The following is a 72,089-nucleotide window of genomic DNA, read 5'->3' on the forward strand; positions in this document are numbered from 1 at the left end:
CAAAGCTACTTGATCATCTCACATAAGACAAGTCTTCGGTAAAAGTCATGTAGGGGGTTAGCCCATCGAAAAAAAAGGAAAAAAAAATCTCTCAACTTGTTAGTATTAGAGAACTACGAGCAGCTTCAATCCCCATTATCACGTACACATGCACTATGAGATCACTCCACCTATGTAGCACTTGGAGAACGTAGATAACTCAATATGAGTGCAGCTGCTTTATTAGATTAAAAATTTAGTTCTTTCTAAAATAACGAACTACGTTGAGTTTGATTACCCATAAAATGCACCTGGAGCAAAGGGGATATGTAGGCAGCCTTCGAGTTCGACTCAAATTTATTAACCATTGTAGTTTGGGCAATGTAATCAGCTCAAGATATCAGTCATCATAGGAGCAATTTAAGAATGCTCAATTGACTGATCAATGGGGATACATGCCCTAATCTCTATATTTTATGTCTTTGTTCAAATATTAAGCAGGGAATGGACGAATGAAAACAATCTAATTTCAACTCCAATGACAGTAAAATCATTCAAGAGGGTCAAATAAATAAATAAATAAAACAAAAATTATAATGGTGGACTATTCTAGTCAAAATATTGCAATATTGTTTTAAAAAATGTCCTTTATTCCGCAATGCATTCTATAATATGTAGCTTTCTTCTCCTTTATTTTAATTTTTTTTCTCTACCTTTAGGTCCAAAAAGAAGAAATTTATCCCTTCTCTAATGATGACCAATTACCATACTATGAGTTCATTCTTTAGGGAGATACTGAGCCATACTATGAGTTTCCATAGCCTTGTTTTAGTAGGAAGGAACAGAAGATCTTACCAGGATTGTGGATATTCTACAATGAGGTTAGAAATATGGATTTAATGAAAAGTTGGTTTGTTCGAGAACAAAAAATTAAAAAAGAATATGATTAGGTACATAATCTGGAACATGGAGTCCGTAAGAGACTTTTTACTTTTGAGTCCCCTAAGGTAGGAGACTTGAATCCGGTGTCTTTGATGATACCTTCTGACGAAAACATTGCTCATAAGTGGAGTATTGAGTATCAGGCAAAAGACGGGTCTATGGGATTTAAAATGTTTTTAGGAAACAATCTTCCACATCCATCTCATGAAGCTATCTTGTCACCCCTTTTAGATGGCTATCATACGGATAGCTCATCTTCCAGCCAATCTACGTTGCATGCTCAGTTAGAAGATTCTAATTGTGAGGAAATTGAATGTGAACGTTTATCTAAGTATATTTGCATGCAAGGTGTTATTTCTGGCACTGAATTTAATAATGATGAATGACTTGACAGGCTATAATCAAATACTCATGGCTCAAGAAGATATGACAAAGACGTGTTTCATCACACCATGGGGCACTTTCTGCTATCGAGTTATGCTTTTGATCTCAAGAATATCGGAGCCACATATCAAAGGGCTGCAACCACTATCCTTCATTACCTCATCCACGACATTGTGGAGATTTATGAAAATGACATGATTGTGAAAAGTGAAGATCGTGAGGGGCATAATCCCGCACCAAGGTCCTTCTTTGAAAGAATCAGAAAATACAATCTAAGACTAACCTTCAAAAGAGTGTGTTTGGCGACACATCGGGGAAGTTGTTGGGATTCATTGTCAGTCAAGACGGCATCAAAGTGGACTTTGAAAAGGTGAAAGCTATTCAAGAGCTACCTCCTCCAAAAACATAAACAGAAGTAAGAGAATTTCTCGGTAGAATACAACATATTACCAGGTTCATCTCGCAGCTCACTATGAAATGTGAACCTATATTTAAGTTGCTCAGAAGATGGGCATCCCATGATTGGAATGTAGAATTTCAAATCCACCTATTCTAATGCCACCTAGGGCAAGATAACCCCTAATTTTGTACCTCACTATTGCTGAAACGACTATGGGAGTTCTCTTAGCCCAATATCAAGAGCGAATAAAGAAGGAAGTTGCCATATACTATCTTAACAAGAAATTCCTGAAGTATGAGACAATATATACCCCACTGGAAAAACCATGTATCTCTTTGGCCTATGCCACAAAGAAGTTGAGGCATCACCTTCAAGCTCATACCACTTACCTAATCTCGAGAATTAATCCCATTAAGTATTGGTTTGGAAAATCCATTCTTAGTGCAAGATTGGCAAGATGGCATGCTATGCTTTCTGAGTTTGATATTCAATGTGTCAGCCATAAATCTGTTAAAGGAAGAGCAATATATGAGGCCCTAGTAGAAGGACCAGTGTTAGGAGATGAATATGATGATGCATTCCTTGACGAGTAATGGAGCTTCTAATAGGAGAGGTAATGGAGCAGGGGTTTTGTTAGTAGATCCTAAAGGAGTCCATATTCCATTTGCTTTCAAGCTATATCTCTCAACAACAAATAATACAACCGAGTATGAAGTCTGCATATATAGAGTAAAGGCCGCCATGGTAGCAGGGGCAAGACATCTCACTACGTATGTAGATTCTAATCTCATTATATCTCAAACAATAGGAATCTGGAGGGTTAGAGATGAGACTTCAGCTCTACACAAAGTACCTTCAAGAATTGATCCCTTATTTTGATGATATCACTTTCAAACATCTTCCTCGGGAACAAATAGTCTCATTCATGCTTTAGCCAATCAAGCTGTTAAATGTAACATGGGAAAATGGTACGAATATCCAGTTAGTCTTAATAGAAGAAAGGAAGAAACCTACAGTGATGGTAGCACAAGTTGTCTCCACGCTTGTTCAACAAGATGATGATGATGTAGTCTGGTATAAGGATATCAAGACTTTCCTAGAAACTATGCAATATTCAGAGGGAAGTGGCAAAAAGGACCCCATAGCTATTAGAAGGTTATTTGCTTATTTTCTCATTCTAAAAGGCATACTATATCACAAAGGGTTTGATGTTACTTTGCAACTCTGCGTGAATGACAGCGAAAAGCAAGCCATCATGAAAGAAGTTCATGCAGGAGAATGTGGACCCCATATGAATGGAAGAATGCGCCCTCATAAAATTTTTCGAGCACGTTTCTATTAAAGCACTTTAGAAGTTGATTGCATCAGCTTTGTCCGCGCGTGAAAGCAATGCCAAATATTTGCTAACCTCAATCATATGTCGCCTGTGTCACGACATGATATGACCTCTCCTTGGCCGTTTTCAAGTTGGGGCATATACATAATCGGACAAATTCATCCGAAGGCATCAAATGGGCTTCAATATATTCTTGTAGCAATTGCTTACTTTTCGAAGTGGGCTGAAGTTGCGTCATTTTCAAAGGGCAAAGCAAAGTCTCGAAGTATGTGAGTAATAATATTATTTATCGTTAGACATACCTTTTGAAATCATCTACGATAATTGATCATAATTTGTGCATCATATGAAGACAACTCTCTCAAAATATGCAATCAAGCATCATCAGTCCTCACCTTATCGACCCAAAACCAATGGATCATGGAAGCACCCAATAACACAATTAAGACTATTGCTGCCAAGATGACTGAAAAGACTAGGAAATGGCATGACAAACTCTCGTATGCCCTTTGGAGATATAGGATATCAATTAGGACTCCAACAGGCTCAACCCCGTATTCTCTAGTGTATGGTATGGAGCTAGTCCTACTGATTGAGGTAGAGATAACATCTCGAAGGGTCATAGTAGAAAGTGAAGTTTCAGAAGATCAATGGTACAAAACTCGTTATGATGAGGTTCATTTGTAGATGAGCGCCGACTGCAAGCTTTGCACAACATTCAACTTTATCAACTGAAAATTGCTCGTGCATTTAACAAAAAGGTTCGAGATAGAGACATGCAAGAAGGTGATATAGTTTTAAAGGAAAATAGATCCATTGCATGAACCTCGGGGAAAATTCCAGCCTAACTGGTTTGGACCATTCCTAGTCAAGCATGTCACCACTGTTGGAGCAATATAGCTAATGGATTTTGATGGGAATGAATTCGCCCGTTTCACTTATCTCGATCAATTGAAGAAATATTATGCTTAGGCATCAAAGTAATTGTAATTGTCGTGGTCAAGTAACCAAGTAGTTTGTGGATTTTCTATCCTATCTGGTTATTTTTAATAAACGTGCCATGTGTTTCTAGATATACATGCATGTATGCAAAAAAATGAAACAAAAAAAAGGAAAAAAAATGGAAAAAGAAATAAGAAAAAAAAGAAAGAAAAAGGAAAAAATGATGAAACATGTTTTTGATTGTTAATGTTTTATAGGTTGTGCTTTTATGTGTCATATGATTGATTAATTATAATTTGTATGTCATTTTTAATGTTAAAGTGTGCGCGTGTTTAGAATTGTGTTCACATTCAATTTCTCATAAGCAGATAATTCTCACAAATAAATCTTTTATTCATACCAACTGGGGTACCTCATTTCATACATAAAAAGACATAAAGCTTCCATTTCCTTCAAACTTTTAAAAAAAAGCAAAAAAAAAAAAAACGTAAAAAAAGCAACAACATGAAAATTAAACATGATATTCATTTCAAACTCTTTTCCTCTTCATGGTAGGCCCGTTTGAACCATTGCCTTGACCAATATCCTACAGGAGCCACTGAAGGTAATCATCATCAATTGTCGAAAAGGGAGGTTCCGATAGAGTTGATATAGTTTTAGCCCCTGCTATATAGTAGGCATTCTCTGAATACCACTCATATCAGTCTCATAAGCGGTACATGTTGGAAGAGTTTGGAGAGTAGGAATGTGTTGTTTCCTCCAACCAATTTACCTTATACACCTCCATGGAAGGTAAAAAATGACTTGGCAAAGCCCGGGTAATTGTCACCTGTACGACCAGAACTGCAATATACAATTGCAATAATGGCAAGGTGGCTTGTAACCCACTTTATGTCTTGATGTAGAAAAAAATCCTCCCACCCATCATTTTTGCTATGTTGATAGAAGAAATGAAGAAGACTTCTCTCCACAACAGATTAGTTTTGTAAGTAAGACTCTAGTGGGGTTTCATAAGAGAAAACTTTTCCAGCAACCATAAGTGAAGGGCTAATGGACATATCTTCACAAAAGTTTCAGGGTTTCTTTTGAGTTCATCTAAGCCAAGGAACATTTCCCCTATAATAAGTGCTCCAAGACAAACCCCCACTGATAATTTGAGGAATAAATGAAAGGCAGCAAACATGGCAAGCATTTAAAGACCCTTTAGTTAGGGTACTTCCCAAAATCATAAGAATGCAAGCATTTATAGTTGGCATTATTAGAGAATTTCCAAGTGCCAAATCGGAAACTCAACAATAAGTTAATAAGAAGTTCCTCACCATATTGTAGGTAGTTTCCGTGACGGTTTTCAAGAACATATAAAATTGTTGATAAATCTCCTGAAATTCTTGTAGAAGATCTAGGTGTAATAACTGGACCGTTAGATTATAAGCCTAACAAATCCTCAACCTCTTCAACAAGAGGCACAATCTCCCGGTCTTCAAAGCGAAATACTTGACGAGTTTCATCCCAAAATTGGGAAGCAACATGAATCATGTCGTAACAAATAGAAAGTGAAAGCAGAGGCATAAAAGCCTTAGTGAAGCAGGAAGAATAAGAACATTTCCTTGGACCCCCGAGAGTTGTTTTTCTCAGGAATCCCCATTTCATTAGCTTCTTCACCGTCAAGAGCCATTTTATGAAAAAAAAAATTAGAGAAAAGATTGGAGTAGTGAAGATGGTGCATTTGGAAATTAAGAACCATGCCCCTTTCATAGATAAAAAAGAGGATCATCCATGATTCATTCCATGGATAATACATTTGAGTATTGTCCATGGGGTAACAAGGAGCATCCTTCACCATGGCTAATGATCAATTATTTGTGGTATGATAATTTTTGCTGATGCCAAACATATATATATATATATATATATTAAAAAAAAACTATGTCAATGATGAATCAAGAAGATTGATACGATCCCTTTTCCTAATGATCATCCAAGATACTTTGTTCAATCTATTTCATATAGCGATCATCATTCTCCGACAGAGCAAATAAGCATTATGCATGAAAAATCATCTGAAAGATTCTCGAAAAAAATAATTTTTTTTCATATGATGGTTGGTCTATCATAGTACATATATATGGTAATAATCTTCAGTCAACCTTTTTAGGTGACATGATTTGACAATGTATCACTTTAAGGTAACATGACCTCACAATGTCCTAATTTAAGGTGACATGATAACTCATGGAGTCATAAAAAGTGAGTTATCATGTCACCTTAAATTAGGACATTGTCAGGACAAAAGTTTGTGTCTTTTCAAACATTAGCCATCATTTCCTACAAAGTTCGACCAATGTGTGGCATTTTGTAGACACCAAATTTTGGACCCTTTTTTGGATAAATAAACATTTTGAAAAGAAATAAAATTAACAAAAACCGTTATGCATCGTGGAGCGTGCGCCCCGTCAAATGCACGTTACGTCTCGGAACACGGGTTTCTTTCCGTCGTCAGGTTTTCCTTTTTTTACGTGTTTGTCACACGATCCCGGTTTAGAAATATAATTTTTTGAAAATCATAGACAACGACTACCACCACCAATTTTAGTAAAAATGATTTGTCGACGAATCATGTACGTCTTTCATAATCTGACGAATGTTTGTTAATTATTTCAAGTTAGTTTTTCGAAAATCTGAAAAATAAGTCGCGATTAGGCGCTAAAGTTTTAATCGTCTTTCCAAACTAACAAGAATCGGTTTTATTGATGGTTAAGTCATTGTTCATTGAATAAAGAATCAGAATATATTCTTCATCCACTAAGCACATCCTTTATCCATTAGTTAGAGAATAAGAATTATGAAAAGAAGTGTGAATAAGAATCAAGTCCCTTGTGTAAGAGGGGAGAATCCGCGTTTTTTCTGGAAAATTCGAGTGTGCGTCAGGCACACGATATGCGCTAGACACATGACCGTGCGCCCAGTGCACAGCAACGCCCTACGCTAGACGCAGAGCCTTGTGTCTAGCGCACGTCAATGTGCTTAGTGTAGGCTCCTGTATTTGGAGCAGCGTTATGATCAGTTTTGTTTTGCATGTTCTTCGATGCATTTTTTTACGTATTAGGGTGAGGTCATTAGAGTGCTGTCATTAGGGTGACTAAGGATGAGGAAAATCATATTTTTCGGGATAAAATTCTGATTTTCTACTTCTTTAAAACCCCAGTTCATCTCTCTCATTTCTCTATAAATACCCTCCTTATTTTTACTTCAAAACCAAGTTAAGTATAAATAAACTTAATTTCATAACTTCTCTCAATACTAATCGCATCTTCTCTACTCCCTTCCTCTTAAAGTCACATTCAATAAAAAAAAAGTAGAAGTTAGAAAAGCAATTAGTAAGTACAAAAGTTCATCAAAAGAAAAATAAAACGCAAAAGGAGTTTTAAGTTAGTAATTAAGTAAACTTAGAAACTCAGTTAGAAATTAAGAAAATCACAAAAAAAGGTAGAAATACTTGCAAAGAGAAAGTGCATCACGGAGCTAGCAAGGTAACTTTGAAGTGATTTAGGTATGAGGAACTGATTTGTTATTTCCTTTTATTATCTCCTTAATAATCTACTAAATGTCTCTTTGTTTCTTCTTACCATTTTTTATTTTCGAGTGATTTGGGTATGAGGAAGTCCTAATAGGTTCACAACCTTAAATCACTTCACCTAGAATAGTCGACTTTAATGGGGAGACTCTTAGGAAACAATGTTATTATATTATTTTCCTTAATTAAGTTATTATTCATCAAAAAAAAATGTGTTTTCATAAAAATACAAGTAAAGATGTGCATAAACATCTCCACAAAAAAAAAATGATGATGTAATTATAATCAATTTAAATTTTGTATTTTATTTCATTTTTTATCTATATCATATAAATAGTTTTTAGGATGTAACATTTTTCCTATTAAGTGCAAGATGTTTCCAGCAACTAGGATTTGGAATTTCTAAAAAAAGAATTTTGTACAAATAAAAATCATACAACTTTGTTGTGCTAAATTGATTTTGTCTAGTACCATGTAAGCTTGTTCTGACAATAAAGTTCAAACTAAAATAATTTAGATAAAAATAAAAACATTAATTTTAAATATAACACCATTGGATTTCCAAAAATATAAAAATAATGTTCCTATGAATTTCATAAAATTTTATAACGTTTTTGCACAAATGTTCATGTAAATCACTAAATTCTAGAATACTGAGTTTCTATTCAGTTAAGAAAATAAACAAAGTGTGGTCTCAAAAGTTTCCAATTCGGGAATTTCTTTGGCCTCGTAGGCGAACACATCCTGAAATTCGGTGAGCACTTGGACGATTTCTGCTTTTGTCTGAGGCTCCATAGCTTTTCCCACCCTCACTATCCGACCAGGTTCACTGCCGATTGCCATTTATTCATCTTCCTCGGCTGGCTGAGGCCGTTCGTATTGCTTGAGATTCTCTGCAATGTAGACCCTGAGGCCCCTTGAGGGTCGACCCTCTCTATGACCACTCGATGGCCCATCTTCTCTTTTCCTCTTTTTCGAGTCCTCTTGGAAGTCGGTTTTATTCTTCAAGCTGTATACATCGCACTCTCTCGCTACCTATTGATCCTCCTGGATCTTTCCTACCTTACCCACTTTTGTTTCGAACTGCATAAGGTGCTGGTAAGTGAACATAGCAGCCTTTGCCTTGTTCAGAGTGCGTCGCCCCATTATTATGTTGTAGGGTAAGGGGATGTCCACCACCAGGAAGTCAATCGATAGGCTTCTCCCGTTACCTTTTTCACCCATCCAAGTGGGTAGCTTTATAGATCCGACCGGATGTACAAAGTTTCCCCAAAAGTATATGAGTGGCTGATTGAGTGGGGTGACATCCTTCTCGCTATACTTCAACGTCCGTAGGCACTCCAATGTGATGATTTCAGCCGACGACCCACTGTCGACCAACAGTCGCTTAATTCTAGTGTTGGTCACTTTGAGTTCGATGACCAAGGGGTCATCATGAGGTGTGCTCAACGACAGACTGGACTACCTGAAGGTCATGATGGGGTAATCGGGTCGGGGTTGTTGGAAGTTAAGCACTTGATTCTTGAGACTCCGGAGATGAGCTTTCCGGGCTCGGCCGATCAGGCCTCCAGAGGCAAAGTCGCCTGCAATGACGCGAATGAAGTCTTCGGTGTCCCCGCTGTTCGACTGACCGACCTTCTGCTTTCCCTTCTCCTCGCCGGTTTGTTTAATGTAGCGGTTCATCTTACCCTGGTCAGCCAGATTGTCTAACCCCTTTTTTAGCTCTCGGTAGTCTTTAGTTGTCTGACCACACTCCTGGTGGTACTCACACCATTGACATTTATCCCGCCGAGAGGATGATGTCCTGATGGGAGATGGACGGGGAAGCATGGACTTCGCTTTGATGTCAAGATAGATCTCCCCTCGGTTTTTGCTGAATCTAGGGTCGTGGCCATGGTCGCTGAAACGGTCCGACCGACCCCCTGTCTTCTGTTGTTTCGGTTGTTCCTTGTGATTACTTTCTTCTTTCCTCTTCTTACTCCCGTCATTTGAGTGGCAGCATATGTCAGTCGCCTGGATGAACCTTTAGGCCTTCGTCATGGCTTTTGAGAAGGTTTTAACTTCACTTTCTGCCAAGGACCATCTGAACCGACCGAGTTGAAGCATGGACATTAGAGTGGCGAAGGCTACCGCATCTTGAAGATCGGACACCTTTAGTGATTCTTCATTAAATCTCTTGATGTAGTCGGCCAGGCTATCGTTCTTTTCTTGTCTGACCCCCATGAGTTGGAGGCTTGTCTTCTTCTGCCTTTTCCCTACCACGAACTGGTGGATGAACATGTCTTCTAATATAGAGAAATTTGTAATGATCCTGGCAGGAAGTTCTTGAAACAAGTTCAAAGCGAGGCCCTTCACTGTGGTAGGGAAAAATCGGAACCATGTGGCCTCGCAGCTGGTCTGCACACTCATTTGAGCCTTGTATGTGGCCATATGGTCATTCGGGTCGGTTAGGCCCGCGAACTGTTTGATGAGGGGAGTCTTGATCTTTCTGGGGGTAGGGGTTTCTAGGATTTCTTGGGTGAACAGGCCCATGAATTTGAGGCCCCCGTTACTCAACCGAGGGGGTCTAGAATGTGCGGAGTCGCCCTGCCCCTCCCGCTGAGCTGCCTTCTTGTTCTTTTATTTTTAGAGCTTTGAAGAAAAACAAGCCCTTGTCAGCCGACCGCGATAAGAAGCTTTCGAGTGCAGCTAGACAACCAGTTCGGCGCTGCACTTCCCGAACGATGCGGGGGGTTTCACTTCAAGCACTACCTTGATCTTGTCTAGGTTGGCCTTGATGCCTCTCTCATTCACCGGAAAACCGAGGCACTTTCCACCCTTTACTCCAAACACACATTTCTTCGGGTTCAGCATCATGCGGTATTTCCTTAACGTGTTCAGAGTTTCCCTAAGATCCAATGGGTGGTCAGAGTGGGCCTTACTCTTGACTATCATATCGTCAACGTATACCTTGATGTTTCGACCTCGGTGATCACTGAAGACTTTGTTAACGGTTTGCTGATATGTAGCTCCCGCGTTTTTCAGGCCAAGCGACATCATTTTGTAACAATAAACTCCCTGAGGTTTAACAAAGGCGGTGTGGACTCTGTCGTGCTCGACCATCAGTATTTGGTGATAGCTGACAATTGCGTCCATGAAGCTCAAGAGGGCATGGCCGGCTGTGGAATCGACCAGCCTATCTATCTTGGGTAACGGATGATTGTCTTTCGGGCCGGCCATGTTCAGGTCTGTAAAATCCACGCACATGCACCACGCCTCGCTCGATTTCTTGACCAATACAATGTTGGCCAGCCATTCTAGTACTGGCATTCTTCTATGAAGTCCGCCTTGAGAAATTTCTTGACTTCGACTGCTGCCGCACTTCTTTCAGGACCTTGGTGTCTCAGCTTTTGCTTGACCGGCTTGGACCCCTCTTTGATGTTCAGTTCGTGACACATGACTTTGGGGTCAAGTACGGGAATTTATGTGGCCTCGTAGGCGAACATATCCTAAAATTCGATAAGCACTTGGACGATTTTTGCTTTTGTTTTAGGGTCCATAGCTTTGCCCACCCTCACTGTCCGACCAGGTTAACTGCCGATTGCCATTTATTCACCTTCCTCGGCTGGGTGAGGTCGTTCGTATTGCTTGGGATTTTGTGCAATGTAGACCCTGAGGCCCCTTGAGGGTCGACCCTCTCTATGACCACTTGATGGCCCATCTTCTCTTTTCCTCTTTTTCGAGTCCTCTTAGACGTCTGTTCTATTCTTCAAGCTTTTTACATAGCACTCTCTCGCTACCTGTTGATCCTCCTGGATCTTTCCTACCTTACCCTCTTTTGTTTCGAACTGTATGAGGTGTTGGTAAGTGAAGATAGCAGCCTTTGCGTTGTTTAGAGTGGGTCGCCCCATTATTATGTTGTAGGGTAAGGGGATGTCCACCACCAGGAAGTCAATTGGTAGGTTTCTCCTGTTACCTTTTTCACCCATCCGAGTGGGTAGCTTTATAGATCCAACCGGATGTACAGAGTTTCTCCAAAAGCCTACGAGTGGCTGATTGAGTGGGGTGACATCCTTCTCACTATACTTCAACTTCCGTAGGCACTCCAATGTGATGATTTCAGCCGACGACCCACTGTCGACCAACACTCGCTTAACCCTAGTGTTGGCCACTTTGAGTTCGATGACCAAGGGGTCATCATGAGGTGTGCTCAACGACCGACTGGACTACCTGAAGGTCATGATGGGGTAGTCGGGTCGGGGTTGTTGGACGTTAAGCACTTGATGCGTGAGACTCTGGAGATGAGCTTTGCGGGCTCGGCCGGTTAGGCCTCCCGAGGCAAAGTCGCCTGCAATGACGCAAATGAACCCTTCGGTGTCCCCACTGTTCGACTGACCGTCCTTCTGCTTGCCCTTCTCCTCGCCGGTGTGTTTAAGGTAGCAGTTCCGCTTACCCTGGTCAGCCATATTGTCTAACCCCTTTTTTAGCTCTCGACAATCTTTAGTTGTGTGACCACACTCCCGATGGTACTCACACCACTGACATTTATCCTGCCGAGAGGATGATGTCCTGATGGGAGATGGACGGGGAAGCATGGACTTTTCTTTCATGTCCAGATAGATCTCCCTCGGTTTTTGCTGATTCGGGGGTCGTGGCCATGGTCGCTGAACTGGTCCGATCGACCCCCTATCTTCTGTTGTTTCTGCTGGTCCTTGTGATTACTTTCTTCTTTCCTCTTCTTACTCCCGTCATCCGAGTGGCAGCATATGTCAGTCGTCTGGATGAACCTTTAGGCCTTCGTCATGGCTTTTGAGAAGGTTTTGACTTCACTTTCTGCCAAGGACCATCTGAGCCAACCGGGTTGAAGCCTGGACATTAGAGTGGCGAAGGCTACCGCATCCTGAAGGTTGAGGCTTTAGTGATTCTCCATTAAATCTCTTCATGTAGTCAGTCAGGCTCTCGTTCTTTTCTTGTCTGACCCCCATAAGGTGGAGGCTTGTCTTCTTTTGCCTTTTCCCTACCACGAACTGGTGGATGAACATGTCTTCTAATATTAAGAAATTCGTAATGATGCCGGTAGGAAGTTCTTGAAGCGAGTTCAAAGCGAGGCCCTTTAGTGTGGTAGAGAAGAAACGGCACCATGTAGCCTCGCAGCTGGTCTGCACACTCATTTGAGCCTTGTATGTGGCCATATGGTCATTCAGGTCGGTTAGGCCCGCGAACTGTTCGATGAGGGGAGTCTTGATCTTTCAGGGGTAGGGGTTTCTAGGATTTTTTGGCTGAACGGGCCCATGAATTCGAGGCCCCCGCTGCTCAACCGAGGGGGTCTCGAATGTGCGGAGTTGCCCTGCCCCTCCCACTAAGTTGCCTTATGGTTCAGGATCTATCGGGCATCGTACCCCTGGCTGAGACGTTTTTGGTTGAGGAAGTGTCTGATATCTTCTAGTTTGCGCCTGGGGTCCCCTCTTGGCGACTTGGAGACGTGTGTCTCCTCTCCTCGACGAGCTGAGCTATGTCGAACCGATCCCTCCTTGGGTGGGGGGCGCTTATCTTGCCTTGACCGCTCCTTACCGTGCCGACTGGGCTCCCTTTCCTCGGACCTTTGAGGGCTAGGCTAGCCGCGAGGGGAGCGAGGGTTGTGTTCTTCTCTATGCGAGTGGATGAGCGCATTATCTCTTGGTTCGGGGGAATTGTGGAGGTTAATCTGGGTTTACCCCTGCTGGAAGGCGGTCAGCATGTCCATGATGCTGCGTTGCAGAGTTTGTTGGAGTTGAGCTACTATAAGAGCAATGTCTGTTGCGAACAGTGGTTGCGGTTCAGCCCGTTGTATCTGCTGAGAGGGTGATTGATGATCTTGAGAGAATTCCTAATTAGGGTCCATGGTTTGGACCGTAGGAGAATGACGAGCGGGGGAGGGTGCCCGACCGGACCTCTTGTGATGTGAAGGCGAAGGTCCCCTTTCTGACCTTTTGGGCTTGTGTGAAAGGTTACCGACTTCGGGTGTTCTTGGTCGGAGCCATTGCTGAGTAGTGATGAACTGAGTTTTTGCTGTAGCAACAAGGTGGATCTTGTTGAGTGGTGGCGAAGTAACTTCTTGTACTGTCCCCACAGATGGCGCCAAACTGTTTCTGTTTAGAAATTAAGGTTAGTGATCAATGCCGAGCAGGTCTACTGTCCAAAGATACTGTTTCTGAGCTGGGTATCTGTTCACCGGAATCTTGCAAAATACGTTAGACTATCCCGGGGTTGTTCCGGGATCACCCCTCCGATGCTCAAGTCAGTTGATGATTGAGGTAGAGTGAGAAGTTCTAGTTAGTTAGGTGAGAATTCAATGCATTTCCATTGATGGGACTAGGAGTATTTATAGCAAAGAAAATCCTTAGATGGAGACCTTTTTGATGGGATGCACCTCCTTGGAATTAGTTATATTGTCTTCTCAGCTTTTGACTCTTGTTGGCCCAGTGAGGGATCCAAGAAGCTTCTGGCCACATCACATAGAGTGGGACCCACCATGGCCACATATCATGCCAGCTAGCGCTGGGTCTTTGATGAGAGCAAATGGGCCCAAACATTTCACATGCCACTCCCAAGTCTCAATATTACATGTATTATGTATTGTGTTATCTTCTGTCAACAGACAAGGATCACTATTAACGTGATGTTTGAACATCTTCAAGTTCTTTTTATTGACACTCTAGAATGTCAAGAGTAATATCCAAAGCTATTCATCGCCGCAGGTTTAGGGAGGCAAAATGGTAGCTATATTGAGGGGAGGGATTGAGGATATGCTTTTTAGTTCTACAGACTTAGCGATGATTATGCTCAATTATTCCGCCCCTAAAGAGACGGGCAAGAGACCACGTGATATGAATTCAAGATTCTAATCTTCCAATTTACTTTTTTTACAAAATAATTAAACTATCAGCGATTTTCTTGTTATACCATCAAACTTCATTTACAAATCCCCCCTCATTTTCCTCATAGTTGTATGATAGCTGTCTTTTGTGCTCCTTTCTCTCTCTAGGCATACTCACAAACTCATTGTGGGCAAATTCTTGATTTAGAGAGAAAGGAGAAAAACAATAAGATATTTTTCCAAAAAGTTATTAGAAAAAAAAGTATTCTAAATTAATTAGTTTCCTCTTGAGGATTAGTAATGTTAGTATAGATATTGTTTGTTGGAGGGTGTTTGTGATCATTCTTTGTTGTTGTTTCCATTGGTGCAACTTTGTTGTATTTTAACGTTGGTAGAATAAGACTGTGTATTCGAGATTAAGGATACAAGAAATGGCACAATTACCTCAAACAGATGGTCAAATTGAGGTGACAAATCGCACATTGGGAGCTTTGCTAAGAGGCTTGGTGAGTAAGACACAAAAGGATTGGGATATCAAGCTTGCTCATGCAGAATTTGCTTATAATAGAGCACATTCATCTACTACATCTCGTTCACCATTCGAGGTAGTATATGGTGTTAACCCTTTACTTCCTATTGATTTTGTTGCAATGCCTAAACATGATATACATACGGATGCAAAGAAGAGGTTAGAAGCATTCAACAAAACTTGTGAACAAGTGAAGGCAAGGATTGAGAAGATGAACATCCAATACAAGACAAGAGCTAACAAGGGGCGCAAACAACATAAGCTCAAGGTTGGTGATCTTGTATGAATACATTTGAGGAAGGAAAGGTTTCCTAGCAAAAGGAAGAACAAACTCATGCCTCGAGCTGATGGTCCATTTGAGGTAATTGGAGTCATTGGAGATAGTGCTTACAAGATAGACCTGCCAGATGAATTTGGGAATGTGAGTGCTACTTTCAATGTGGGTGATCTACCTCCTTACTATGATGATGAGAATTTGAGGGAAAATTATTTTGTGGAGGGGAAGAATGATATGGATGCAAAGGCACTTGTTAGCCATGAGCCTATTGATTTGATCATGGACACCTTGGGGTTCGAAATGATGCATAAGAATCAAGTGTTCGCTTGTGTGGTAACTTGGGACTTGGAAAGTGGCGTGGCATGGAGTGAAGAAGAATCCTAGTTCTGTTAGGATTGCTTCTTGGACACAACATAGAATCCTAGTTCTGTTAGGATTGCTATGTTATAGATAGATTTTATGTTTTACAAGATAAACATGTGGCTTGTACATGTTATCTTTAGGCGTGTGATTAATAATACTTAGAGTAGGATAAGTTTATGTTTTCCTAGTTAGATTAACATAGCTAGTTCTAGTTGGATTAGTATAGCTTATACCCTATATATAAGGGACGAAATTATTCAATAAATACTTAGATTAGATTTTGTTTAAACACCTTCTTGATTGTTTTCTTGCTAGCTTAACAATTGAAACCGTTAATTATTCTTCAGGAATGTTGAATACTTAGTGTTAAACATCTTAATTCAAAAGCGTTTTAAGAGTGTTTAGAGTCTTTATTCATGTTTCAGGAGTGATCTTGAGTAAATTCATATCCTTGTTCCACTTTTATGCTTGATTATTCGAAGTTCTTGAAGATCTTGATTCAAGATTCATATTCATACTTGATTATTAGACTTCTTGATTTAGTAATCATATCACATTTCACATGCCACTCCCCAAAGCATGGATGGTGGACTAGAGACCACCTTCCTCTACGTGGTCCTACTGTAAAACGCATGATCTTAAATATGAAACGCAATTTGAAGGAAGAGAAATAAATTATAAAAATAAAAAAAAAAACAGAAAAGGAAATAAATTTTTTTTAAAAAAACAAAATGATAAAAATTCCCCAAGAATTGCGCTAGATGGCGTGAAATTTATAAGAAAAGGAGAAAGAAAAATAAATAAAAAAAAGAAAATGGTTAATTTGCACTGATAACTACCCATGCAAGATTTGTGGAATGATCCTGTAAACTTTATTTTTTTTTTAAAACAAAAAAATAAACTGCCATTATTTATTAGCTTTCATTTTTGCAAACATTGATATATTCTATTTTAGTTTAACTTATTATTCACACTAAATTTACGAAGTACTGGATTAACTCATTCTGGAAAAGAAAATTACATATAATTTAAAGAACATACTTTTTAGGTAAAAAGAACATATAATTTAAATTGAAAGAACATACTTTTTACGTAAAAAGAACATGTAATTTTGAAGAAAAGGAAAATAAAAACAAAACAAAATGGTATATAATGGTTGATAACTCCCCAAGAATTGCGGATAACTCCCACAGATGATATCACAGTAAACTTTTTTTTTTAAAAAAAATAACTATTATTTATTAGTTTTTGTTTTGGGAAACATTGATATCTTTTATGTAAGTTTGAGATAGTATTGACACTAAAATTACGAAGTACTGGATTAAAAGAACGTATTACTAATGGAATTATAACATTATAGTAACTTATAAAGATCATCCGATAATAATATAAAGAACATATTGCAAGTTCAATTAAAATATGTCATTGACTTGTTAAAAAGTAGTTGTTTGATAAAAGGTACATATGAAACATTGAAACCATTATAAAAAAAAAAAAAAGAACGTATGACTCATGGAATTATAACATTGTAGTAACTTATAAAGAACATATAATAAGAATATAAAGAACATATTGTCAGTTCTATTAGAATATGGTATTGACTTGGAAAAAAGCATTATATAGTTGTTTGATAAAAGGTACATATAAAACCAGTATGAAAAAAAGAACGCATGACTCATGGAATTATAACATTATAGTAACTTATAAAGAACATATAATAAAAATATAAAGAACATATTGTCAGTTCTATTAGAATATGGTATTGACTTGGAAAAAAAAAATTGTATGATTGATTGATAAAAGGTACATATAAAACCAGTGATTTGTTTCAAAGGAAATTTTTGAAAGTTTAATCAAACTAATAAATAATAATGTTTATCAAAAGAAAAACTAATAGATAATACTATAGTAATTTAATTTTTAAAAAAACAAAATTCCAAGCGATGTTGGGGGAGTTCCTCAGCCGCAATTTGTGGGAGAAATCCAATAATTTCTGCCATTTTGTTTTTTTTAAAAAAAAAAATTATTTAAATTCATGGCGTTTTGTTTGATGTTGCGTGCGTTTCATTCCAAGACCACAAAGAACATGGTGGTCTCTAGTCCACCTACAAAATTGCGCTCCCAAGTCTCAATATTACATGTATTATGTATTGTGTTATCTTCTGTCAACAGACAAGGATCACAATTAACGTGATATTTGAACATCTTCAAGTTCGTTTTATTGACACTCTAGAATGTCAAGAGTAATATCCAAAGCTATTCACCGCCGCAGGTTTAGGGAGGCAAAATGGTAGCTATATTTGAGGGGAGGGATTGAGGATATGCTTTTTAGTTCTACAGACTTAGCGATGATTATGCTCAATTATTCCTCCCCTAAAGAGACGGGCACGAGACCACGTGATATGAATTCAAGATTCTAATCTTCCAATTTACTTTTTTTACAAAACAATTAAACTATTAGCGATTTTCTTGTTATACCATCAAACTTCATTTACAAATCCCCCCTCATTTTCCTCATAGTTGTATGATAGCTGTCTTTTGTGCTCCTTTCTCTCTCTAGGCATACTCACAAACTCATTGTGGGCAAATTCTTGATTTAGAGAGAAAGGAGAAAAACAATAAGATATTTTTCCAAAAAGTTATTAAGAAAAAAAAGTATTCTAAATTAATTAGTTTCCTCTTGAGGATTAGTAATGTTAGTATAGATATTGTTTGTTGGAGGGTGTTTGTGATCATTCTTTGTTGTTGTTTCCATTGGTGCAACTTTGTTGTATTTAAACGTTGGTAGAATAAGACTGTGTATTCGAGATTAAGGATACAAGAAATGGCACAATTACCTCCAAAAGTGCCCAACATTATACCCCAAAAACAACAACAACAATGGCAAGAATTCATGCACCCTCATAACTATCATCATGATCAGCAGCAGCAGGAGGAGGTGCAAAACCCACCATGGGTAGACGAGTTCATGGAATTCTCGGCAGCGAAACGAGGGGCTCACCGGAGGACAGTGAGCGACTCGTCAGTGGCATTCGTAGAGGTGGGGACGGCAGTTCCATTCATAGGCGGACAATTTCGTCCACCAGAGTTACCAAGGAGTAGTAAAAACAACAATGATGACGAGTTTGATAAGTTTGACGATGAGCAATTCATGTCCATGTTTAGCAATGAGTTAGGGAGGTCGTCTTCAAACCCTTCGTCGACGTCAGACCATAATAGTACGAATGATGACCAGAAGAGAGGTAGTAATACGGGGAGGCATGAGGGGGGTTTAGGGGGCAGGGAGAGAGTGGAGGACGGGGAGAAGACGGAGGAGGCGGAGAGTTCGTGTAAATTTGATGATAAGAATCAAGGACAAGTGCAAGCAAAAGTTGATCAGCAAATTGGTGGTGATGTAACTGCTCTTGGTGGTAATAATAATGATAATACAGGTGGTGCTGATCAGCAACTGGTGGTTGATCCTAAGAGGGTTAAGAGGTATATCTAAGCTTATCTAAAATTTCCCAGTAGTTTTCAAAAACTTTTTATTACATTACGTGTTAATGTAACCCTTTTATAACGTATGGAGGTTCTCTGGAATTGACTTATATAAAATAGGATTATTAAATCATTAGTAGTTAAAAAAAAGTGACAAGGTTAGTGGAGTGTATATTAGTTGTTTCATTAGTTTAACTTACCCATAGGACTGTCTCATGGAATTGATAAAAAATGTGAACATTGACATTTGATAGCTTTCAAGTTTCAAGTAGTATTTTGATATTCAAATTCGAGTTCATACAAGTTGATCTAAAAGTCATTTATTTGACAATAATATCGCAATATTATTAGTTATCTGTAATGGGAAGCATATACGTAGATTTGTGGCATAGCATAAGCAAAGTTAAAATAGAAGTATATTTATGGTCCAAAATCATCTTGAAGTACAAGAAAGACATTCTTATATAGTTTTTTTTTATTCTCGTGATATTTTTGGAATTCATTAGCATTAGTTGTTTTATATATTGCTAATTCTTTTTTTATTAAAAAAAGAGGTAAGAATGTCATATTTTCTGATCAAATTACATTTTCTGACAATTTATTTTCGGATACAGTATCTTTGTTCTAAGAAAAATGAGGGCACACACGCATGGAGTCTTGCACTTGTTTTGTCCATTAATCAATTATACCAATGTATCTATAAATCTTTGCATATACTATGGTGTTCTTAATAAAGTAAGGAGAAACCTTGACAAGTTTGGAGAAATAAAGGCGATCCCAACTTGTCAAGAGTAAGAATCGATCCCACGACTTTCTGAAACCGAGAGAGAAGCTCTAACCACTAGACTATCCCTCACTATTTGAAAAACAAAATCTATACAAATATATTAAAAGGCGTGCATAATAATATAAACACGCCATGTGATACCTCTGTTACTCCACTAGAATTGCCCAATGTGTACATAAGTGATAAGCCATGTCAATTAACAAAAGTAAAATTAACTTGCAACAAGATTTGAACGCGTGAGCTCTTGTTGTTATACGTGACACGATTACCCTTTTAACCAACTTTTAATCATACTTTAAGTGTCCACGTTATTATATTTGTACCTTTTAAATGTTGAATTTTCCTTAATATATTTTAGTGGAAGTGGGAAAAAATGCATATCAAGTCGAAAATATTAATACCAACCCAGGACAACACCCGAGTCCAAATACTAGTATCTCCTTTAAAACTTGAGCCCTTTTTCATGTCCCCAGTTTCTCGTTTCCAAATACTTTTTTTATAATGTCTTTCTTTGTTTTATAATCCTATTTCATTTAGGTCAATCTTTTTATTCCCAAAAATATGCCAAATTTATAATGCGTTTCTTTCTATGTTTACTAAGAGATAATGCCAAATTTACTATCCTAGTTAATTTGGCCTTTCTTTCTTTTATAATCCTTTCCAAATTTAGTAGGAGGCAATGCTGATACCTCACTCTTATTGTGGGGAATTGATTTAAAGTAACAAATTTTCTTCAAACATGCTGCTTTTTCGAGCATGTGGGACATGTGCATGACCATGATTTCCAAATAATCAGGAGATAGAAAAATGGTTGGTGGTTTGGTGCTTTATCGCCTTCCTAAGTGGCAGGGATATTGTTGTTGCGTAATAGTCTAAACTCTAATAGATTAAAGAGTGAAGGTTATGGCTTATGGTTATGTGTTAATTAGAACCCTAACAATAAAAGGTTTCATTAATTTTACACTATTACATTTTTAGAAAATAATATGATTTCCAAACACAGCAAAATTAGACATCTCAAAGTAAACATTCATACATATATCCTTTTGTGTGTTTACAAAGTCATTACGACTTCTTCGTAACCTCTTCTTGTTTGAGAAGGAAAACCCAAATGTTGTAGTTTTAGGCAATCAAACCATAACGAGACTGGTAGGTACAGACAGGTAGAGTAATATCTGATGATATGAACTTACAATAACTTGTAAAATATTGAAGGTTATCCTAATGAAAATATAAGAACACCCAAATATTCTAAAAACAATTTGTGCTAATTTCTATACTATTCTAATGGGAATCCATGGAAAAACAAAAACAGAATATTGGCAAACAGACAATCAGCTCAAAGATCAAGAGTGAGGAAGCTACAATATATATCCGAGCTTGAACGCAGTGTTACTGCTTTACAAGTTAGTATTTTCCCCCATTCTCTCATTCTCATTCATCTACTGCAATTTCTATATTAGTAGTCGAAAATTACAAATCTGTACTAATTTTGGTCTTTCTTTCTTTTCAACTTTTTCAAAATTTGGCTTATTTTTGCTGCCATAATAGAGTGAGGTATCAGCATTGTCTCCAAGAGTTGCATTCTTAGATCACCAACGCATGATTCTAAACGTGGACAACAGCACTCTCAAAGCCAAAATTGCAGCTCTTGCCCAAGATAAAATATTCAAAGATGGTAAGTTCAAGTGTTTTTTCTTTTAAGGAATTGACCACTAAAAGTTCCTAACTTTGCATTGTTACTGATATATATTTGCTCCAATAAATTGCAGCTCATCAAGAAGCAATGAAGCGAGAAATCGAGAGGTTGAGACAAGTATATTACCAACAGAACCTCAACAAGACGGAAAGCATCGTTCCACCACCTTCATCATCATCATTACCACCTACAACTGCTCAGCCCCCACCACCCGACAACAGGGTTAACGATAATGAGCAACTTATAGGTTAAAAGAGAACGATTTCTTCTGGTATATTGTAATACTTCATGTCAGAAGCATTCTTTGTACAAAGTAATGTAAAGATTTTCCTCTGGTTTCTCCTTGTCACATAGATGATTCTATCACGTCCAAATGAAAGTTAGTTGAAGCACCCACATCCCAGTAGTATTAACATCATCCCATCCAGAATACAAGGATATGTTTGAAAGAAGTAATGGTTCCAAAATAGGGTTAATGTCATCTCTAGCCAAAGCACAGACCCAAAAGCCAAATCTCAAACTGGTAAACAAATTCATAATATACAGGGGAAAAAACACCATTCAGATAGTATGTTCAAACAGAGTGCAAGTTTACAAACCCGCACAGTAAACTAGCAAAACAACAGTCTGACGTGGGAGATAGCAATGTAAGGAAAACTTGACTATACCTTTCTGAATAATGTTAGTCTTACCCTAAATTTGCAGGATGCTTTGTAATTACACCTAAATGGCCAAGTAAGATACACAAAGCAACGAGCAGTCAAATCATATGTTTCCACATACCAGGAGAAGAGACAGTTATAGGCTTCGCCACAGCCAGCTGAAGAATTTGTAAGTGGCATCAGCAATATTGCCACTTAGTTTAAATGTCAAGATCACAACATAAACAACCACAAACTATTTTAATGCTCTTCAATAGACTAAAGATAGGAAGTTAGAAATCAAATTCTCACAATAAAATAAAGCCAATTCAACATAATTGGGAAAGCTGGAAAGATACTGTCAGGTAGAGGCTGCAAAAGGATCAGGTAGCTTTACATTTGTTTAGCTTGCCAGGGCTTTAAACCAGGAGGAGCTGTAGATGCGTCCCTGAGACTTGAGAGCAAACAAGGTGACAGTGTTACTCAGATCAGATAAAGTGTCTACTCGGATTCAAGTGTCCGGGTGTCGGACTCCGCCATTCCGCAGAAAAATGTCAAGATTTTGGTTTGGGATGAAGTATCCAAATGCCCGTTTCACGTCCGACACGCGACCCTGAAGTACATTAAGGTGTCGAAGCAACAGAGACGACAAATACTATTTCCAAAGAATTCGAAATTGAAGTAATTAAAATTTGCTCAAGTAGTCAAACTAATACAAAACTTATCTGAAAGGATTAATTCAAAAATAAATTAGATGTTGTGATACTCCAAACTTAAGACATTAGAAATGAAATCCTTGAAACAGGAAGAGGAACTTAAAGAGTAGAGGACAGATGAAAATGTCCCAAAATTAGATTTCGTGATCAGAAGAATTAGCCTGAAGTTAGAAAGGTCAATGTAAATGGAGACAAGATATGCGATAGAAATAGTAATCATGAAACCACACAGATATCAGAATGTATCTGCATAATGGTAGTTTGGGACTTTGGGGAGCCTGGGTAACACATTCCTAGCAACACTATTTCCAGCAATAATCAGCATTAGTAATTCAATTAACATAGATGTCAATGAAGCAATATCCAAGAAGCCTGACATGCAAAAGTAGATGCAACTATTGGTCGATATGTTTTAGCAGCGACAGGGGAATAGGCATTTAGATATTCTTAAACACTGGCATTACTCATATTAGAGAAGAAAAAACACTTCATTGAGAAAACATCACCTTTTTTACATCATGGAACAAAGTTATCATCCCTCCACAGGAGATTGTGGTTCACTCTGAACATTTGCTGTCGTCGTATGCTTGATAAGATGATCTTTGAATAGTCCCATTTCCTTTACAGCAGCCACAAGCCTGCTATGATGAGACTGAACCTTTGCCAAGACCTCGCCGTCCCATTTTGCTTCACAATCATTCAGAGTTTTCCTAAATGCTTCCTCGATAAAATTGCGCATCATCTTGTTTTCTTCCTCTTGCTTCAACCGCTCTCTCTCCAATTCCATAACGCTTTTCACAACACCACCAAGACCAGCATCTCTATATATTGGTTCATCGGGTACTTGACAGCGCTTTCGATAATCAGCAAATGTCCTCTGGCTTTGTTTTAAAGCCTTTCTGTAACCATCTATTACACTGCTCATCAGATAAAGCTCCCTATCAAGACGATCGATTTCAACTTGTTTACTCTGTAGATCATGAAGCTTGTATGTCAGCTGCTCAATCTCATTATCCTTTACTGCCAACTGCTGCTGGAATATGTGTTGACTCATACGTGCTTGTTGATAAGTATCATCCATGGCAGCCATATGGCAAATCTTCGCTTTCTCATTCCAGTGTTGTATTTGCTCTATGCAGATATCAAATTGAGAAGATTTATTATCCCAACTGCCATCAACTCGCATCCTCTTATGATTATCATTCAGTCCATGATGAGAAATGTCCTGCTCATGGTCGATTTCTCTTTTTACAGTATGATTAAACATGGAAGGTCCACCCAATATCATATTGTTCTCAGGTCTGGATGACATGAGCTCCAAAGAAGACTGGCCCCCGAATTCATTAGATGAATAAGGCAGCTGCCCTGTTTCAAAAGCTTGCATGAGATTTGCAGAAGCCATACCATCTAAGGGACCTTTTGGCAGGATTTTAAACCCTTCTACGTGTCCGCTATCTTCAATGTTTTCAATATCTTCATGTTCAACATCATCACCAATACCCTCAAGTCTTCTGTCCTCAGAAACCGTCACCTCAGCCATACTACAACGCTGAATAAAGTGCTGCCCTCCAACTTTACCATCCAAAAGCCACTGCTCCTGGCCTTGTTCCTCCACCTTGTAATCCCTAAAATCCATCATTTGCAAATCCTTATTCTCCTCCATGGGACTTTCAGCATTATAACCATGTTCAGCACTCTCAGTATTTTCCACATTGTCAACCTCATCAATACTCACAGAATTCTGAATATCATCCACTCCTTCCTCTTTATCAACATCCTCAACCTCCTTCAATTCATCCACATGACAATCACTATCCTTTTCCACTTTATCAGCGTCGCCAGCATTTTCAACCTGAGCATAACACTCTTGGCCAAGCCTCAGTTCAACATTTTGCTCCTCTACCTTCTGTCTAGCATTACCCGATTCCTCAAAATCCATCATTTTCACATCACTGTCATCTTCATCATCTTCCACAGCAACAGCCTCCTTCGACATCTCCACTTCCACAATCGACTTCTCCAAATCCACGTTTGGAATTTCCCTAAACAGCTCCTCCTTCTGCACCTTGATCAACTGCTGCAAATGCGAGGCGTAATAACAGTCCTTCAAGCTAGCTCGTTGCGCCAACTCCTTCTCCACCATAAACCAAACCAGCCCAGCCCAATCAACCTTCGGAGGATTCCCCTCTCGTATCAATTTCATCCAGTTCACAATCTCAGTCGGCGTACACCAAATATCCTCATGCAACAACATCCAATTCGACACAAACTCCTCAAGGAAACACAAAAAATCAGCAGGAAAACTCTCGACATCGCATTCAATTTTTTTTGGCAAGGGTAACTTCAATGCCCTCGCCAAATCAGCCCGACTAACACTAATTTTAACATCATCGACACTACTACGTCGAACTTTCGGCATGTAATTCACAATGAGCTTTCCAATCAAATCAACCCTAATATTCCTATCAAATTCAACATTAGCAAAATCCCACAAACCCAACTTCTTCAACAAATCTTCGTACCGCGAAAAATCGAGGACTTTCCCAGGAACAAAAGCAATAGGATTAAAACCTTGAGACAATTGCTGCATTTTTCTCTCAAAAGCAACCTTACTAACATGACTTTTTCCAACCTTCTTACGCTTTGATGTACGACGCACCGAAGAAGAAGGAGGGTTGTTGTTACCCTTAATTTCGTGCGCAATAGTATTATGAGAGAGAGGAGAGAAAGAGACGGTCATACCTTCTGATTCAGGATTTTCGGTTTCCGGATATGGGTTGTCCTGTTGTTCGTGATCTTCAACTATAATTTGGGGTTTTTCATGTTCGGCTTGAATTTGTTGATCAATTGGGTTTTCGGGAGGTGGGTTTAGAGTTTCTGTGGTTGAAGGTGCAGGATTTTGAGGTGGGTCTTCAGAAATGGAGGTACAGTTAGGATTAGGGTTAGGGTTTTGAGTGTCGGATTCTTGCGATTGTTTGAGTTGTTGTGGAGGTGTTGATGGTTGTGGTTGTGTTTGTGGCTGTGTTTGTGGTGGTGTTGATGGTGGCGATTCGGACATTTTGATTTTTGAGTGTGATTTTGATGATAATTTGAGAGAAAAGAGTGAGACTATAGTTTGGACTAGAAATAAGGAATTGATATTTGTATCAGACCCTCTTCTATTTTATTTTATTCTGTGAGGGAGACCCTCCTCTTTTCTTGCAAAATGGTACTCTGGGAAGGAAAATGAAAAGATGATAACCAGATTGATAGTACTTACAGAAAAGTCAACCAACAAATTAAGGACGTTGGGGGTTGGGGGTTGGGGGTTGGGGGTTGGGGGTTGTTGGACTTCGAGTGAGTGGCCTTATATGACGATGGCTTAGAGGATATTAATTTTACCAAGATTTTTCGAAAGAGAGTCTAAAAAAAATATACACCATTACTAATATACTTTCACCTCGGCTTAGCAAAAAAAAAAAAAAAAAAAAGAAGGGAAAATGAAGTACTCATTGGGAGAAAATTTTCATCTACAAAATCCATAACTAATGCAAAACTGATTCTAAATACCTTATAATGAAGTAAATACCTACAAATGCAACCTAAATATACCTAAAATGCTTATGCAAATGCGGCTTATCAAATTCCCCCGAAGCTAGGCTTCTCATCCCCAAGCAAGCGTACCAAGAAAAGGGAAAATAAAAATGACCAAAAAGAAATGGGATTGTGATAGCCAATTGGGCCAAACACACAATCAAGAACGCAAGAGATATCATTAATACACGAGTCAAGAATCTATATGATTGCGTACAAATCCGCATACCAAGTCATGTGACACAATTAACTCTCCAAGTAAACCACAAGCCAGCTCCCCCAAGCTGGACCTAACTAAACCTGGCAAACCTCACTATGGTTATGTGCACTCTAATATCTGATCATGTGTTTATTCCATAATTGACGTCACTCATCCTAGACCAAGTCGACCCAGAAGGAACATATACTCTTAATTTTGACTTTTTGACTCAAGTTTCACTTAATATCGTAGCACACAATGATCAAGAGGACTTTTAAAAGTTGCAATGGGGATGAAGTTAATGGTATGGATAATATTTTGGGAAATGTGGCAAAAAAACCAAGACGGGGGGAGTATTTTACACTAAAAACACAACCAAGAGAGGTGAAACAACTCCTTTCAACACCAACTTTCTCGAAACATCATAATTGAACCTTTTACTCAAACTGATTCAACATAACCAATTTGTAACCAAATTATTCCAATCCTTTGTTTTCCTTTCAAAACATTTATATTTCCTTTTTTGTTTTTAAGCTCGCATGACATTTTGTTCCTTCGACTAACCACAATTTGAACATTATCAATATATAATACAAACCAAACCTAAACTAATATGTAATCCCCAAGCTAGGCTTGGGAGAAGAATCAAAAGGCTAGGGATTGTAATATGGATATCAAACAATTGACAGTCCAAAAGGCTCAACTCGACTAGAGAAAGGAAAAAACATTAGAAATTAGAATAGTTCTAGAGCTAAGCTAACAAAATAAATGCCTCTATCATATCAAAATGCTCACATAAGCGAATATCAAGGAGTACAAAGTCAAAATCAATATCAATACACCAAATGAGGGACTAATCACACATTAAGCTGAAAAAATTAATTGAGACGATATTTCAGTTTACGAGGCACAAAAGCCCACTTGGGTGACGGTATTTATACAGTCAGTTTAGGGCCATCAAGAAAGAGATAACCCAATCTTACCACTAAAAATTAATTGCAAAACCATTATGCTATGAAGTATCTTGAACAAGATGAATTTTGCTTAAAACTGCAGTTGATATATCAACAAGATTCAGAATAAATGTTGGCAATAGTCCAAAGATGCAACTAAAACTAAAAATAATATACTATGCAACTATAAAGCAATACAATTATTTTAGTTGTACGTAAAATCCCATCCTTAATGAATGGTACAAAGCGTACAACACCTAAAAAGCAATAAAATTACACTAAAAAGATGTAAAGATAGGTATCTCTTACAATCCCCCGTAAAATTATGGATTTTATAACACTAGTGAAAAAAATGGAAGGGATGTGGTGTAAGGGATCCGTTTTTTGAAAAACATAGCCCTTAATACGAAGGGTTGCAGATTTAAAGGAAACTGCAGCCCTTTTAGTAAAGGGTTGCAGTTAGCCCAAAAATTGTAGCCCTTTCTATGTGAAGAGGTGTGGTGAAGAGATAACCACAACCCCTCACTTAACTAAAATTCAATTGCATGCACACTTGTTCATTCCCTCTCACTCACAGCACGAATTTCCCTCGCTCCCTCGAACGGGGCCCAAAACCCCTCCGTCTCACTCACTCGCACAACCCTAACTAACGTTGGAGACCACGCTCACCATCACCGGAGCCCTAACACCGAAAAACCGCAAACACCATCACCATTGCCTTCTCCTATCTTCTCTTCTTTTCTCTCTCTTTTCTTCTCTTCTTTTCTCTTCTTGTCTCTTCTTTTCTCTTCTTTTCTCTTCTCATAGTATTGGGTTGATTTTAGTGGGTTTAGGAAGCCACCACAATGCAACGCCACTACCACGATGCAGCGCCACCACCAACACGACATTGACGCACCACCACCAAGACATTATCTCACGCACAACCACCACACCATTCTCTCTTTCTCTTCCGGTAATTCCCCTCTCCCACTCTCTCTCCTCTTTTTCATTTTTTCTAACTTTCCAAAGCATAATTTGTTCACTTCTTCTAATTAACTTGTTTAATTTTATGGCATTTTGAAATCAACTTCTATTTTTTTACTATAAAATATGCTGAAACAGTGATTGTAGGGGGTGGGGAGGGATGGTAGGGGGTGAGGAGGCTGGTAAGGTTGGGAAGGGGGTGTGTGTTGGTGGGGGAGGGCTGACAAGGGTTGGGGGAGGGTTGGGGAGGGCTTGCTGGGGGTGAGGAAGGGTTGGGGTTGTGTGATCTTGCATTTATCATATGTAATTCTATTGGTTGATGCTTTTCTTAATTGAATTATTTGATTAATGTACCATGTGTGATTTATTAATTGTAGGAAAAAGAAGCTAATCATATCTATTTTCATAATTAATTGCTCCTCTTTGGTGTTGAGAGGTAATTAGCCTAATTTTGTTGTTTTTAATATGTTGGATGTTGATGAGGAAAAATTGATATGTGTTCCAATTTGAGTAAGAGATGATGATGTGTATATATTTCTTGATATGAGATTGTATGAAATAATGTAATTTAGCTATGGAATCTACAAGTTATTTGAATCATCATCATATGCCTAGATACCCGTTCAAGACTTACTCATTAGGAGTAAGTCTTGAATAGTCCTCGGTTTGGGACTGTTCTTGGACATTTGATCTCATCACTTAGGTGGTGAATGTGTGTCTTCTTTTCAATTTTGAGGAAAGTCTTGGCTTATCGTTTCTCTACATTATTGATAGGCTAAAGTCGTATCACCTAATCAAAAATAACCTAAGGTCCACTAACTAGTAGTCATGGAAGTCAGGATCGAATCCACAGGGAGAAAGTTATATTATTATATCTGAGCTATAATATTACACTAACAAAATAAGATGAATAGAGTTGTGTTACTAAACTAAGCAAATAACAGAACTAAATAAGAAGGTATAAATCTATTAATAGATAACTAGAATCATGGATCCTTATGCATGCAATTCGGGAAATCAGGGACGAACAATAACCACCTAATAAGTCAAACTGTTTAGGGCACATGTAATTTCTCTCGAACATTACCTCCCTCAAAGGTCACCCAGCCGCTCTCCCATGGTCAAGGGTCACTTTGCCTAATAATTGAAAGCATATACGGTATCTCTCCTCTCGAAGCAGATTCAGTTTTGCAACAATAGAAATATAAATCAGGCCTAACTTATAAATCTAGCATGAAAATTCAACCATATGAAACAATTGAAATACAAGGCAATCAAACTAATCTACCAATCCCTCATTGCATACATAGATCCCCACAATTCTAGAAATAAAACTACTCACTCATAATTATGAAAACAATAACAAAAATAATATAAAAACTCATACTTTGAAACATTGCAAATAACTAAAAAAAGAATCTAATTAACAATAGATTAAGTAATAAAGAAAGATTACCGAATTATATTGAACTTGTGAATAAGAAAAAGGTTCGATCTTGAGTTGAAATCAAAAAGAACTAAATTTGGGTTCTTGAAACACTCTCTAGAGAAAACTAATAATAAAAACCAAGATGTGTTCTAATAATTCTAATTTTTCTATTTATACAAGTCCTAAAATCAATAGGAAAAGTCTCGAAAATCAGCCCGTTATTCATTAAAAAACGTGTGGCGTAACGTCGCCCGATCGGGCCAAAGTCGCCCGACAGCATCGGGCTCTAACATAGAGAAACCAGGTCAAAATCATAGGTTCCCGATGAAATCAGACCGCCTAAAAATTTCAATAGCTGCGCATCAGAATTGCCAGGGGCACCCGATGTTGTCGGGCCATGTCGCCCGATCGGGTGTCAACAACGAACTAAGATTGGGCTTCAACGCCCGATAAGGCCCGCAACAGAAATCCTTGTCTTGCTTCTGCCCCCGATCGGGCCATACCGCCCGATTTTATCGGGCTGATCAACATTCACTCGTTTCTTGGCTCTTCTTTTGCTCAATGTTCCGGAAAGCATCCTCGGGATCTCGGGACTCAGCGTCCAACCTCTCTAATCTAGTGTAGCGTTCATATAACAGATATAAAGTAGGAGTTAAGTACACAGGAGGGTACTGAACTTTGAGAAAAGTTTCAGTTAAGGTACTGAACTTTCAAAAGTTCCAGTTAAGGTACTCAAATTGGATGTCTGTTAACTTAAGGTACTAAACTTTGGTTTGTACCGTTATCAGCCCCAAAAATAAAAGAAAAATATGACATGGCATTAATTAAACAGAAAAAGATGACATGACATTAATTATAAAAATTCCAAACTCTTTTCTCTCTCCTCTAATTCCTCCCCTCTTTTCTCTCTCCTCCTCTATTATTCCTCAAAGTTCAACCATTGCAGTATTGTTATGTGGTGAATGGTGATGCAAACATAGGAAATAGGAATAAGATGATGGTTGTGATTGTTTGATTGTTTTGATGGGATTAGAAATCAACAGTGATGATTATAGTATGGTTTTTAGGTGAAGGTCCAGCATGTACCGCGACACAAAGGATCCATGTCACATTTTTCTTTTATCAAACAAACCCACAAAATTATCAAAGTTAATCCTCTAATCATCCATTGCTTTACTTCTAGATCGATTTGCCATTGATAATCTTAATCTATCAACTTTTTGTGCATCACCCAGTAGATTTTCCAACTTATATCTATCTTCCATTCTTTTTCACGTCCATCATTAACACCTTTTCTTTCTCTAATTACTTCACCATCTTCAACTTTACACATTATGCAAAATTCTTGGGTTTTTTGCTTTTTTTCAGCAATACCCATGATTTATTTTCTGCCAAAGATAAGGTAGAGTTTCAAGCTTTCAATTTCCCGCTCAACCCTTATGATAATTTGAAGCAAATTTTCTGAAACATAAAGAGTATATTTTGTTTTAGAATAATAAAAAAATATATCAGCAAGCAATTATGAGGAAATACCCAGGAAATTGAAGTAAATAGAACAATGGGAGATAAATGAATGAATGAATCTAAATTTTTAAGAAGAGTAAGTTAATCTGTGATGGTTTCAGAACAAATAATTAATGAAGTTTGCCTTGAAATTCTAAAAACAAAATACTAGTATAAATCTGCCTTGATAATGGTAAATCTGAGTAGAAAAAAGTTCTCAAATAGTCAAAGAAAATATTTATAATTCCACAACAACTCAAACTTTTTTTCTAAAAGAATGGAAGAATAATAGCAAAAAAAATTCAAGCAAACCTTAGGAATAATGCTTGCTGAAATTTAGAGCAACACTTTTCTAATAATCATCTGAGAAACTTAAGAAAAGAAAAAGTAGCAAAAAGTAAAAAGAGGGTGAGGAATCAGAGGAGAGAGAAAAGAGGGGGAGGAATTAGAGGAGAGAGAAAAGAGTTTGGAATTTTTATAATTAATGTCATGTCACCTTTTTCTGTTTAATTAATGCCATGTCATATTTTTCTTTTATTTTTGGGGCTGATAACGGTACAAACCAAAGTTTAGTACCTTAAGTTAACAGACATCCAATTTGAGTACCTTAACTGGAACTTTTGAAAGTTCAGTACCTTAACTGAAACTTTTCTCAAAGTTCAGTACCCTCCTGTGTACTTAACTCTATAAAGTAGGTAATAGGTCCCTAAAACCTGCAATACAACACAAAACAGCAAACCACAACTAGATGGAGAGAGTTAGTACAAAATGGCTCCTAAGAGCACCATAAACACCACTTAGCATATAAGTAGGCCTACATAACATCAAACTCCCCCAAGCTAAACCTTTGGTTGTCCCCAAGTAAAGCGCAACATGAATATGAATAGAATTGCTTCACCCCTCAAAATATGAAACTCAACTCAAACATTTTCAACTCAAAACCCTTCAAGTAAGCAAAATTCAAGTTCATTTGATCTGATCACTTTGACCACCAATCACTTAAGCAAATTGTCAGACATAGCTGCCCTATATAACTCGCACATCTTGAAGATGGACTCACCAAGGTGTCACTCCTCTCAATTTTTGTGGCGAGCATAAAGTGTCCCCGATCGCTCATCAACCCAACCATAATATCCCTTCCCTCTCACACTCTCATGTGTTTAGAAAAGGTATAATATCGTTCATCCTAATTAAGTCGACTCGTATAAGAAACTTAAACTTCAACTTTGGCACATTGACTCTATATCATTCCAATAAACATTCAAACATGTGCTCAAAAGGTCTTTCTGAGGGTTGTAATGGGGCTCGGGTAAAGGTACGGAAATTATTGTTTGAGGAATGTGGTGGAAAAGCCCATAATAGGGGAGCAAATAGCACTAGTAGAACTAGATGTGGTAAAAACAACTCCCATGGCCTCAATCACATGCCCAAAATAATGACCAACTTTAGATTTTTCGAACCAACCAACAATTGTCTCCTTGAATATAGTTTTCAACAAAATATATTGTTTTTTTTCTTTTTTCTTTTCATGAATCTTGATTTCTAGAAACTTAATGAATGGAAATCATGGAGACTTTTCATGTGTTATTTTTTTTGTTTTGGTTCTTTTTCTTTTCTCTTCTTTCACTTCACTTCGTGTCAACAAAACATACCATTTTCCAATCAACCCGCAAAATCAACCACGCAATATATTATTAACCTATAAAATGCTCCCCCAAGCTAGGCTTGGGACAATAAACATTGAAAAGGCTCAAGGCATGTAATGTGGCTTAATATAGATCCAAAAAGTCACTAGGCTCAGCGGGGCTAGAAAGAAAAAAGTGATTCTATTACTAACTTTGAGGCTAAAAAAACCAAACAAATGAACGCCTCTATCACAACACATGTCCAAAGTCATTAGAAATCAACGAGTACAATGCCAAAGTCAAGATAAGAATGATATGAGGAACTAACACTAAAGGATAGTTCGGACATAAATATACACCCGAAGGCTAGAATGAATCCTTACAATGTAGCCAATTCAAGCATGCAGTTAAAGTAGGCGCTTTATCATCAAAATCTACTCAAGACCAGCAATCAGAGATCACATCATAACATCCCAATCACAAATGCCCAACTATCCAGTATAATGAGTTAAATCATTTTTTCAAAGCAAAGTTCGAGGCACAGGGAAGCAATTAACATCTTCAACTCTTATTTTTGGTATTTTTTCAGCAATATTTCAATTTTTTGTTGTTTTTATTTTGAAGCAATTAACTAACTTAGCTAGCCTAAAGAACACAGTAAAACTAATCCATCTAAAAAGCAGTAACAGTGAGAGTAATACTTACAGAATTCCTCCCCCAAGCTGAACGTGGCAATGACCGCATTGCAACAAGGGGAAAGAGTGACATGCATATCAGTCATCCATGAGAGTATCCTCACCATCGTCATCGTCACCTCCATCATCCTCATCGCCGCCGCCTTGGCTATAGGATCTCGGCTGGCTGTAGCTCGGGTTCCAAGTGTACCAAGAAGGTTGTGCATCATGCTCAGCCATTCGATGAAGACGGCAGTTCTTGTCATACATCGAATTGAGAGCCAGGTGCTGATCATTGGCCAATGTATCGACACGCTGACTGAGGTTCTGGAGAAGCGCACCATTGGCGTCAATCTGCTGGCTGATGCCCTAGATAGCGTTGGCCGTAATGCCAATCTCTATCCGCTGTAGCATGCTCATCATCGCCTGAAAATCAAAAGAGGGAGAAACAATAGAATATGGGGGAGGGGGAGCATCAGAAGTAGAGGGGATATCTTCAATGTGGGCGGGGCGACGATGGTAGGTACGCTCGGGTATCGGGGTAATATGATGAGGAAAGGCAGAACCAGCAATAGGAAGATGGTAATGAGGTTGGCCAGGTTTGATTTTCGCTAAAGGGTTGGGCAGTTTGACATAGGGCAACCCGTTAATGCGCTACTGGTAGGTATCCCCAACCCGTTCCAACCAGTGGAGGCGAGTGAGGTAGGCATAGTCAAGTAAGGTCGGGCCTAAGGCTAGTTGGTAACGAGTCTCATCAAAACCAGGAACGGTCCTGGCAAACAAAGTAACTAACCCCCCATTCACTATGGGACGAGAGGTCAACGTGCCGTCGGCCCGCCGCTTAGGGTAGGTGGTGGAATACGCTCCATTTGGAGCGCAACGTGATGGGGTATGTTATAGTGAAAACGGCGCGGGGTGCCTCGGTACATGTAACTACCTATCAAGCAAAGCGCATCCCCCTGAATTAGTTGGCCTTCTACACTACAAAAAAAAATTACATATAGAAGCAATCTAAAATTGCATCTAAATATATATTTGTAGCCTCTAATGGTGATTAGAAGCAATTTTCTCGCTGCCTCTAATTAGTCCGTCGCTAATTATAGGTTGCCCCTAATGCCACCTTTTAGAGGCAAACAAGTTATGGTGCCGCTAAAGACACTTCTGTTTAGAGGCAACCATATGCCTGTCGCTAATTGTTGGTGCCCCTAATGCCACCTTTTTTAGGCACAGAAATTATAGTGCTGCTAAAGCCACTTACATTTAGAGGCGACCATAAGCCAGTCGGTAATTATAGGTTGCCCCTAATGCCACCTTTTTGGGGCACACATGTTACATTGGTGGTAAGGCCATTTATATTTAGAGGCAACCATAAGTTCGTCTCCAATTTTAAGTTGCATCTAATGCAACCATAACTCTGTCGCTAAATGATGTTTTTAGATGCAACAACAACTAGAATTTCCACATTTTCGACAATTTTTTTGGGATTTTTTGACATTTATAAGCATCGAAATAAAAAATTATCGACTTTCTAAAGGAGCAGCGAACATTTAGCCACCGATAATTAACAACACTCATAGGCTTCGAAAATGTTGAGGCTTTTTAGCATCATTGCAATTGAAGATGCCGCAATTTGAAGCTACTATATAGACACTTGTAAGCGCCAACACTGTGTTATTAGTATAGTAACAGTTACAAGCACATTCTTACGTCAACAAGAAAAAATAACATTATAAATTAATAAAGGAAACTAGAAATATAATCTTATTACTAACAATTTTGACGAATTGATACAAACTTTTAGAAGAGGAAATAAAAAAATAAAAAATATGTAGAAATTCCATCTTCAACCGACATTCAACCTTCAGTGAATCTTCAACATAAAACTTCAACTTGAACGCAATTCAATCTGCAAATTCAACCCAATAAAAAGATCAATATGAACGCAATCCTAAGTTATTATGGTATAGAAAGAAGGTTACTTCCCTATATGAAAGCAAACACCACGCTAAAAAAACAGCAATAACTTAGACTCGCTAAAAGAAAAAAAAGCAAATAATGAACAGCAAAGTAATAGTTACCTACTATCGGGACCTTCCTAACAAAAGTAACTCAATTCACTGCATTGAGTAGTAAAACAGAGAACCCCTCAACAATAATGAAAAGACAGGGTGGTTCGAGCTCGACTACATAACTAAGCTATAGTAACGCTTCAATAGCGTTTCTATAAGGTATAAAAACGTTGCAAAAGATCAAATACTTAAAAGTTACCTTGTACAAAACCATAGAGTTGCAAATGCATCATTGAGCAACATATATTCACCTTGTAGAAAGGGTACCATCAAAGCCCTAATCACTTGTAGAAACACCCGCAAAACAACAACAAAGACCAAGAGACAATAGACTCACATACAATCAGCTAAGCCAGAGTACAATTGAACCAGTCCTTATCTCTGCAACTGGATTTTTAGGCATTACAGAGCTAATTCTAGCATATACATTGTGTTTAACATTCTGAACTAAAATATCAGGGCTGCAGACAGCAATCTGGTTCCACTTCGCTTAATTTCTTTAGCTCTAAATATGATATAGCATGGCTGTACTACAACATCGAATAACACTCTTCTTGAAACTACCTCTAGTAGGTTTACACAACTATCTAGAACAAGAATTAAGTGATTGGAAAACATAGTCAATCCACAACATATTAGCAGATAATACTCCCTCAGTTCCATAGTTTTCAGGGCATTTACTGTTTGGGGAGAAAACTAGGAATGACGTATTATATTGATAAAAGCATAAAGCAGAAAAATTAAGCAGGAAAGAGAAAATATATTAACAAAATTAAGGTAATTAGCACAACTACTAACACCCATCCCATTGATCAACACGAAAAACTCCCAAAACAACCCCTAAACCACGAAACTTACTCTAAAACACGAAATCCACCCTTGTTCGAGCATAATTAAGTAACCAATTTGAGAAAAAATGAGCCTAAATCAAAAACCCCAAATTAATTTCAACAACTCAAACCCTAGGCTATTTTCGAACAATTAAATGCAATAAACATCACCCCAAATCACTCTACACATTAGATTGGTTCGAATTTGGGGTGATTTGATCGAATTTGGGGTTGGTTGAGTGAATCGGTTCCAAGGATGGCTGGGCGGGTTTGTTGGGTTCGTCGGTGTTCGTGGTTGGATGGTTTTAGCTGAAAGTTGGTGGAAAAGATGCACAAATCTGTAGTATTTATTTCATTCGTTTAGTTCTTTCTATTACTTGTTTATGGAATTAATGGTTATGTTAAAGTTGGATTACCTTGTTTTTATAGATTTATTGGTTATGTTATGGTGGGATTGCCAGTTTTATGAGAGCTTTTTTCCTCTAAGTGATAGTTAATTGTTTTAACATGGGAATGGTGTCCGCCCTTCCCTTATACAATTCAAGTGACACTAAAAAAATATCTTTAGATGCAACAATAATCTATGTGATGCTGAAAAAATGGCTATCGAGACAACTATTTTCATGTGATGTTAAATACATGGCTTTAGAGACAACTAACTACAATTGATGCTGAAAAAAATGGCTTTAGAGACAACTAAAGTCACGTGACGCTAAATACATGGCTTTAGAGACAACTAACTATAGTTGATGCTAAAAAAAAGGTTTTAGAGACAATTAAATTCATGTGATGCTAAAAATATGAATTTAGAGACAACCAATATTCATGTGATGCTAAAGACATGGTTTTAGAGGCAACCAACATTCGTTTGATGCTGAAATGTATCTTTAGAGGCACCAGAATATACTTGACACTAAAAACCATATAATTAGAGGCAACCATGTTTATGTGATGGTAAAAGGGGCTTTTAGAGGCAAGTCGGCCAAATGATGTGCCTCTATAGCCTATGTTTTTTGTAGTGCTACCCGCCCAAACAATGTTTTTGACATGAATCGAACCCAAATTTTAAAAATGGGTTGGTGGATATATTTAGCATGACAATGTTGGAGGGTGAAATCAGTATCGTCACCCGTATGGGCGTAGTAGATATCGCGGTGATGGTAATCGAGGGGATGCCCAATCTCCCCCCGATTCAGGACACGGAGTATTCTAGCAAACTCCGGGAGGGTGAGTGTGAAATCCTGATTAAGTAGCCTATAGGTCACATGTGATATCGGTCCGTTTCGAGGGTGTGTGACATTTAGGCTGTTATAAAACTCATAGACAAGCACCTGATACGTGTTAACATGTACGGAAAAAAAGGATTACATGCCAATTATCTTCATAAAGTCCTAAAATTCAGAGGAAATCCCTAATTTACTTAAAAACTCAATGTCAAGAAAAGTAGTAGGACTCACCTCGCACCCCTTGAGGCGCTGAAATCGTTCCCGCTGTTCTTCAGTGGAGAAAATAACATCCGGGAAGGTGTCATCCCAGGGGATGACCGGTGGTGGTGGTGGTTTTTGTGAACCGGTGCCATTTTTTCGCCGCCTTGTATACATAGTGCTTGAATGCCTAATAATTGAGAAGCTTCTACTCACTCTTTAATGGCGGAAGAGAAGAGAAAGCTTGTACCCACTCAACCTCACTTTAATGGTGGAAGGGATGATGAAGAAGATCGAGGTGAGAGATAGAGTGGAAGAAAGTTAAGAAAGTGAAGTAAGAGATGGGTAGGGAGTGATGAGGGAGGTAAATTGGTGAAAGTTTGAAGATTTAAGTGGAGTTCTTCAATGGTGGAAGGTGAGTTTTTGGAGAAGAAGATGGGGAGAATTTGGGTGTTAGGGTTTCGAGGAGAAAGAGTGTGTGAGAGAAAGTGAGTGAAAGAAAGGGAAAAAACCTCTTTAATAAAAGCAGCCGGCCCCCGAGGCCTATCGGGCGTCTTTTTCTATCTTGTAAATTCCGCCAGTTTAGTTACGGGCTCGATCGGGGGAAGTTGCCCGACAGTATCGGGCGGAAATCCTTTTTTCTGTATTTATGGATCAGGTTGCGGGCCCGATCGGGCGTTCCTTTCACGACAAGATCGTGCGTCAGCTTTTATTTTCCTCTTTTTCAATTTTGGTTGTGGGCCCGATCGGGCGTTGTCGCCCGACAGCATTGGGCGTTCCTTTCTTCTTTTTTTCTGTCGTTGTTAAGTTTGACTGAGGTTCGCCCGATCGGGCGTTATGGCCCGATGGCATCGGGCGTTCCCCATTTTTAACAGTTCACATTTTTCCGTTACGGGCCCGATCGGGGGACGCAACCCGATGGCATCGGGCGGTTCTCCAGTAAGTGAGGGCTCGAATTTTCATGGGTTTCTCCAATTGATCACCAGTCCTGCACAAATGTAGCTTTGAAAGGATGATTAGTACCCTCTCACTCTCTCACCAAGCTACAAAATTTAGCAAAACTACGGAAAAAAATAAAAAGAAGAAAAGAGAAGGAAGGAAAGAAATTGGGTTCTCTCCCGATCAGCGCTGGTTTATAAAGGTTCTGCACGACCATAATGCTTCATTCCTCAAACAGAAGGGGATGGGGGTTGAAGGTATAACTCCTCCACAAATCCAACAGGGATTCCCGTATGGTACATATAACAGCCGATTCCCGAGCTGATAGCTAAACACACTTAAGATTCACTAATCACAATTAATGCTTAATAAGCCTCGAATTAAATATTTACTCGCAGCGAAAACATAACCTAGAAAACGATCCTGGACCTGTGGGTTATTGGCCCACAAAACAAAATCCTTTATATAAGACTTCAATTACACCAATATCTCGACTAATATTCCCAAATATTGTATACAACGAAATATATCAGAAACTATTCCTTAATTGACTATCTAAAATGCAAACTCAATCCATAAGCTACGACGACATCTTTATCTTGCTTCACTTCAAAATCCTGAGCTCACAACACCAAACCTGCAACAATGTTAGACTCTGCCACCCACCAAGTGACAGGCCAAAGAAATGACAATACTATCATCAAAGCTGAGTACACACTGTGTAATAGAAAATACAAGTTTAGGTGTATTTTGAAAACTAACACATAGTTATAATAACAGATAATCACATTCAACTCAGTTATTATAGTTTTCCAAAATCAATCGTTTGTCATGAACGCGAATGGAGAGGGGTACCACGTAGTACCAACTGTCTCCAAACTGTTGAGGGTCGTCACCCCACCTTTTACTGTTATGCTTGCAAGACTTAACCGGACATGTCCTATAACGCCAGGAATTCGCCCTTCCTGGAAGGCAACAGTTAGGGACTCTACCCGCCATAACTCGGGTGCATGTTCATGCCTCACTTTCATAGTTATAATATAAGATATTTAATGATTCATACTTGAATCCTCAATACTCATAACATAACACCATATTCGGCCTTATCTGGTCTTAACTCATATTTGAATCATTTCCTCATTATCATACCAAATCATATTTTAAGAAACATAGTATTTTCGAACAATTCCAATAATTGAACAAAAGGATACTTTTATAACAATCCAATAGTAATTCACAACTAACTCATAAAGATGCATCTATAGTCATGACCATTACTATAAACGATATATGATATCTAAAATTTAGTATAACGCACACAGGAGCATTTAAATATATTTTGTTGAACATAAAGGTTACTTCAACTCTATAACAATTATACGAAACCTTCAATCATCATAACTTGATTTCCCATATCATCTTTAATTATATACGTTTACATAGCCATCCTCCAACAACCACCTCACAGTAACATCAATAATCAATAACCAGACTTAACTATTCTAATTATCTTCTTCTAACGCAACCATTATGCTAATCAAACTTAATCCCGCAAATAGAAATTAACGAAGTCATTCCCATAACTCATAACTTGACTTCATACATATAAACTCCAACTACAATAATTATAACAGTCTCCCAATTCTAAGATTATGACTTCCCTCGCATCATCAACAACAACTATCCAATAAGAACGATACAACAACAACATAATAATAACAGCACAAACAACAATAATACCACCTCCACCACCAACAATAACACCAACACCAATAACACAACATTAAGCACAATAACAGAACAACACAACCACAATACATCAGCACAACCAATAACAGAAACCACCACCTACTATGTTCATAATAAACCTAAGTAAATCATATTCCCAAATTTATCACTCCAACTTCTTGAATCATAATAACAAGATGAACCATATTGTTCTACTGAATACTTTGGATATATATACTTAAACTATAAACCACATGATACTAGCTCTGGACACATCATCGTAACCTTTTTAATCATATCCAAACTAATTCATCTTCCAAACTAGTAAACTATTTTAACTATAACCCACCACAACATCACCACAACAACAGAACAACAACATAATAATTCTACCACAACCATCACAACTACTCCACAATAGCCACCACAACTACAACAACAACCATAACAACGGCGCAACAACAACAATAGGCAACAACTTCACAGCAACTCCACCACAACCACAATGACAGAACAACAATAACCCAACAACACTACTACAATAGAGCAACAACAACAATAGCAACTCCACAACAACTTCACCACAATAACAATAACATAACAACTCCACCTCAATCATCACAATTGCTTCACAAGTCCATGTACTAAAAACATTCCATTAAGAAGCATAATCGTATTACTTAGTGTATAAGTGTTGTTTAGGTCAAATAAAACATCTCTAATGAACCTTAGCATGCTATATCCATGTTACATACTCAATATTACACATAATAAAATACACATCATAAGTAAATTCATTTCAGAAACATGCTTTACACTAGAAAGAAACAATCACCTAACTATAGGTATGGAAATCTCTAGGGTAAAACCAAACTAAGTGTGTACCTTCACTAAGGATGCTTAACTCAATGAAACCTCTTAATCCAGTTGATTAACTACTCCTACAACTTCCTTTGAGTATATAAAATGCTAAAGATTAGTTTTAACAAGCTTATAGATATGAAAAACTAAGCTTAAATACAAGAGGTGTAATCTGTTGAACTTACAACAACTTATGTGATCTTTCAGCAAGGTTTTCTATATGATTTTATGGTCTAAAGGTTAGAACCAAAGCTTGTACGACTTTGTATGGATGTTTAGAAGAGTTTTAGGTAGAGAAAACTGTGTGTCCAAGAGGAAGAAATAAGAGAAAAGAGACGAAAATCCAGAATAGACTTTTATAGTATGTTCTGGCGGTACCCCCAGAGGAGAGAAACCTCTTATGGGCAAGGTCGGTTTCTTGGAGTTTTTGGGTGATTCTTGCTTGAGGTGTTAACCTTAGGTGTTGGCTTTCATGCGTAGAAAGGGTTTTGAGAAATCGACACTTGAGTAGCTGCTAAGCAGCTTTCTTTGAGTATAGGTTTGAGTTGTAATTTCAGCTGGCCAGTTTTTACTATGTAAGCAATCTACCCTATTGATCCACGTAATTCTTGGGCATAAATGACTATTTTAACCTTAAGGCATCCCAAGCATGTCATATATCAAGTTTGGTTAGGTTTTGAACTCGGATTCAACCCCGAAAGGCTCTTTAACTGGAAGTTCATCGTTACCCGATAAAACAATCTCCAAACGATTTTCATAATCTTGATGTTTGAGGCTATCAAGGACTTTCTAACTTATCTATTGGTTTCCAAAGCCTTCTTAGCCAATAAAAATGATGTTTCTTATACTCTTTGACCTTTCTTAACCATTAAGAAAGATAGTGCCTTATTCACAACCTTTCTTAACCACTAAGAATGATAGTACTTATCCACACGCTTTCTTAACCATTAAGAATGATAATGCTTATCCACAACCTTTCGATATACTAGTCTATAAGGGGTGGTACCAATAGGGGTCTTAAAGGCAGTTCTATAAGCCCATAACATGTCATCTAACTTATCACTCCAATCCTTTCTAGCTTTAGCTACCACTTTCTCCAAGATAGTCTTTATTTCACGATTAGACACTTCTACTTGCCCACTTGTCTGAGGATAGTATGCTAGACCAGTCCTATGGTAGACGCCATATTTCTCGAGTAAGGCTTGAAAAGTTCTTTTGTGAAAATGGGATCCACCGTCACTAATGACAACCCTTGGTACCCCAAACCTTGGAAAGATAATCTTTTTGAACATTTTCATGACAACCTTAGAGTCGTTAATTGGTGATGCAATGGCCTCTACCCACTTAGACACATAGTCAACAACGACAAGTATGAAATTGTTGCCTGAGGAAGAGGTAAAAGGACCCATAAAATCAATACCCCATACATCAAATAGTTCAACTTCCAGAATGGCGATTTGGGGCATCTCATGTCTACGGGAAATATTTCCTGTTCGTTGGCATGCATCACAAGACTTAACAGAAGTACTAGCATCATGAAATAGAGTCGGCCTGTAAAAACCAGACTGAAGTACCTTAGCGACTGTTTTGGAGGGCCCAGCATGTCCTCAACATGGAAGAGAGTGAGAGTGCTTCATAATTTCATGCACCTCCCACTCTGGGATACATTGCCTGTAGATGGTGTCAGCACAAAGCTTGTAAAGAAGAGGATCATCCCAAAAGTACTTCTTGGGATCATGGAGAAATTTCTTCCTCTCCTGGTAACTCAGCTCTTGGGGAGTTTCTCCACTCACACAGAAGTTGGTGAAGTCTGCATACCACGGGGTGACAAAAGTGACTGCTAGGAGCTTATCATCAGGAAAAGAGTCATCAATGGGTAGGCCTTCTTCCATATCCTCGTACTGCAGTTTGGACAAGTGATCAGCCACTACATTTTCTGCGCCCTTTTTATCTCTGATCTCCAAGTCGAATTATTGGAGCAACAAAATCCACCGAATGAGTCAAGGCTTTGCTTCATTTTTGGCTAGGAGGTACTTCAATGCAACATGATTGGTGTAGACAATGACCTTAGACCCAAGCAGATAGGTCCTGAACTTGTCCAGTGCATAAACCACAGCTAGAAGCTCTTTCTCTGTGGTGGCATAGTTAACTTGAGCTTCATCTAGTGTCTTGCTAGCATAGTATATGGAATGAAGGATGTTGTCCTTCCTCTGACCAAGTACATCAATGCTAGGAGGTACTTCAATGCAGCATGATTGGTGTAGAAAATGACCTTAGACCCAAGCAGATAGGTCCTGAACTTGTCCAGTGCATAAACCACAACTAGAAGCTCTTTCTCCGTGGTGGCATAGTTAACTTGAGCTTCATCTAGTGTCTTGCTAGCATAGTATATGGCATGAAGGATGTTGTCCTTCCTTTGACCAAGTACATCTCCCACCACATAATCGCTAGCTTCACACATAATCTCAAATGGAAGGGTCCAATCTGGGGATCGAATGATAGGACCAGTAATCAGAGCTTGCTTGATCCTGTTAAAAGACACAAGAGACTCATCAGTAAACAGGAATGGAGCATCCTTGCGGAGCAATTGAGTAAGTGGTTTAGCAATTTTAGAGAAGTCCTTGATAAAGCGGCGATAAAATCCCGCATGACCAAGAAAACCTCGAACTCCCTTGACATTTATAGGAGGGGGTAGTTGCTCAATCACTTGAATTTTTGCTTTATCCACCTGGATGCCTCGTTCAGAGATAATATGACCAAGTACCACTCCTTCAGTAACCATGAAGTGGCACTTCTCCCAGTTCAATACAAGGTGGAGATCCTCACATCTTTTCAATACTTTAGCTAGATTTAGAAAACATGTATCAAAATCAATGCCATACACACTAAAGTCATCCATAAATACTTCCATAATGGACTCAATAAACTCATAAAAGATGGCCATCATACAACGTTGGAAGGTAGCGGGGGCATTACATAGTCCAAAGGGCATCCTTCGATAAACAAAGGTACCATAAGGACATGTAAATGTGGTCTTCTCCTGGTCATCTTGCTGGATAGGGATTTGGAAGAAACCAGAATAGCCATCTAGATAACAAAAATGAGAGTGACAAGCTAGTCGTTCCAACATCTGATCAATAAAGGGGAGGGGGAAAGTGGTCTTTCTTAGTGGCAACATTTAGTTTCCTATAGTAAATGCACATACGCCACCCAATGACTACTTTTGTAGCAATTAGTTCATTTTTCTCATTTTTGACTACAGTAGTACCGCCCTTTTTAGGAACCACTTGAACTGGACTCACCCACTTAGAATCAGAAATGGGATAGATGATCCCAGCATCAAGCAATTTCATAACCTCTTTCTTGACAACTTCCTGCATATTGGGGTTCAACCGACGCTGGCCTTGTATACTAGGACAATGATCATCCTCGAGATGAATTTTATGCATACAAAAGTCAGGGCTTATGCCTTTCAAGTCATCAATGCTATATCTAATGGCCTTTTTATGTTGTCTCAAAACAGACAAAAGTAGGGACATTTGACCATCATTTAGTGAAGCACTAACAATCACAGGGAAATTTTCAGATTCATCCATAAAAGCATATCGTAGAGAAGGGGGAAGGGGTTTCAGTTCAGGTTTCTTTACCTCTACCGGTTGAGTAGCACATACTAACCATTCTTCCTCGTGAGTGGTGACAGCTCCTTCTAGCATGGGACTTTTCAAAGCATTGGTCAAACTAAAAGTCACCTTATCGTCTCCCACAGTCAAAGTCAATTTCCCATTTTTAACATCTATGACAGCTCCAGCAGTATGAAGGAATGGTCTCCCTAAGATGATTGGACTTTGAGTATCCTCTTCCATGTCAAGCACAACAAAATCCACAGGAATATAAAATTTACCTACCCTCGCAGGAACGTCCTCTAAGATATCTAGGGGGTATTTAACAGAACGGTGGGCCATTTGAAAAGTAATGTTGGTACATTTTAAATCTCCCATGTCAAGCTTTTTGCAAACAGTAAGGGGCATGACACTAACACTAGCAGCTAAATCACATAAGGCTTTGTCAATAAAAATGGTGCCAATATTACAAGGGATGGATAAACTCCCCGGATCATTCAATTTAGGAGGGGATTGATTTTGCAAAAGATCACTACATTCTTCAGTAAAGGCAGCAGTTTCAACTACATTAAAGGCTCTCTTCCTAGTCAGAATTTCCTTCAAAAATTTAGCATATGCAGGAACTTGAGTAATAAGTTCAGTAAATGGGACAGTTACATGAAGATTCTTCACCACCTCCATAAATTTACCCAGTTGGTGATCAAGCTTATTTTTCGATAGACGATTGGGGAATGGTACCTTTATCGCAGGAGTGGTAGATGAATTTTTTTCAGGTACTATCTGCTTCTCTGCATTTGCATTGGTGGTCGCCTCAGGAGCTGTTGAAGTTTCAGTGACGTCTGCAATTTTTTCTGGTTCAACCGGACCATCCTTAAGCATTGGGGGACCATCATAATGTGTTCCACTCCTAAGAGTGATGGCATTGACAATATCCCTTGGTTGCATTGATTGTGAAGGTAAGGCCCCAGGTGGCCTACTAGCAGAATAACTAGCCAACTGAGCTAGTTGAGTCTCCAACATCCGTACCAAAATTTTCCAGTTGAGTTTTTGTGTCGGCTTGAAAAGCATTGAACCCTTTATGCATCTGGAACATCATGTTCTTCAACTCTGTCATGGCTGGGTCGGCAGTAGGAGCAGGTTGTTGAGGTGCTTGATTTCTCTGAAAGCCAGGTGGAGCTTGTTGTGGAGGTTGATATTGTTGACCCTGTTGTTGAGGCACATATGGTTGTTGAGGCGGAGAGTTCAACACATTAGTACTCCTATATGAAATGTTTGGATGGTGTCTTAACCCGGGATTATAGGTGTTAGAATATGGGTTGAACTGGTTCCTAGGTTGTGACTTAAAAGCATCATCTGCCTCACACTTGCTCCCTACAGTAGAGGATAGGAGCGCAGGTCACTCTTGAGAGTTGTGCCCAGGTATCCCACAAGCATCACAAAGGTGAAAATTGTAGTTAGAAGCACTAGCCATCACGTTAACACTCATGTGGGAGGAGTCATTACCTAACTTCAAGGAATCAATCTTTTGAGTTAGAGCAGCTAGTTGCCCAGACAATAAGGAAATGGCTTCAACATCATGTTTACTTCCCTTTTTCATAGAGGAACGAATAATAGATGCTTGATTAGATGATAGTTTCTCCAAAAGTTCATACCCTTCCTCAATCGCTTTATCCATGAACACTAGGGGAAAAAAAGGAAGGGTTGCGCTGGAAGGGCTCCGTATTCTTGATTACGCAACCCTTCTTTATTGTAGGGCTGCGGTTTTAAATAAAACGCATCCCTTCTCTACAGTAGGGCTGTGTTTTTAAAGAAAAGCGCAACTCTTTAGATAAAGGGTTGTGCTTGTCTAAAAAACGCAGCCCTTCTAACTGTAAGAAGGGCTGCGTTTTTTAGTCAAGCGCAACCCTTTATAGTGAAGGGTTGCGCTTGTCTAAAAAACGCAGCCCTTCTAACGGGAAATAAGGTTGCATTTTTTAGACATGCGCAGCCCTTTATGGGCTTTTTTTATTATTTTATTTGAAAAGAAGCGCGCATTGGGCTTAAAATGTTAAGCGGGCCAGGGTTTATTTCTCACTCCCTCCCTCCTCCCTCTCCTCCTCTCTCACGTTAATGTTAAGCGGCATAATAATTCTCTCTCCTCTCTCACAATCTCATTCTCTCTCTCCTCTCTCACGTTAGAACTAATTCTCTCTCTCCTCCCTTCACTCATTCTCTCTCTCTCTCCACCCCTCCCTCACGCCATCAGATAGCCTTCCTCCTCTCCTAAATCTCAACAACGCCGCCTGACCATTGCGACGCCCTTCTCTACATGCAGCAACATTGTGACGCCACCTCCTCCTCAAACCGTCGGTCGTCGAAGTCCTTCTGAATATATGGAAGGAAATTGCTACTGTTCAAATCTACTGTCGCAACACTCGCTCGACGCAACAAATCCACCGACGGCTTCCTCTCTCGTTCGTTCGTTCAGATCTCCATCAACACTCGTTTTTTTAGTTTCTGTTTTTCGTTTTTTTTTAGTTTCTGTTTTTTAGTTACTCTTTTTTTTTTAGGTTCTGTGTTCGGTTCTTCATTTTTTTTAGTTTCTGATTTTCGTTTTTTTAGTTTCTGTTTTTCATTTTTTTGTTTTTTAGAAAGTGAGAATGTCAATGTGAAAGCCATCGTCTTACCAGATGGCACTGGAGTTCCAGAAAATTTTAGGTGTACTCGAGTGTGGGTTTGGGTTGATTGTGACGAAATTGTTATTCGTCCTCCTACCATTGGTTAAGTTATATGTACAAATTAAACATATTTGTAATATTTCGCTCAAGTTTAGCTACCAGCATGAAGCATTTATCGAATTCAATCATGTATTTCAATTATAATTAATAATTTAATGATGTTTAGAGCCTTCGATTTTAATAAATTTTTTTATTTTTATTTTTTTGGCGTCCAAAAGGGTTGCGGTTTTGAGCTAAAACCGTAGCCCTTCTAAGTTAAAAGGGATGTGTTTTTGACAAAACGCAGTCCTTCACTTGAAGAAGGGCTGCGTGTTTAGTCCAAAAACGCAACCCTTTTACACATGAAGGGCTACTATGGAAAGGGCTGCTGTCAGAATACGCAGCTCTAAGGGCCTTTTTCAGCGCAGCCCTTCCTTATTTTTCCACTAGTGGAAGAACCCACCGGATGCTCCATCGATTACCCGTCGTGTATCTGCATCAACTCTATTGTAGAAAATCTGACACAAATACCACTGGTCCAAACCATGATGAGGACAGAGACGCTGCAGATCCTTGAACCGCTCCCAAACTTCATATAAAGACTCGCCAGGATCTTGGGTAAAAGTAACTATGGCATGTCTCATATCGGCAGTCTTTTGGTAAGGGTACCACTTGATAAGAAAAATCTTGGAAAGTTCTGGCCAGGTGGTGATAGTGGAAGGCAGCTTATCATACCATAATAGAGCTTTATCGCGCAGAGAGAAGCCAAATAGGAGGAGTTTCATCTCATCAGGAGTAACACCAGCTTGTTTCTTAGTAGCACAACGACACTGTAAGAACCTCTGCAGGTGCTAATTTGGGTCTTCAGATGGTAACTGTTGTAACCCAAGGGAACACTCAAGAAGGGGGGGTTGAATTGAGTGGTGAAATATAATCGTTTTTCGCAAAAATCCTTTTGTGGCTCAGTGCCTGGCACTGAGTCGAACACTCGTAAATCGCTGATTTGAGTTTTTGCGAATAATAAACTTAAAAGATATTAGATTTGACACAAGATATAACGTGGTTCAATCTCACCTCTGAGATCTACGTCCACAAGAAACAAAAACTCTTTTATTTCTTTGAATCCTAAAATATCAAACTCTTGATATAATACGATTCCCCTCACTACTAACCCTAGTAATGACTCCCAACACTTAGCTCTAAGTGTTGACACTCTCTATAATGTAAAACTTAGAAGAAAAGAACGATCCTCAAAGATGTGGTTCTTAGTCAAGCAAATAGAGGACAATTACAATTATGAAATAGTAACTTAAACCTAACTCGCTCAGTGCTATGCTCAGTGCCGGAGGAAATAGTTTTCAGCTTTTACTAGACTCGATTTTTCTCTCTGAAAACGTGAGATTTAAAAGTGAATTCTGATTCCCTTTTATAGGCTTGGTTAGGACGAAAATCACTTAAAAATATCTTTGTCTTTCAATCCTTGATTTTAGGGATAAATCACGAAAACCACATTAGATTTTCTTTTTCAACTCAAATTCTGTTTTCTTTTATCAAAAAGATATTTTCCAAAATAAAATCTGATTTTATATTTTCTCAAAACATGTTTTATTCAAATTCAGTTTTAAAACCTTTTTTCAAAACACGTTTTACGTTTTTTTCCGAAAATTTCTTTTTCTAAAATTCTTTAAAACTCGTTTTTATCAAAATCTGATTTTTGTTAAAATCTTTTCAAAAACTCGTTTTTACCAAAATCTTATTTTTTTTTAAAAATCTTTTCAAAAACTCATTTTTATTAAAATATTTTAGAAACTCGGTTTTCCAAAATCTTTTTCTAAAAACTCGTTTTCCTTAATCCCTTTTTCTTTCTGATTTCGAAAATCTATTTCCCTCTCATATACATATATAATTTTAATATAATTATTTACTTTCTTAACTCAAAGAAAATAATAATTATACTAACTTTATATTTCTATATTTAGCACATAGCATATCACTAAGTTAGAGCATATTACATTTTAATCTAAAGTAACTATTCTAAGAAATTATAAACTAGAACTTCATTCTTGATTCTTCTTTTCTTCAAAGTCTTCGTTTATCAATTTCTTTCTTCATGCATATGTTGCAACTGTTACATACTTTCATGCTACAACATATTATATTAATTAATTTTCATCATCAAAACATATCATGTGCATAAAACATAACATGTACATGCACAACATTAACCCAACGAACTGATTGTTCTGAACCATATTCAGAACATGAGACTTGATCTCAAAATTTGTAGCGGCGATAGTGGGCATCCGTACCCTAGTAGGCACATTATCAGGAGATGATTGTGCGTAGTCTCTAAAGGTTCGTGTAACATTCTCACCCATGTTGAGAGTAATAGGTGAGGTGGGGAATTCTTGGTGCGGGGAAGATGGTGGAGAAGGTGTCTTTTGGGAGGGTGTCCCTGCAGACAGCTTTGCTTGCTTAGTTTTTTTTCAAAGTCTACGATCAGTCTTTTCAATCTCCGGATCGAACGGGATGAGATTTGGGGATATCAATTTCCTACTCATACACCAAAAACACTAAAACAAACGTGAGATGCTCCAAAGAAAAAGTGTTCTTCAATGTAGAAGTTAGTTTAATATAATTCAGACAAAATAAAAATAAATCGTCTCCCCGGCAACGACGCCAAAATTTGATAGGCTAAAGTCGTATCACCTAATCAAAAATAACCTAGGGTCCACTAACTAGTAGTCTTGGAAGTCAGGATCGAATCCACAGGGAGAAAGTTATAATATTATATCTGAGCTCTAATATTACACTAACAAAATCAGATGAATAGAGTTGTCTTACTAAACTAAGCAAATAACAGAACTAAATAAGAAGGTATAAATCTATTAATAAAACAATAGAATCATGGATCACTATGCATGCAATTCGGGAAATCAGGGACGAACAATAACCACCTAATAAGTCAAACTATCTAGGGCACATGTAATTTCTCTTGAACATTACCTCCCTCAAAGGTCACCCAGCCATTCTCACATGGTCAAGGGTCACTTTGCCTAATAATTGAAAGCTTATACGGTATCTCTCCTCTCGAAGCAGATTCAGTATTGCAACAATAGAAATATAAATCAAGCCTAACTTATAAATCTAGCATAATGAAAATTCAACCGTAGGAAACAATTGAAATACAAGGCAATCAAACTAATCTACCAATCCCTCATTACATACATAGATCCCCACAATCCTAGAAATAAAACTACTCACTCATAATTATGAAAACAATAACAAAATTAATACTTCCTCCGTTTCAAAATAGATGATACATTTTGACTTTTCCACTATTCATGAATGAGGTTTGACCATGCATTATTTACTATTAGGTAAAATCAAATGTTATAATGTAATATGTTGTTGGATTGGTCTTAATGTATATTTTCAGAAAATCAAAATTTTATACTTTACTCTAATACATAATTAAAGATATTAGTAGTCAAAGTAGTGCATCGAAAAGCGTTTTAGTCAAAATGTATCATCTATTTTGAAACGGAGGAAGTATAAAAAGTTAGACTTTGAAACATTGCAAATAACTAAGAAAATAATCTAATTAACAATAGAAGATGTAATAAAGAAAGATTACCGAATTATATTGAACTTGTGAATAAGAAAAAGGTTCGATCTTGAATTGAAATGAAACGGCACTAAATTAGAGTTCTTGAAACACTCTCTAGAGAAAACTAATAATAAAAACCTAGATGTGTTCTAATTTTTCTATTTATACAAGTCCTAAAATCAAAAAGAAAAAGTCTCGAAAATCAGCCTGGTATTCATTAAAAAACGCGTGGCGTAACGTCACCCAATGGGGCCAAAGTCGCCCGACAGCATCGGGCTCCAACATAGAGAAACCAGGTCAAAATCATAGGCACCCGATGAAATTGGGCTGACCCGTCCGATGTCATCGGGCCGCCTAAAAATTTCAGTAGTTGCGCATCAAAATTGCCAGGGGCGCTCGATGTTGTCGGGCCATGTCGCCCGATCGGGCGTCAACAACGAACTACGACTGGGTTTAACGCCCGATTGGGCTCGCAACAAAAATCCTTGTCTTTCTTCTGCGCCCGATCCTATTGGGCCGATCATCATTCACTCGTTTCTTGGCTCTTCTTTTGCTCAAAGTTCCAAAAAGCATCCTCGGGATCTCGGGACTCAGTGTCCAACCTCTCTAATCTAGTGTAGCGGTCGTATAACAGATATAAAGTAGGTAATAATTCCCTAAAACCTGCAATATAACACAATACAGCAAACCACAACTAGATGGAGAAAGTTATTACAAAATGGCTCCTAAGAGCACCATGAACATCACTTTTACCATATAAGTAGGGGAGAAAAACTCTATATTAAATCATAACATCAATTGTTCTCTAGGTACATATGTAGATAAGCAATTATCTAAATTGTGTACTTGCAGAACTGTAGGGAAATATTGCCTGATTTTCCTTAGAATTGAAAAGTTGGCATATATTCACTAGTGAGATTAGACGTCCAAGGATGGGTCAGGTTGGAGTGATAAGGACCTTCGACTGTATGCATACATTTGAACATGTCAATGTGTGTGATTTGAATATGTGACTTTCTTGCATGTGTATGTAATTACATAATGATTCATTCATTATAATTATTTGTTGTGTTTAATTATTAGAGGTATTCTTGAATGAGATGGATCGTACTTGGATGTATGGTAGTCGTGAATCGATTGAGTTTGTAAAGAGGGTCTCGAAATTATGTAAATCTGCATTACAATATCAAGCATCCTCTGGAACAGTCGACTTTTATTGTCCTTGTGTCGATTGTGAAAATGTGAGCAAGGTTAGTAGTATACATTTGCTTAGGGAGCATGTCTTTCGTCGTAGGTTTAGGCCTCAATACCACATATGGGTTTGGCATAGTGAGGAGGGGAAGTATATAGGAAGCTCTAGAGTAATGAACGATGTATGTGAAGAAAAGAAGGATTTAGAGCTCGTTGATGAGGTCGGGGATGAGAATTGAGATGATGAGTATGTAAATGGTGATAGGGATCAGGTAAACGAGATGATACACGAGGTTGAAGATCAGTCGTACAACTGGCATTGTATTTTTTAGTCTATGTCTGAGGCTGCTGAAAAGTTGTATTCAGGTTGTACAATGTACACCAAACTTTCCGCCATGATAACACTCTTCAATATTAAGTCGAAAGCTGGTTGGACGGACTCTATTTCACATCGTTGTTAGAAGTTTTAGCTAATATGCTCCCTAATGGAAATGAATTGCCAAATTCATACTATTATGCTAAGAAACTCATGTGTCCTTTCGGTTTAGAGTAGGAGTGGATATGCAACACCCCGGCCTCTAATCATCGTTGTTAAGTTAATTGATCGATTATTAGCAGCAGGTGCTAGATAGTCGGCGCATTACTGCTGTACTTTCCGTTAGGAAAATACAAGGCAACATGACTTCATAAACTTAAACATATTATAAAGTGAAATATAATATGGATCCAACATTAGTCTTGATTAATAGAAGCTTAGTTACTAATCAAAGTTTTGACATTAACTTAAATTAAAACCATGAGAGTCTACATAATCTAGATATTATAATAATCCTCACTGCTACGCCATCCTGTTATCACCATCGGTACCTAAAACATAAAACAAACTGTCGTGAGCCGAGGCTCAGTAACATACTACTCTAACATCGTAAATTCATTTCACATCATTTTATTTAAAAACAGGGAGGAGAGAATAAGTAAAACTATTTCACAAACATATCATAACATGTTACATTATCTTCTTTATCATGTTCATCATCATATATCTTTTACTTTGGTAACTTGGCTCGTACAACAGAAGGGATGTCTCCCCAGAATATAGTAACATCGTAAACGAAAGGCAGCCACCCGAGGACAAAAGCCCTCACTAAATGGAAGGTGGTGTTAATGCCCAAAAATGCGCGGTGCCACCCGAGGACAATAACCCTCACTAAACGAGAGCTGGTTAACCGGCCGGAAGGTACGTGCACGTCCCGGGATAACGGAATACTTACCAAGAACCGTCTTTCACTTGAATTTATCTTGTTTCATTTCTTTTAAGCATATCATCATCACCATGAATAATTATATTTCTTTTAACCATAACATCATCATCATCATTTCATAGCATCATATCATCATAACCATCATAAAATATTTCATTTCCTGCAATCCATAAATAAAATATAATATTAATCATGATCATAAAACATACTTCGAAGGGTAATTTGGGTGTTAGCAGTAGATGTTACCTGAATTCCTGCTTAACAACCTTGATAGTCGGGGGTGGCTTGTAATATCCTTTGTCTTCTTTAATCTAATCAAGAATAGTATAATTAATGAATGTTTTGTTATTTAGCTTCTAAGTCTAAATATTAGTTAGCGCTTATTAAGATCATAACGTTCATTATAACATCGTAAAGGTCTCATTAAAGGTCATCATTTCTTAGTCGTTAATAACTTCTTAAGGTGACTCTTTAACAACTAAATAGGTGAAATAACCCATTTTTTAGTATTATCGAAACATTAAAGTTATATTATTACATGTTATCTAACCATTCAAAAGTATAAACTTATAGGAGTTCATAGTTAATCATTAATTAATCGTCCATTAATAAATTAATTAAGTTTATTGCTATACTAAAACCATTAACATTATTATAATATCATTTAGTCATTTAAAACTAATAAATCAAGTAACTAGTTATTATAAATAAACTTAACGATTAGTGAAGTCATAATAACTTAAACTCAAATAACAAGCTTAATGGATAGTTAATTAGCTCAACTAGGTTAGAAATCATGAAATATAACCTAATCATAGTTTTTAGGAAGTCAAATTCAGTGGTCTAAATATAACCATAACAAGTCCAAACATCTTTTTTGCCCAATCATAATAAAATTTACATTATAAACACTTGAGTTGAGTCTAAAGGTATTCTTTTAGGCCAAAACTAAAATAACTAGTAACTGTTAAAGGTAAGAGTTTTTGTACATTATGCCCTCGTGTTTTTTCATTTTCGACGTTGTACCCCATGTTTCTGGGATTTCTACACTGTACCCTTCAACTCTCTTTCTAATTCAAATTGCCATTAATGAGCTATTATTAATTACGGACGTTACTTTTCGCATTAACCGTTTGGTTTTAACAGTTTTTCCTTCTTCCTCCTTTTCTCTCTCCTCCCTCCCCTGATGGCTGCTGCACCTCTCCCTTCCCTACCTTCCCCCGCCACCTTTCTACTTCGCTCTCACTCTCCCTCCCTTCCCCTCCCCTCCCCTCCCCTGCCACCATTCTACTTCGCTCTCCCTCTGCCTCCTTCATCCAATCCTAGTAAATTCAACAAGAAGAAAACTAAAGATAGCATATTTGAGATTGAGAAAAGAAAAAAATCCAAAATTTCTTTGTATTAAATCTTACCTAGTAATTAAGATACACATTTTAGCAAAAGGCCTCAACTAATTTCATGAAATTACGAGGAGCTTCTTCAATGGTGGAAAATTGAAACAAAAAAAAGAAACTAAAATACCCCCTCTCTCTCTCCTCTACTGATCATTCAACTTCCTCTACTCCTCCTTTGCCCTCTGTCCCTAAATAAAAAACTCATACCTCAAAATTTTAACCCAAAATTGCGCAATTTTAACCCAAAATTGCAGTTGAAATACGCCGACATCTCTCTCTCTCTGATCACCAAAAACTGAAACCTTTCCAGAAATGGTATATGGGCAAAGGGTCTCATCTTTGCAGAAGTGGTATCTGCGCACACACATTACAATTAGGGGAATTCTAGAACCAAATTTGGGCGTGAAGTTAATTCTACAGCCAAAATAGTACAAATTACAATATGAAATACAACTCCATTAAAACTCATTGTATGCTTTAAATTTCAGCCAAAGTTAGAACATTTAATCTGCTTTGAGAGATGAACACAACATTTACGATTCACCATTTCAGAGCTCGAAGGAGAAAGCCTAGATCCTTCTGGTCTCAGCTCGAAGGGGACTTTTGAAAGAGAAGAATTTCTAGAGATGAGAAAAAAATTAATATAATTAATCAATATTAATTTCATTAACGGAACAATTAACGTTCACTTAACGGCAATGTTATTTTGAATTAAAAAATGAGAGTTGAAGGGCTCAATGTAGAAATCCCATAAACATGGGGTACAACATAGAAAAAGAAAAAATGTGAGGGCATAATGTATAAAAACCCTAAAGGTAATTGGGCTGGATTAATAAACATAAAAGAAATCAGAATTTCTGTTTTTTAAAAGGGAAGCATTTCTACCTCTGCTACTAGGAGCAGGAAGGACGAAATCGCGGCAGGGGAATGGACGCCGGCTCCGGTGAACGGCGACGAGCAGTGGCGATCAGCGACGTCAGTCTCCGGCGGTGTGGCGCAGGTCGCCGGTGGTGAGTGCGGTAAAGCAGCACGCGAAGAAGAAGAGGTGCGAGAGAGAAGAGTGCGAGGAAGAGAGAGGACGCGAGGCTGTTCTTGGTTGGCGGAGCTCTGACGAGTGACGGTCGACGCAGAGGGGCAGCCGGTGGTGGTGGTGTTTGAAGCCCGAAACGGAGGAGAGAGAGAGAAAATTGAGGTTTTTTTTTTAGTTTCTTTGGGTCGCGTTTTCCGGCGAGTTGTTGATTGAAAATTCTGATTAGTTCTTAGGTGGTGGTAAGGTGAGATGAAAGGATGAAAATTATTGTTGATGGTGTTCTTGGTGAGAGATTTCCATGGCTATTTATAGTGAAATTAGGAATACAAAATCAGTGGTTGAAAGGGAGAAGATTGAAGTAACTATTCTGAATTTTTTACTTGAGGAAGCTAAGAAGAAAGATTGGTGACATAATTTTTGGTAGAGGAAGAAGGAGGGAGTGTGATGGCATGCTTGCCAAGTGGCCATGGAAGGGTGAAGAAGAAGGCAAAATCATTGGAGTAGTTGACCATGGCCTTTTTCTCTTTTTCCTTTTTGTTTTGTAATCCAAAAATCAGAAAATTATTCCCACACTTTCACTCTAAACGTGGCTTGGTAAAATTTTGGTGAAACTTGGATATTTTTGCTTTAGTGAATTAACACCAAAAACTAACCTTCTTGTTTAACTCATGAAATCATAAAATATAAATTATCGTCATTAGTTATTAACAAATTTTAAGTCGGAAATTTTTATGTTGAAATTTTGTATTCGTTTTATTATACGTTGCTTAATTAGTAAAACGATAAAATAAAATATCTTTTAACTACATTATTATAGTTAATTATTTAACTTAAACACGTTTAAGATTTTGTGATATTACAGGATACATGCTTGTCCTAACGATTGTGTGCTTTATCGTAATGAATTTGAGCATTTTCATGAGTGTTCACGTTGTGGATTGTCGAGGTACAAGCGTGAAGGAGTTGGAGGTAGTGAAGTACCACCAGCTAAGGTGTTGTGGTATCTACCCAATAATACCCGGAATTAAGCGCATGTTCTAAATTAAAGGAGATGCGAAGAATTTGAGGTGGCATGCAGATCGTAGGAAGAAAGACGGTCTACCGAAGCATCCGACTGATTCGCTTAAGTGGAAAAATATCAACAGGGGAATGCATAACACATTTGGTAATGAGGATAGGAACTTGAGGCTTGTATTATGTACGGATTGCATGAACCCTTTTGGCAATCTTAGTTCTCAACATACATGGCCAGTAATTTTAGTGGTTTATAACTTGCATCCTTAGCTGTGCCTGAAACGCCCAAGTACATCATGTTGTCGCTTCTTACATCGGAGCCAAAACAACCTGGAAATGATATAGTTGTATACCTCTAACCGCTTGTTGAAGATTTATAGAATATGTGGAACAAAGGAGTGTTAGTATTTGATGAGTATGCTAATGAGATGTTCATTCTGCGTGCCATGCTTTTCTGTGCTATGAACGCCTATCCAGCTTATGGGAACTTATTTGGGTATAAGATTAGAAGAAAACAACCGTGCTTGATTTGTGTAGATGATGAAGTCTACACACCTTAAAGGCTGCAAACATATTTATATGCGCACACGAAGGCTCCTCAGACGCGACCGTCCTTATCGATTTAAGAAGAATGTATTCGATGGGATGGTTGAAGAGGAAGTTGCTCGTAGACCATTCACTGATACTGAAGTTTATAATTAGGTTAAGGGCATTGAAACAATCTTTGATAAACCTGTGAGTGAGGTTGATGGACCTACAAGATTATGGAAAAATAAGTCAATTTTTTGAAAACTCCCATATTGGAATGATCTACAGGTCAGACATTATTTCAATGTCATGCACATACAGAAGAATGTTTGTGAAGCTATTCTTACGACACTTATGATTATTCAGGACAAGATAAAAGATGTTAAGGTTTCACGATTTTACTTGGAAAAAAACACGGGCTTCGGCCAGAGTTGTGGGCTCATAAAAGGGACAGAGGAAAGAAGACAGTAGTGGAGGAAAGGGTTGATCATGAAACGCGGAAAAGAAAAAAGAAGGTGGAGGATTCAGAGAAGAATTATTTTTCACCAGCTTGCTACACGATTTCGAGAGCAGAGAAATGCATTTTTTGCGAGTCGTTAGTGTGGCATTAAGGTTCCAACTGGCTATAGATCAAATATGAAGCGATTTGTTACCTTAAATGGTGAGTTGAAGTTATCGAGTATGAAATCTCATGATTGCCATGTCATGATGCAAGTATTCTTACTGATTGCAATTCGTGGGATACTTCCAAAGCATGTGAGGCACACAATTACAGAACTTTGTTCATTTTTCCATACAATATGCAGCAAAGTTCTAGATTTGTCGTCCCTCGATCCCTTGCAGGCTAGAGTCGATGAAACTCTATGCAAATTTGAGATATTTCCCTCTGCATTCTTTGACATTATGGTCCATCTCATTATCTATTTAGTTCGAGAAATTAAGTTGTTTGGTCCATTATTTCTGTAGTGGTGCTATCCTTTTGAGCGATATATGGGTATTTTGAAGGATAAAGTTCGAAATCATGCACAACCCGAAGGTAGTATAATTCAAAGGGACTGTAGGTGAAGAAGTCAGTAATTTTGTGGCTGAGTATTTTGCTAGTGTTGATCCTGTTGGACTTCTGACATCTCTACACGAGGGCAGACTTGAAGGCAAGAGTACAATTGGTTCTAAATTGATCTCACCTTTTGTAGAGAAGCGTACACAATCTCACTTATTTGTGTTGCATCACGTATTAGTTGTCCATCCTTATCTAGATGAACATATGAAGGAATTACGTGTTAGTAACCCTGGAAAAGGAATAAGGACATTGACGCAAATGCATAACAAGACGTTCATTGATTGGTTTCATAAACGAGTCGTGAATGATTTGGATGAAAGTGTTTCTAAAATAGTCATGTGGTTAGCATTTGGTCCTCATGATGTTTTACGATCTTATGAGGATTATGATATTAATGGGTATACATTTTGGACTGAACGTCAAGATCATAAGTCGACATCGCAACAAAATAGTGGTGTTTCACTTGTGGCGTCATCTAAATAATACAGAAGCTCGAAGGATAAGTTGCATTTACTTGCTGACAACAATTATTATGGGCGAATTGAAGAAATATGGGAACTGGACTAGTGTACTTTTCATATTTGCATCTTGTGTTGCAAATGGGTTGACGATAACCGACGCTGCGTAAAAAAAAGATGATCCCAACTTTTACCTATCCCAAAAATAGAGTGGAAGATGATGTTAATATGTCGGACAACTATATGCTTGTAGATCACATGGAAGGGATACATGTTGTTGTAAGAAATGGTGAAAGGTCAATAAATCATGAGGCATATACTCAGGTATGTCTAATTGGTCCAATTTGTAACTAATATGATGATTTTTTGGCTTATTTTTGTTGTTGGTTGAATTTCGAGTACGAAAAGGTCATTTTAGGCCTACATGGCAAGGGGGGAGTGTAGTGGGATGGTTATGGTGGTGGAACTGTTGCAAATGTGGAGAGTGAGGTCACATGGCAATGGAATTCCGATTTGGTGCTCTCCCTATTTGTAACAGTTACCACCATCTCTAATGCTACCACCCGATGGGCATTCCCTTGCCATGTGACCTGACTCTCCACATTGGATTTAGTTTCCACCACTTCCACCGCTACCACCAGATGGACATTCCCTTGCCATGTGACCTCACTCTCCACATTTTTAACTATTCTCTTGATTTTTAGGCTTGCATTTGTTGTTTGTCGAATTTTGGGAACGAAAAGGTCATTTTAGGCCTATTTTTGCCTTTTTGTTTCCAATTCGTACTTATCGAGTCTTTTAAACTCAAATTCTATTTGAACTTGATAATATGAGGTATAATATAACTATTGTGAAGATTTTTAGGCTTGCATTTGTTGGTTGAATTTCGAAAACGAAAAGGTCATTTTAGGCCTACATGGCAAGGGGGAGTGCAGTAAGGTGGCGATGGTGGTGGAACTGTTGCAAATGTGGAGAGTGAGTTCACATGGCAATCGAATACCCATCTAGTACTCTCCATATTTGTAACAGTTACCACCATATTCGCCGCTACCACCTAATGGATTCCCTTGCCATGTGACCTGACTTTCCACATTGGCCTCAGTTCCCACAACCTCTGCCGCTACCACCGGATGGAAATTCCCTTGCCATGTGACCTCACTCTCCACATTTGTAACTATTGTGTAGATTTTTAGGCTTGCATTTGTTCATTGTTTGTCGAATTTCGGGAACGAAAAGATCATTTTAAGCCTATTTTCGCCTTTTCGCGTCCAATTTGTTCTTCTCAAGGCTTTTAACCCCAAATTATTTTTGAAACTGATAATATGGGGAATAATATAACTAGCGTGTAAATTATTTGTTGGTTAGATTTCGAGAATGTAAATGTAATTTTAGGCCTATTTTGACCGATTCGCATCCAATTTGTATTTCTCGAGTCATTTGAACCCAAATTCTTTTTGAACATGATAATATGAGGTATAATGTAACTATTGTGTAGATTTTTAGCCTTGCATTTGTTGTTGGTCGAATTTCGAGAACGTAAATGTGATTTTAGGCCTATTTTGGCCGATTCGTGTCCAATTTGTACTTCTCGAGTCACTTAACCCCAAATTCTTTTTGAACATGATAATATGAGGTATAATATAAATATTGTGTAGATTTTTAGCCTTGCTTTTATTGTTGATTGATTTCGGGAACGCGATTGTAATTTAAGGCCTATTTTGACCGACTCGCGTCATTTTTCAATATTTTTGTTGATCTAACTCCAAAATTTTGTTGCGTAGGCCAATATGATGTAGAATGAAACTACATACTACCTCCGTTTCAAAATAAGTGCAACATAGAGAAGTGGCACACAGACCAATGTTCCTAGAGAGAGAAAGTTGGGGACCACAATAACAAAGAGTTTAGGCCACTTAATTGAATAAAATATCTACCCTAATTATCCAGTAATTTTATATACCAACCCCTTTCATTTGCCATACACCACAACAACACCACCACTGACCATCGCCACCGCCACCGCCGCTTCTGCCGCCGCCGCCACCACCACCAGCAGATGATTTCTTTCCCTCTCTGGCACCTCTGCCCACCGGAAAACACCCATTTTTCCTCCCCCACTCCCGAAACCAACAACTCCCCTTCGAAACCACCCCCCAAATCACCACCATCTCCTTCGAAACCACCCCCCAAAACCACCAACATCATTTTCGAAACCACCCTCGAAATCACCATCATCCCCTTCAAAACCACCAAAACCACCAACATCCCCTTCGAAACCACCCCCAAAATCGCCATTTCAACCTCAACAACCACCACCATCGTCATTTTCTCTCTCTACCCACCACCACCATCGTAGCAACATATCACAACAACAAAAAACCACCAGATCTAACACTACCGTCGAAGTGTTGAAATCAAACGTCGAATTTGGGGAAAGGTGAGGGAAGGAGAGGAGTTGGAGGAAAAGAAGGAGAGGAAAGAGAAAGAGAAGAGGATAGTTGAAAATTCTAGAAAATAGAAGGCAATACCGGTAGGGTGGTGGTGCCGGTAGGGTGGTGTTGGTTTGGCGGTGGCGTCGGCGGGGTTGTGTCGTCGGCCAGGTTGGTGCTGGTGGTGTTGATTTAGTGGGTTGAGTTGACAAGAGTGGGAGTGGGTTAAGGAGAGAGAGAGGTGATGGGTTAAGTTGAGAGAGAGAGAGAGAGAGGGTGGTGGGTGGCTGAGATGAGTGAGGGGTTGGGTCATTTGGGTGGGTTGATTAATTAGTTGATTAATTAGTTCTATTTAAGTTGGTAAATGATAAGTTGATTATGTTGTTGGAGAATTAAGTAATGGCAATTCTGTAAATAAAAAGAAAAAATCTTTCCAATTTAAGCTATGTTGCACTTATTATGACATTTCCTAAAATGGGAAATGTTGCACTTATTTTGAAACGGAGGAAGTATTATATATTTGTGCATAAATTTTCATGTAAATGAAATTGGGAAACATAAAGGCTTAAAGAAAGGGGGGAGGCATGTGCAGGGAGGGCGGGACTCTACAGGGGAGGGCGTTGGTGGGTTTGTGCAGGGAGGGCTGGCAGGGGAGGGAGAGGGCTAGGGGTCTGTGCAGGGGAGGGTTGGCAAGGGAGGGAGAGGGCTGGGGGTCTGTGCAAGCAAAGGGGAAGGGTGGGGCAGGTAGAGGAGGGGGTATGTGCAGGGGAAGGGATGGGAGGGGTGGGCAAGGGGTTGGGGAGGGGTGTGGAGGGAGGGGGTCTGTGCAAGGGAGGATAGGGTGTTGGGGAGGGGTGTTGGGGAGGGGGTCTGTGCAAGGGAGGGGAGGGGAGGGGGTCTGTGTAGAGGAAGGGAGGGGTGGGTAGGGGGTTGGGGAGGGGTGTGCAGGGGGTTGGGGAGGGGTGTGCAGGGAGGGGGGGTTATGTAGGGGAGGGGGGGTCTGTGTAAGGAGGAATATGACTATATAAAGATAATATAAGTTGTGTGTAGATTTTTAGGCTTCAATTTATTATTGGTTGAATTTCGGAAACGTAAAAATGTCATTTTAGGCCTATTTTGGCCATCAAGAATCAACACACATTCACGTCTTAAGTGAGATGTGACATTTAGGGGTCATTTGGTTCATTAATTTTGGGTTTCAAGAAACGAAATCAATTACCGATTCCTTTTCTTCTTGTTTGGTTTAATCCCACATTAATCCCTTACCATTACTTGATGGTAATGGATTCCCCCAATCTGTTACCTTCCCCTCTCCCTCAAGTAACAAAATCCATTACTTGAAGGTAATGGTCACCCTTCATTTCCATTATTTGTCTTGAACCAAACACTCAATAAAGGTAACCATTTTTGTTACCATTTCCCTCCTCTCTTTGTATACATTCCCTTTTCATTTCATATATTAAACCAAACAACCCCTTAAGAGCAGTCCCAAAACAAGGACTATTCAAGACTTACTCCTAATGAGTAAGTTTTGAACGGGTATCTAAGCATTATGATGTACATAAAAACAATCGTATTCAGGCTATTCCAAGTCATCACCAAACACCAATCGCATTCAAGCGATTCCAAGTCATCACCAAACAGCAAGTACCAACCATTCCTTAGATTTCCCTTCCCCTCCTATTAGTGAGTCTATCAATATGAAGACATGTCATATCACTTCAAATAAAATTTTGCAAAAACATCACAAGAACTTAAGCAAAAACAATCTCGTATAACATTTTACGGCATACAGAAACTTAAGCAAAATCATTACAAAATCAGTTTTTAATCCTCAAATCTTATAACTAATCATATATATACTTATATTAAGCATTTTAAACTACTATTTCAGCCATTTTCCATTAAAATACTACTCCCTCCGTTTCATTTTAATCTACACACTTACACTTTTCACGCATGCCAATACAAAACTTTAAGGACATATATCTTTAGTTTTGTATTTGTAAAATTTATACGAAGTACATATTAATAAAATACATGTTATGATGAATCTAACAAGATCCCACATAACTATATTTTCATCCGCGTATAAATCACAAATGATGGTCAAAGTGAAATTTGTGAATAGTGTGAAATATCAAAGTGTGTAGATTAAAATGAAATGGATTGAGTATTAATTAAGAAAACTACAAAACTAGAAATATTATGAAAAAACTAACCTAATATGGCAAGGAGAGGGTGGCGCCGGTAGTGAAGTATGAAATTGGCGGAGGAGGGGGGCAAAAAACCAAACCGACCAAGCAAGAAGCGGGGGAGAGGGGCGAAAAACCGAACCAAAAAGTGGCAGAGGAGAAAACTAAACCAAAAAGTAGGGGAGGAGAAGTGTGAACCCAGATCTGGAGAATGTCGAACCCTTATCGCTGGAAAACTTAACCTTTTCGCCGAAAAGAGTGTGAGAGAGTGAGACAGTGTGAGAGTAGAGAAAGAGAGAGAGTCAAGAGAGAAAGATCAGAGTGAACACAAAAAGAAACCCGTGTTTTGTTAGATCTGGCGCAGACATATTGATGCAGTTTCTGGCAAAAAACCGCAGCAATATATTAAAATATAATTTTTTAAATATTATCTTAATATATTATTGTGGTTCTTGTTAGAAACCGCAGCAATAGGTCTGGTCAAATAATCATTTTTTTCAAAAATTTTCTGTTGAAACCATGTTGCTGCGGTTGTCGGCCGAAACCGCAGCAATATCTTTATTTTAAATTTTACCTTTTCTTTTCACGTGATTTATTGTTGCGTATGGATAAAGCCGCAGCAATACTACCGCAACAATAAACAATTATTCTAATAGTGTGCTTTACATTCTTTGAGGCCTACATCTTCTATGGTCATATTTCAACTATGTCCATCTTAGAATTTTTGAGGGGACCTAAATAAGCAATTTATTCCTCCATTTTATGAGAAGTGTGACATTCAATATTTTTGTCAACCAAACAAAACCACTATTTTTCACTTTCTAAGAAATCATACTACCTAGGAAATTTACGTTTCCCATTTTTTATGTTAACCAAACAAAAACTTAGAATCATATTAGATTAGGGAAGAAAAATATTAGTTTCTAAAAGGTTTGTTTTCCTTTTAAAATTGTATTTTCTAAAAAGTGGCATAAGTTACTTGGTTGAAAAGTATAACTTCCGAAAAAGTACAACCTTATACGTTATTGTCAACCAAACAATTACACTTCATTTTACTTTCTAATAAGCTTCACTTTTCATCTTTTTCTATGTCAACCAAACAACTTTTAAATTTATTCCATGAAATGTTGGTTGGTTATGGCTATCTTTACATCATTATGTTCGATTATTAGATCATATTAGTTCAAATCAAAGGTGGAATTGTGAGATTGGAATAAAAAAAGGGTTTTTGACATAATGGTATAAGAAAAGTTATCAGTGATATATGTGTATAAAAAATAGGATACTTTGACAAATTGGTATTAAAAAAATAGTTTTGTCATCATATTAACCTAAATTTTTTGCAGGATTAAATTGTTTGTTCTTGGTTTTATTTAAACTTGTACATAAACAATTCAAAAATATTTAAAACCTCGTTTCATTTTTCCTCTCTTTCTCCTCTTAAATGATACAACAATAATAACGATAACAATAATGATAATGCGTATTAAGGAAGAACAATAATAAGGGGTTAAAGATGTAATAAGAATGAAAAGATTATGTTTGTAGTAATGTTTTGACATTACATTTGATTTTATGTTAAATTCAAATAGAAAAAAGTCTAATTTGCTACAATTTAGGTTTATGTGACGCTAAATTATTAAGTTTTTTATACCACCTCTATGTTTGATATTAATATATCACCGGTGACATCTTTTATACCAATTTAGTAAAAATCGATTTTTTTTTTTATACCAATTTGTTAGTTTGGCCTTAAATCAGATTTTATAAAAGCTTTTATACAAGAAATAATGGAGGTTTAACTCAAATCCAAAAGAGTGATGACTTAAATCACTTGAAATGGAGAAAATTTGTGTTTTCAAGTGATGGTGGAAGTGCCAAGTGGTAATCATTTTTACTCAAATCACTTAAAAAGTGATAGCCATTTAAACCCCTAGTGTAAAATCATACTCCCTTCATTTCATTTTAATCTACACACTTATATTTTTCACACATGCCAATGCAAAACTTTGAGAACATATATCTTTAGTTTTGTATTTGTAAAAATTATAAAAAGTACATATTAATAAAATACATGTTAAGATGAATCTAACAAGATCCCACATGACTACATTTTCATCCGCGTATAAATCACAAATGATGGTCAAAGTGAAATTAGTGAATAGTGTAAAATATCAAAGTGTGTAGATTAAAATGAAAGAGATGGAGTATTTGAACTCATTCTATATTTAATAGGATTAATGTTGACGTTATAAAAAGGAAAAATTGATAAGAACGTCCAAACTATAGTTGTCATGTAATAATATAAGTCTTAATTATACTTTGACAAATGGTCCTTGCAAGTAAATGATCTACTGTAGCAGAAAAAAATTGGGTCACATGACTAAGCACTTAGAACTTGCTTCCACCCGATATTGCTTAACCTCCAGGCATTTTGTTCAAATTGTAATTATCATCCACTGAAAATCTGAGATATCCTTCGGCTAGGCCCGACCCATTACCGGTTCAATCGGTTCTACAGAATAGGGCCCGAAATTATCGGGGGCCCCAAGGTCGGTAAGTTCCAACTAGTAGCAGGAATGGGAAAAAAAATAGATGAACAAAATCTATTGCAGCACGTGAACAACTCTTCCTCTTCCCCTAATTACTCATATTTAATTAATGTATTTCTCTAATTACATTTTAGTTCCCATGCATCTTCTTTTTTTTTTTTTGGAAACAAACATTCACACATATTTCAATTCCATAAGCATTAATCACGTAGAAAGCTTCCATACTTTTTTGGGAAATTTCCTCAGATACCCCTGAGGTTTGACGTAATTCTCAAATTACCCCTCACATTTGGGAAATTGCCAGATACCCCCAAACTTTGACTTTATGCTCAAAATGCCCTTACTATTGACGGAACCCTAACGTCGTTAGGGTTTCTTTCTCTTTTTCCTCTCCAGCTTCATCTTCTTCATCTCTTCTTCCACAATCGTCCATTAATGACACCTTAAACCTTTAATTTTCTCCCTCTTCTTCCACCTACATGCCTTTATCTCTCCTCCCATCTTCATCTTGTGAATTTCCCCCATTTTTTATGATGGTGAAGTTAATTCTCTCTCCTTGTGAATTTTTATCATTTTTTTATGATGGTTATTTTCGATGTTGGGGAGTTAAATTTTCAAGGTTTGTGCTTGAATGGTATTATGAGAGAAACGAGGAATGAAGTTAAAGGGGATGTGAAGTTTAGGAGAGAGAGAGAGATGAAGAAGATAGAGAAGAGGGGTTGAAAAAGGATTGATGGGAGACATGAGCATAAAGAGAGATGAAGATGGAAGGAGAGATAAAGGCATATAGGTGGACAAAGAGAGAGAAAATTGAAGGTTTAGGATGTCATTAATGGAGGATGGTGGGAGAATAGATGAAGAAGATGAAGATAGAAAGGAAAAAGAGAAATAAACCCTAACGGTGTTAGAGTTCCGTCAATAGCAAGGGTATTTTAAGCACAAAGTCAAAGTTCGGGGGTATCTAGAGAATTTCCCAAATGTGAGGGGTAGTTTGAGAATTACGTCAAAACTTAAGGGTACCTGAGGAAATTTCCCTACTTTTTTTTAAACAAAAACACAAATAACATACATATTATTAATTCATCATTCAAGATTTCTAAGTCTTGATTATTATTGCTTCTGGTTGCTAGAATTTCACAATGGAAAATCGGACAAAGGAGCAGTGCTGAACTAGGCGAAGATGATATGACCAGGTGATTTGCCTTTTTTTTTCTTTTAATATATTTCTGTTGAGGATCGAATATTGAGATTGTTGAATTTTTTTTAAAAAAAATGGCTAAGATTATAAACTGATATTAGAAATGATTCTTTAAAAAAATTAGATAAAGGAGATAAACATCTTTTCAATTTTCTTTTGAGGAGATAAACATATTTTCACTTAATTGCAAGTTATCTATCTTTTTTTTATTGAGATTATAAATTATTGATAATTAGTGAGATTTTTTTTTTATTGGAGTATAGCTATTCTGCTAGGTTTCTTTTTGTCTTTATGCACTTCCAATCACATAATATGTTGTTAATTATTTAATAAATATTGAAATCTCACATTATTTTATTTTTAAGTACGCTCAATTTGTTATAATAGTCCTCATATAAGTATTTTATTATCATCAAAGTGGCACCATTTTGTCTTAGATTAAGGGGCCATATTTAAGATTAGAACAGAGCCTCCCAAATGTTTAAGACAGCCCTGCCTTCGGTGACTGAAAATGAAAACCTAAAAGACTTAAGATTTCCTTCTCAATCAAAAAAATAGTAAAAAACAAGAAAAACATCAATTTGCAATCTTAAAAGTTATTGATCGATGTTATGTAGCTGATATATATATATATATATATATATATATATATAATTCAAGACAAACAAATGTCATGATGGCATATGTACTCTCTCCTCTTTCACAAAATCAAATGAGACATTAAACCATAAAAATGTGTTTCAAGACTTAAACACATGACTTCTCATTTGATATACTAATGCACTAACCAACTACATTATAATGCTCATGTTGTTTATTGTAGGAAAAAAATCATTTGCATACATATATTTCTATTTTTGTAGACTTAAAATGCATGTCATTAAATAACACGAGGCGTATAGCCCGGGACAAGAACTAGTTATACTCCAAAATCCAAACCAATGAATGCGATTCCTCAAAAACGATTAACGAGAACAATATGAGGATCATTGTCAATGGCTCCGGCACCGTGACCCACAACGTCGTGTCGTCGTCCGACGGGTGGAAGTTGAACAAAAGAAAACTCTAGTAGAGCACTAGAACAGTGAATATTATATGTGAATATGAAGAATTATAATGGCTTAAACATCAAAAAGAAACAATTGTAAAAAATGTTGATCTTCTAAAAAATAAGTTTAACATTTTCATTAACCTAGAATAATTAAAAGGCATCTACTTTAATTAAGACTCCCCTACAATTCCCTACTTGTGCTGGTTGGTCCGTAAATTTCCTCGGATATTCTATACTTGATGGTGAGTAAATCGGATAGTAGTTTAATTTCTAAAATTTCTAAGGTGCTAGGGTATGCTAGCTCTTTTTCTTTAATGCCTCGGGTATGGTAGAAGGGTTAGCCTTATTTTGGAATGCTTATATTAGACTTGATATTTGTAGTAGCTCTTTCTAATTTTGTTGCCTGTAAAATAGTTGATGTAAAAGAAGGGCACATATATGAATGGAAGCTTGTTTTGGTGTATGGGTCTCCATATGTTAATCTTAGACAGGAAGTGTAGGAGAATTAATTTCCCTTTTCAAAACGCCTTCGTGCTGGCCATGGGAAGGCGACTTTCTGACAATTGTCTTCTTGCACATGAACTAGTGACTTTAATTCGAAGAAGGAAAAGGGGAAACGAGTTCCTAGCAGCGTTGAAGATTGATATGTTTAAAGCATATGATAAGCTAAACTGGAATTTCCTAGAATGGATGATGGAGCGGATGCATTTTCCTCGGCGTTTTATTCACTGGATCATGCAGTGTATTTCCACGATCTCTTACTCTGTGTTAATTAATGGGGAGGTCTCCAAGAAATTTAAGCCAAGATGTGGGCTGAGATAGAGGGATCCTCTTTCGCCATACTTGTTCATTATGGTCATGGAGGTTCTTTCTAGGATGATTGCACAGGTAGAGGAGAAGAAGCAGATCAATGGTATTCAACTATCAAGGAGAGGTTCTCCTATCTCCCATCTTTTTTTTGCAGATGACTCACTACTTTTTTTCAAAGCAAATCCATAAGCTTGCATGGCAGTCAAGGAGATAATCCAGGAATTTAGCATATTCTCGGGTGAGGTCATTAACTTTACCAAATCGGTAATTGTGTTTAAGCCCGAATACCCCGTTCAGATTAAAACTCAATGCTACTGTCTTAACCCTTATTCCTAAGGTGAATTGTCCTAATTCAGTTACAGAGTTTAGACCTATAGCATGCTGTAACACAATGTACAAGTGCATTACAAAGATGATTTGTAACAGGTTAAGTCTTATCTTACCTGATATTATAGCTGAAAACCAGGGGGCTTTTGTAAAAGATAGATACATTGCATATAACATAATGGTTTGTCAGGACCTAGTGAGACACTATGGGAGAAAAAATGAAAAACCTAGCTGCATCATGAAGCTTGATTTGAAAAAAGCTTATGATACAATAGAATGGGATTTTTTAGAAGAAATGTTAATTGCTTTGAAGTTCCCTGAGAAGTGCAGGAAGATGATCATGACCTGTGTCAGGACTCCTAAGTTCTCCTTAAGGGTGAATGGAAGCCTTCATGGTTTTTTTAGTTCAAAGAGAGGTTTGAGACAGGGGGATCCTATTTCACCCCTGTTGTTTGTGATATGTATGGAGTACCTCACCAGGATAATGAAATGTGTGGAAGTTCATCCTTCTTTCAAATTTCACCCCAGGTGCAAGAAAAGCCAACTCACTCACATGGCGTTTGCTGATGATATTATATTATGCTGCGCTGGTGATATCCCTGCTATTTACACCATGCTTAAGGCATTTAAGCTTTTCTCAGCAACTTCAGGGTTGCAGATAAGTGAAGCTAAATCAAACTTCTATACAGCTGGAGTGAAGCAAGAGATTATTCAAAGAATAAAAGAAGTTTCTGGGTTTGCTCACAGTACCCTTCCTTTCAAATATCTTGGGGTACCAGTTTGTGCAAGGAAGATTAAGATTGCTGAGTGTACTGGAATTATTGAGAAGATGTGTTCCAGGATTAAAGTTTGGAGTAGTAGGAACATGTCCTATATGGCAAGAGTCACCTTGATCAACTCAGTTCTTATTAGTATTCATCAATACTGGGCTCAGTTGTTCATCATTCCCCAAGCCATCTTGCATGAGATTGAAAAGATCTGCAGGGCATTTCTTTGGACAGGGGAATATCATAGCAACAAAGCTGGTAATATGGCTTGGGAGAGAGTCTGCTCCCCTAAACAAGCTGGAGGCTTAGGTCTCAGACAGATCAGAATTTGGAATAGGGCAGCTATTGCAAAATATGTGTGGGCAATTACCACAAAGCAGGATAATTTATGGGTCAAGTGGGTACACGAGGTGTATATCAAGGATACAGAATGGTGGGATTATGAGCCTCCTGTAGATTGTAGCTGGTATTGGAAACAAATTTGTAAATCAAAGAACATCTTGAAGCTCCATTACAGTGTGGAAGATTTGAAGAATATGCAGAAGTACAAGGTTCAGGAAGTCTATAAGAAATTGAGAGGGGATCACATTGTGATTCATTGGGACAAGCTTGTTTGGAATAGATTATCTGTTCCAAAACACAGAGTAATCAGCTGGCTGGTGATGAATGGAAAACTTAGAACTTCTGATGTTCTAGTTAAAATAGGTGTGTTGGATTCGAGCCAATGTAGATTATGTGAGACTGGGGTAGAATCTCATGATCACCTTTTCTTCCAATGTGTATACTCAAGCAAATGTTTGGAGATGGTGAAAAATTGGATGAAGCTGACTGCTGTACATAACACATACCAGAGGCAGCTGAATTATATCCAAGGAAGCAGAAGATCAGGAGTCCAAAAGAAGGTCATAGCAGCTGTTTTTGGTGGTTTGGTGTATCATATTTGGTGGGTAAGAAATGAGGTTATTTGGAATCAGGTACTCTGGAGACCTGAAGCTGTTTACAAGAGATTAAAACTAAGTATTCAGCAAAGAATCAGAATGGTTCAATCAAAGAAGCTTAGCAATAGAGATCAAAGATGGTTGAATAGTAGGATGGAAAATGTATAGATGATGTTCTGTTTTCAGAGTTTCAGTTAATGAAGGGGCCAACCTAGTTGGGCTGTTTATTTCTGGAACTTCTGGTTAGGTTGTAAAAAGTTTTTTTGGTGATATTATACTTCTCTTACTTAGCAAAAAATATATGA

General features: G+C 37.9%; 3 protein-coding genes, 2 long non-coding RNA genes and 1 other non-coding gene across 7 annotated transcripts; 2 read left to right on the forward strand and 4 right to left on the reverse strand.

Annotated features, from left to right (window-relative positions):
* Positions 1–17,685: 17,685 nt before the first annotated feature.
* On the forward strand, positions 17,686–21,776 carry LOC104903424 (basic leucine zipper 34). The gene is made up of 4 exons (XM_010691452.3): positions 17,686–19,038; positions 21,141–21,231; positions 21,377–21,503; positions 21,598–21,776. Exons 1-4 carry the CDS (start codon positions 18,386–18,388, stop codon positions 21,774–21,776), a joined length of 1,050 nt encoding a protein of 349 aa, XP_010689754.1. The 5' UTR covers positions 17,686–18,385.
* On the reverse strand, positions 21,165–26,116 carry LOC104903423 (hypothetical protein). 2 transcript variants are annotated; one of them, XM_048637423.2, is made up of 2 exons: positions 23,388–26,116; positions 21,165–22,778 (listed from the first exon to the last, which is right to left on the reverse strand). In XM_048637423.2, exon 1 carries the CDS (start codon positions 25,937–25,939, stop codon positions 23,414–23,416), a length of 2,526 nt encoding a protein of 841 aa, XP_048493380.1. In that variant the 5' UTR covers positions 25,940–26,116; the 3' UTR covers positions 21,165–22,778; positions 23,388–23,413. The 2 variants fall into 2 exon arrangements, with proteins under 2 accessions (XP_048493380.1, XP_010689753.1); XM_010691451.4 differs by having other exon boundaries at positions 21,165–22,820.
* A 9,308-nt stretch (positions 26,117–35,424) lies between these two features.
* Positions 35,425–36,799, reverse strand: LOC130590016 (uncharacterized). The gene is made up of 2 exons (XR_008967597.1): positions 36,072–36,799; positions 35,425–35,709 (listed from the first exon to the last, which is right to left on the reverse strand). It is a non-coding gene; the product is annotated as an uncharacterized LOC130590016 (long non-coding RNA).
* Positions 36,800–43,261: 6,462 nt separating this feature from the next.
* Positions 43,262–46,219, reverse strand: LOC125493556 (uncharacterized). The gene is made up of 5 exons (XM_048637018.2): positions 45,745–46,219; positions 45,330–45,447; positions 43,927–44,182; positions 43,689–43,864; positions 43,262–43,607 (listed from the first exon to the last, which is right to left on the reverse strand). Exons 1-5 carry the CDS (start codon positions 46,217–46,219, stop codon positions 43,262–43,264), a joined length of 1,371 nt encoding a protein of 456 aa, XP_048492975.1.
* Positions 46,220–48,510: 2,291 nt separating this feature from the next.
* On the forward strand, positions 48,511–48,617 carry LOC125493891 (small nucleolar RNA R71). The gene has a single exon (XR_007270218.1). It is a non-coding gene; the product is annotated as a small nucleolar RNA R71 (small nucleolar RNA).
* A 4,837-nt stretch (positions 48,618–53,454) lies between these two features.
* On the reverse strand, positions 53,455–57,022 carry LOC130590052 (uncharacterized). Its single transcript, XR_008967645.1, has 2 exons — positions 56,313–57,022; positions 53,455–53,638 (listed from the first exon to the last, which is right to left on the reverse strand). It is a non-coding gene; the product is annotated as an uncharacterized LOC130590052 (long non-coding RNA).
* Between the last annotated feature and the right edge of the window lie 15,067 nt (positions 57,023–72,089).

Source organism: Beta vulgaris, chromosome 9 (genome assembly GCF_026745355.1).
Source record: "Beta vulgaris subsp. vulgaris cultivar EL10 chromosome 9, EL10.2, whole genome shotgun sequence".
NCBI classification, from domain to species: Eukaryota; Viridiplantae; Streptophyta; class Magnoliopsida; order Caryophyllales; family Amaranthaceae; genus Beta; species Beta vulgaris.

Coding starts and splice junctions, on each gene's coding strand:
- LOC104903424 (XM_010691452.3), top strand. CDS start 18,386: ATGGCACAATTACCTCCAAAAGTGCCCAACATTATACCCCAAAAACAA. Junction 19,039..21,140: donor GATCCTAAGAGGGTTAAGAG/GTATATCTAAGC, acceptor AAACAAAAACAG/AATATTGGCAAACAGACAAT. Junction 21,504..21,597: donor AGATAAAATATTCAAAGATG/GTAAGTTCAAGT, acceptor AATAAATTGCAG/CTCATCAAGAAGCAATGAAG.
- LOC104903423 (XM_048637423.2), bottom strand. CDS start 25,939: ATGTCCGAATCGCCACCATCAACACCACCACAAACACAGCCACAAACA.
- LOC125493556 (XM_048637018.2), bottom strand. CDS start 46,219: ATGCAACCAAGGGATATTGTCAATGCCATCACTCTTAGGAGTGGAACA. Junction 45,448..45,744: donor GGGGAGTTTATCCATCCCTT/GTAATATTGGCA, acceptor GAGCTGTCATAG/ATGTTAAAAATGGGAAATTG. Junction 44,183..45,329: donor ACCACTCACGAGGAAGAATG/GTTAGTATGTGC, acceptor GTCTTTTAACAG/GATCAAGCAAGCTCTGATTA.